At 48.1% G+C, this 72,089-nt stretch overlaps 1 long non-coding RNA gene across 1 annotated transcript; it reads right to left on the bottom strand.

Annotated features, from left to right (window-relative positions):
- Positions 1-26,970: 26,970 nt before the first annotated feature.
- Positions 26,971-63,827, bottom strand: LOC142294878 (uncharacterized). The gene is made up of 3 exons (XR_012751314.1): positions 63,759-63,827; positions 27,400-27,560; positions 26,971-27,049 (listed from the first exon to the last, which is right to left on the bottom strand). It is a non-coding gene; the product is annotated as an uncharacterized LOC142294878 (long non-coding RNA).
- Positions 63,828-72,089: the final 8,262 nt, after the last annotated feature.

The raw sequence follows: 72,089 nt of genomic DNA, 5'->3' as shown, positions 1-72,089 counted from the left end.
CGGGAAGACCTAACATTTGTACAGGCACCTTGTGTCGTGTTGTTCCGGGGAACAGTTGCCTGACGTCTGCCTGGGGCCACCACTCTGCTTCTTACTGCCTGTTGTGATGCTACGCCTCCCTCCCCCTGTGCACTGCTGTCCTCGCTCTGCATATCCTCCTGCCTGGTTGGGTCAGTTACTGGATCATCCACCACGTCGTCTTCCTCTTCCGCACCCTGCTCCTCCTCCTGACTTCCTGACAATTGTGTCTCATCATCGTCCACCCCTTGTTGAGACACGTTGCCAACTTCGTGAGAACGTGGCTGCTCAAATATTTGGGCATCTGTACATACAATCTCGTCATGGCCCACTTCAACAGGAGCTGGCGAGAGGCCAGAATTTGTGAATGGAAACGTGAACGAACAGCTCTTCCGAGTGTACAAGTGTGGGATCAGTAATGTCCGTGGACGTGTACTCGGCCTGGTGGTAGGAAGGAGGATCAGGTTCTGAAATGTGCGGTGCAGTATCACGGCTACTGACACTTGACCGTGTGGAAGACAGAGTGTTTGTGGTGGTGCCAATCTGACTAGAAGCATTATCCGCTATCCAACTAACAACCTGTTGACACTGGTCTTGGTTCAAGAGCGGTGTACTGCTGCGGTCCCCAAGAATTTGGGACAGGACGTGCGAGCGACTAGATGTGGCCCTTTGTTGTGGCGAAATTAGAGCTTGCACACAACCTCGGTCTCTGCCTGCACCACCATCACGTCCACTTCCTTGTTCGTTGACAACGCCCTTGCGCATTTTGCAATGCTGTGCTGATGTGTATTATTCACTAGACTTGTGCGTTATATCCAAGTTTTTGCAAAACTCACACAAATGCAGCGGAAAGCTGCCACCAACAGGCACACACGTGCGTTTTTTAAATGCAAGCACGGAGGCTCTAAGAACCTAACAGGTCTCTATCCAGGGACAACGTGGAGCCTCCCAATTTTTGGCTGCCCTGCCTAAGGGCTATACTATAATACACCCACTTCCTTCCAATGGGCACTTCAGGTTTACAGGCCCTCATGCACGTCTCTATCCAGGGACAACGTGGAGCCTCCCAATTTTTGGCTGCCCTGCCTAAGGGCTATACTACAATACACCCACTTCCTTCCAATGGGCACTTCAGGTTTACAGGCCCTCATGCACGTCTCTATCCAGGGACAACGTGGAGCCTCCCAATTTTTGGCTGCCCTGCCTAAGGGCTATACTACAATAGACCCACTTCCTTCCAATGGGCACTTCAGGTTTACAGGCCCTCATGCACGTCTGTATGCAGGGGCATTGGTGAACCTCACAATTTTGGACTGCCCTGGCAAAGGAAAATACTACAAAGACTCACTTCCTCAAAATGGGCACATTAGACTCAAGAGGCCTTCATGTACGTCTCTTCTCAGGGACATCGGAGTGCCACACAATGTTTTCACGTAAAATCTTTCATGTATTAATCTCAAAAAGTAACATACACCAGCTCTATCTCACTATTGCGTATGTGCCCTTAACATTTCTGCCATGAAAAATCATTTTGGGGTCATTTTGGAAGGTTTTCTGGTGAGTCCGTAAAAATGGCGTAAAACGCGGACAAAATTGTTCACAGCTGTGACTTTTCAGTGATAAATGCTTCAAGGGGTCTTCCCCATGCTGTTGCCATGTCATTTGAGCACTCTTCTGAGACTTTTGTGACATTTTTAGGGTTTCTCCATGCTGCCGGGGGGTCATTTCACAAAAATACTCGGGTCTCCCATAGGATAACATTGGGCTCGTTGCTCGGCCCGAGTACACGAGTATCTTGGGATGCTCGGCCCGAGCTTCGAGCACCCGAGCTTTTTAGTACTCGCTCATCACTAGTCTTCTCTTCACTTCTCCCAATTTTCAGATTTCCCCACAGGTGTCAATGGAATTTAGATCCGGACTTATTGCTGCCACTTCAGAACTCTCCAGCGCTTTATTTCCTCCATTTCTGGGGCTTCTTGAAGTGTTTGGGGTCGTTGTTCTACTGGAAGACCCCTGACCTATGACTATACCCAGCTTTCTAACACTGGACACTACATTGCCACCCAAAATACATTGGTAATCTTCAGATTTAATGATGTTTTCCACACAGTCAGGACACTCAGTGCCAGAGGCAGCAAAACAAACAAAGCATCTCTGACCTCCATCATGTGTGTCTGTAGGTACTGTGTTCTTTTCTTTGTAGCCTTATTCAGTTTTCAGTAAACAGTAGAATGATTTGCGTTACCAAAAAGCTCTATGTTGGTATCATCTGTCCTCAAGACGCTTTCTCAGAAGGATTTTGGTTGCTAATGTACAGTTTGGCTTTTTTCTGTCTCTGTGTCAGCAGTGGGGTCCTCCTGGGTCTCCTCCATAGTGTTTCATGTCATTCAGATGTGGATGGATAGTTCGCGCTGACACTGATGCCCCTTGATCCTGCAGGACAGCTTGGATTTCTTTTTAACTTGATTGGGGCTTATCCACCATCCGGACTATTCTGCGTTACAACCTTCCATCAGTCTTTCTCTGCTGTCCATGCCCAGGGAGATTAACTACAGTGCCATGGGTTGTAAACTTCTTGATTATGTTGCTCACTGTGAACAAAGGAACATCAAGATCTCTGGAGATGGACTTGTAACCTTGAGATTTTTAAAAATTTTGAACAATTTTAGTTCTCAAGTCCTCAGACAGTTCTCTTCTTCTCTTTCTGTTCTCCATGCTTAGTGCAGCACACGAACGATGCAAAGATGGAGTCAACTTCTCCCCTTTTTATCTGCTTTCAGGTGGATTTTCCATATTGCCCACACCTGTTACTTCTCCCCTTTTGATCTGGTTTCAGGTGTGATTTTTATATTGCCCACGCTTGTTATATGAACGAGCATCACTTCTTTGACGCAAAGTTATTTACCCACAATTTTAGGAAGGTGCTAACAATTTTGTCTGGCCCATTTTGGCGTTTTGTATGAAATTATGTCCATTTTCCCTTTTTTTTCTCTTCTTTTATGTTGTCTCAACATACACAAAGGAAATAAATATGTGTATAACAAAACATGTGTAATTGCAGTATTTTTCTGGGAGAAATATTTCATTTTCTGGAACAATTTTAAGGGGACCAACACTTTCGGCCATGACTGTATATACATACATAGCAAAATAACTAACATAATATGTTAATGTGGCGCCCTGGACTAGCCAGGTCGTCACAGGTAACAACACACACCCCCAGCAGTTCACAGCAGTCATCCCCAGTGAGACCTGATTTCTTCCCTCGGGTTCAGACAGACACACCAGGTGGGCGGAGTTAAGCAGATAGGCACGCCCACCGAGGAGTCTAGCTGGTCTGAGGCAGGAAACAAGTTCAGACAAGTCCAGGCAGAGGAAGAGAGAGGAGGTGTACAGAAAGCCAGACGCAGTCTGGGGGCTAGGTTTGAGCCTAGGGCCCTCGTGTAGCCAGTCAGGCAGACGGTAGTGGCCATCTGCGGGAGCCGGGAAGACAGTCTTGGTGGAACCGTAGGTAGCCGGGACAGGGTGGTGGCCCGTCCGGTACCGAACCAGGGAACCAGCTGGAAACCGGAGCACAGGAGGAGCGTACAAGGAGGTGCAGGAAAGGACTCACAATACCAACCCGGGGTCAGGGGAAAAACACTGCAGCCGGCTGCGGGACCCGTCCATCCAGCCGTTTGGTTTACCAGAGACTTTGCATCCATTTGTGGCTGAGTGAGTACTACCGTGCCATCCGGCACCGCGCTGCGTAGTCCAAGCGACCCTGCACCTTGCCAACCCTGCTTCCCCATCACCTCACCGGGCCCCGGGACCACCAACCCCCTACCCACGGAGGGGAGAGAAACATCCCAGCTGCTCCCTACCATCGCTCCCGGGATCCAAGTCAATAGCAGCGTTGGTGCCCAACCTCACCACAACCCGTGGGTGGCGTCACGGACCAAATCCCCAAACCGAACTACCCCTTTCACTCACGGGCGAGGTCCGCCGCTCAAGTCCCCGGATCCGGCCCACCGCTCGAGCCACCAAGCAGCAGCAGCGCCGGACCCGAACGTGGTGAGCGCAGCGCCCCGCCGCCCGCGACATTAATAATATGGTATTGGGCAGATACTTAATGAATTAGTGTAAATGCATTAATTCCGGAGCAGATGTGATTCCAGATCCTGCATTGTAAAGCATGTACCTATCTGGTAGTGAAGAGGTTAAATAAACTGTAATTTAATCACAATGTGTTTCCCCCGTCGGTGCAGGAGCGGCCGCCGGCAGAATCTTCTGCATATTCCGTCTAGTTGTAGATAAATATAAATATCTGCGCCGATCCTTCCAGACACAAAACAATGAAAATCCTATTTACATAAAGTGTTTTCGGAGCTGAGTCATTAAACAGATTATTAATAGTCGCCATCACTGCGGCCGTTTTCCGTAATGTGATTGTGACCGCCATAATATATCTCACTACAGTAATGCGCTTTAATTAAATTTACTTTTTCAGCGCGGAGAATAAAACATGTAAATATTGTTGCAGCTTTTCTTCACTTCCACAAATTCATTTCCCTGCACCCACACAAACAAGTATGGAATATTTTGGAAATAATAACAAGAACTAATGTATAACTGTTTTTCCCAGTAGGACCACCCATGTCTATATTCCCTGCAAACTTCAAAATGGTCCTCAATGGGACTTCCTCAAGAGTGGCTACGGCTCTGTAGGACTCATCCTGGCCATGTAATACATTCTGCAGTATTTCATGCAATTCCACATTTCTCCAGTAGAGGCCACTGTAGGAGATAATTATAACTGCTTGCAACATAAATAATGGCTGATCATCAGGATTTAAGATGCCAGATCTCATTTGAAAGGATTTCATGCAATTCCACCTTTCTCTGGTAGAGGCCACTGCAGGAGATAGTTATAGTAGCTTGCAGCATAAATAATGGCTGATCATCAGGATTTCAGATGCTAAATCTCTCTTGATTGGATTTCATGCAATTCCACATTTTTCCAGTAGAGGCCACTGCAGGAGATAGTTACAGCTGCTTGCAGTATAAATAATGGCTGATCATCAGGATTTCAGACGCTAGCTCTCATTTGATAGGATTTCATGCAATTCCACATTTCTCCAGTAGAGGCCAGTTCAGGAGATAGTTACGTCTACGGTATTTGCAGCATAAATAATGGCTGATTATCAGGATTTCAGATGCCAGATCTCATTTGATAGGATTTTATGCAATTCCACATTTCCGCAGTAGAGGCCACTGCAGGAGATAGTTACTGCTGCGGTAATTGCAGCATAAATAATGGCTGATCATTAGGATTTCAGATAACAGATCTCATTTGATAAGATTTCATGCAATTCCCCATTTCCCCAGCAGAGGCCATTGCAGAAGATAGTTACAGCTGTTTGCAGTATAAATAATGGCTGAGCATCAGGATTTCAGATCCAAGATCTCATTTGATAGGATTTCATACAATTTCACATTTCTCCAGTAGAGGCCAGTGCAGGAGATAGTTAGGGCTACGATATTTGCAGCATAAATAATAGCTGATCATCAGGATTTCGGATCCCAAATCTCATTTGATACGATTTCATGCAATTCCACATTTGTCCAGTAGAGGCCACTGCAGGAGATAGTTACTGCTATGGTACTTGCAGCATAAATAATGGCTGATCATCAGGATTTCAGATGCTAGATCTCGTTTGATAGGATTTCATGCAATTTCACATTTCTCCAGTAGAGGGCACTGCAGGAAATTGTTACTTATACAATATTTGCAGCATAAATAATGGCTGATCATCAGGATTTAGATGCTAAATCTCTTTTGATAACATTTCATGCAATTCCACATTTCTCCAGCAGAGGCCACTGCAGGAGATAGTTACTGCTATGGTATTTGCAGCATAAAAATGGCTGATCATGCGGATTTCAGACACTAGTTCTCATTTGATAGGATTTCATGCAATTTCCCATTTCTCCAGTAGAGGCCATTGCAGGACATTGTAACAGCTGCTTGCAGCATAAATAAAGGCTGATCATCAGGATTTCAGACAGTAGATCTCATTTGATAGAATTTCATGCAATTCCACATTTCTCCAGTAGAGGCCACTGTAGGAGATAACTACTGCTATGGTACTTGCAGCATAAATAATGGATGATCATCAGGATTTAAAATGCTGAATCTCATTTAAATATTTTCTCTATTGGATAGACTTTTAATATAAAGTAAACATGCCAATCAGGCCAACTCTACAATGACACCGGAGACTTAAAGGGGTTTTCTGCTGATATATTTTTCATCCTCTGTGACTCCCTCTATATTAAAATAATAAAATTTACACTGTTACTCCCAATCTCTAAACCTAGTGCTGCCTTTCTGCTGCTGCGACCTCTGTTGACATAATTGTTTATGAAAGTGTTATACGAGTACCATATGGCAGTATTATTTGATTCAGTATGAAGGTATTTCTTCTTTTTCTTGTATCCTTTGTGCACTGAATGGCAGTTTTATTTGAACAATGAATGACATTAGTGTGATGAATATGGCAATATTTTATGAGCACTATATGCTAATATAGTTTGGATTCTGTACTGTGGTATTATTTAGCTATGGCAGTTTTATTTGTGTTATGAATGTCACTATTATATGGTAAATATTTATACGTAGCATTGTATTGCGGCACTATATGGTTGTGTAATCTACAATCTGTAGGAATCATTTTTATTTGGGCAATGAAAAGCACAATTATGGTAAATCAGTATATGGCTGTTTTATTTGAGCCACATATGGCAATATTATTTCAATGAGGTATGCAGGTATTATTTAAAATTTTGCATAATTTCTATGATAATGTTACACTATGATTAAGGGTGCTTTCCCCAGAAACGCGTCAGGTTTTTCCTGGACATTGTTCGTTTTGATGGACTGAAATAAATACTTTTTTCTTTTTCTTACCGGATGGACGTGCTGCAATCCCCTTCCCGCCATAATCCTCATGCAATTCAATGTCTGACCAGCAGATGGCAGATTTCACCAATTCTGTCGCCAGATTCCAAACATTTGAATGACTTCCACTTTTCAAATGTGAAAATAAAAAAAAATAATGAAATTGTAATTTTATGCCCCACCTTTCTTTTTCCTCCACCTTCCATCCTGCACTGTTACATGTGGGTTTTTTTTATATAAATGGAGGAAAATCATTTATTCGTATTCCTACAGTGCATGGACGCTGCTGCCTCCTGTAGATGTCACTCTCGGCTCACACATCCATAGAGGGAAACATTTTGCACAGTAAATTGTAAATAATGTTAATTCAAAACCATAACATTCAACCATGGAAACAGTTTACACCAATTACCCAATATCCATCACATCAAACTCATATTTGTCCAAAAAGCGGAGGTTTTCTGGCTTCTAAACTGTATTTGTCCCATTGCTGCCTGTGATATCCATGGTCATCAACTGTCCGGGGACTCCTGGGCTGAGAAATGTGGGATCTGTGTAAGCTCTGTCCAAAAGTGGCTCCTCAGGGGCGGGTCAGGATGTTCCTGGGCTGGGAAAGAGTTTGCCCCTCCTATATACCCGCCCCCGAGGAAATTATCCAACCACTGGGGCAGATTTCCGTCATCAGGACTGGAGATTTTGCAGTTACTGCTTGGATTTCATTGTCGTTTCTATTAATTTTGTGATAAGAGATGAGCAGTGACCATTAATAATAATAAAAGATATATAACGATCACGTCTTCCCAGAATTCCCCTAATGAACCATTAAATTGGATGCGCTGGCTGTCTGCTAGATGAAATCATTTATCATATTCCCATGGGATCATACATTCTGTAATGAGTTGTCTATGTGAGTCGCTATTGTTCACTGTTATCTGCTAAGTAATAATCTGTGTGTATACTGATGCCCCTTTTTCATCCATGGGACTCGGCATAGAGTAGCACAACATTTGGGCACAGATAACAGTCATGTTTGGACCCTGGAGCTTTTGGGGGGCTAAAAAGACTACAGGAAAAGATGCAAATGACATAAATGGCCCATGGTACATAGGGGGCGCTGTGACTGATTGTGCACTTAGGCACAGAAGCTACTAGAACTTGCGTCAGAAGCACGTAGAGGACCATCTGATACCGGGGGGGGGGTGTCACCATTTGTGCTTTAGGTAATTTCACCTCATAGGATATAAGATCTGATAAACAGATGATATGCAAATCACTTTATCAACGAATGATGTCTTATTACCGGAAAATCTTTTTATAAAGTGTCAGCGACTACGTGTCTCTTCTGTATAACTTGTAGCAAGAGTCATCCGTCTCTAATAGTAGAGACACTGAGCTTGACCGAAGGAAATTAGTGCGGGGGTTTGTCTCTATACAGGAAGTGGAGGTGGGGCTTTTTTCTCTATACAGGAAGTGGGGGTGAGGCTTTGTTTCTATACAGGAAGTGGGGGTGAGGCTTTGTTTCTATACAGGAAGTGGGGGTGAGGCTTTTTTCTCTATACAGGAAGTGGGGGTGAGGCTTTGTCTCTATACAGGAAGTGGGGGCGAGGCTTTGTCTCTATACAGGAAGTGGGGGCGGGGTTTTGTCTCTATACAGGAAGTGGGGGTGAGGCTTTGTCTCTATACAGGAAGTGGGGGCGAGGCTTTGTCTCTATACAGGAAGTGGGGGCGGGGTTTTGTCTCTATACAGGAAGTAGGGGTGAGGCTTTGTCTCTATACAGGAAGTGGTGGTGGGGCTTTGTCTCTACAAGAAGAGGGGGTGGGACTTTGTTTCTATACAGAAAGTGGGGGTGGGGCTTTGCTTCTATACAGAAAAAGGGGGTGGGGCTTTCTATACAGGAAGTTGGGGTGAGGCTTTGTCTCTATACAGGAAGTGGGGGTGAGGCTTTGTTTCTATACAGGAAGTGGGGGTGAGGCTTTGTCTCTATACAGGAAGTGGGGGTGTTTGTTTCTTTACAGGAAGTGGGGGCAAGGCTTTCTTTCTATACAGGAAGTGGGGACGAGGCTTTGTCTCTATACAGGAAGTGGGGGTGAGGCATTGTTTCTAAACAGGAAATGCGGATGAGGCTTTGTTTCTATATAGGAAGTGCGGGTGAGGCTTTGTCTCTATACAGGAAGTGGGGACGAGGCTTTGTCTCTATACATGAAGTGGGGACGAAGCTTTGTCTCTATACAGAAAGTGGGGGTGTGGCTTTGTTTCTATATAGAAAGTGGGGGTGGGGCTTTTTTCTATACAGGAAGTGGGGTGGGGCTTTGTTTCTATACAGGAAGTTGGGGTGAGGCTTTGTCTCTATACAGGAAGTGGGGGTGAGGCTTTGTTTCTATACAGGAAGTGGGGGTGAGGCTTTGTCTCTATACAGGAAGTGGGGGTGTTTCTTTGTTTCTTTACAGGAAGTGGGGGCGAGGCTTTCTTTCTATACAGGAAGTGGGGACGAGGCTTTGTCTCTATACAGGAAGTGGGGGTGAGGCATTGTTTCTAAACAGGAAATGCGGATGAGGCTTTGTTTCTATATAGGAAGTGCGGGTGAGGCTTTGTCTCTATACAGGAAGTGGGGACGAAGCTTTGTCTCTATACAGGAAGTGGGGCCAAGGATTTGTCTCTCTAATGAAAGTGGGGCAATCTTTCCTCATAGGAAATGGGGTGGGTTTTTGTCTCTTTATAGGAAGGGAGGGGCTTTGTTTCTATTGGAAGTGGGGGTGAGTCTTGGTCTCTCTAAAGGAAGTGGGGGTGAGTCTTGTCCCGGTAGACTCCCTCTACAACTCTCTGAGGTCCTACTTTAGCACTATTGGCCCACCATAGCTGACACGTAATTTTCCTTGTCTGTTTATTCAGGCTCAGAACCGGTCTCTATCACATTTGTTGCTTGCATTCTGCGTCTTCGCAGTTTCTCTTTCTTTGCTGCATCACACTTTGTTACTGACCCCAGTATCGGGATTGCCAAACAAGACAAGGCTTATGCTCATATAAGTATTGGTGGAAACTAATCCTCCTGATATGTCCTCCTAGACCTCCACCATGGAACGCCCAGCCCCAATGTCCCTGTGCTCCTGAAATCATAGACTAGTAATAGAGGACCTAATATCTTATCAGATAAATCAATAACTGAATGTACTTAATTATTATGACTAGATGGCACATTACAGTATTTGTGTCCCATGATCGGTGTTCACAAGTAACTGGCGCCTTCTTAACAGCAATAAAATAAGTATTGAAGACGTTAACAATTTTCTAAGGAAATATATTTCTCATGGTGCTGCCGACGTGAATTTCTCACCAGATGTCGGTAACAACCAATCCAATTGACACGGGCAAAGAAATCACGAAAGGTGTCCAGAAATTAGGTGTAATAATGAGAGATGACACAGGGAAATAGTATTGAGCACGTTACTGAAATTTAATTAACACTTCAAACAAAAGCATCTGTTAGTGATGCAGCTTCAAGTCACCTTCTGTATGTATGTAAGAGGGTGTTAGGCCCGTGTGCCCCGTCCGGAAGACACCAATCATCATCGCATTATATACTGTAAATTGTGTTTATGTTTGCATTGTGTTTATGCGTAAAGTGTAAGTGTGGCCATCTAGTGGCCGGCTCGAGGTACTGCTTCCTGGTTAAGTTCTGCCAAGCGACAAGGAGAGTATAGGCAGTGAATAGTTAAGCTCTTTGGGAAGCCCACAATGGGAGGAGCCAGCTGTAGGGCACAGCCTGACTCCATTCCAGTTTAGTCAATAAGTAGTAGTTAGGAGTAGACCATAGAAATCTGTATCTGTGAGAGGTATAGCAAGAAACAGAAGTGTGGAAGCCAATTAGGCCAAAGAATATGGGCATCTGTAGCAAAGTCAATTCGACCTAACCCTCAGGGTAACCCTAGAGAATCTGAAACATGCAGAAGGACTCCAATTGAAGACAGGAATAGGGTCACCTCTATCCCATAGTAGTGAGTGCCAGGCCCGAACTCTAGCTTCCTAGGTTGCTGTAACATGCCAGGGAGGGGCAGTCATGGGCGAGGGTTGTAGTCCTCAACCCACCACGGCACGCTACAGACACTGGGGGCAGAGTGGGTGTGGTGGTGGTACCTGCTTGAAGCTACTAGTCTGGGGTTTCATCCGGCTTTTCTGGATCCTGTTCACTCCAACCGGCATCACACGCCGCACTATCAGTAACGAGTCCACCACCAGTCACAACTGTAACAACTTTACTGTAAATTCTCTTAAAACGCAGTTACCAGTTCATGAAGGCAGTTTTTACACCAAGATCTTTCACAGGCATTGTTTTCTTTACAGAACAAGGCCGTTTCACTATGGCCACCGAGGAGGGGAGGGATGGGCACTCTATCTTCCTTTTTATTAACATTCCGGGTCCGTACAAATCAGAGGACTCCTAGAATCCTTGTTCGTGCCGTATCAGGGATCCCAGCAGTCAACACTGGCCCCATCTCCTGTCCGCACTACTAATGGCCGCCACCCTAGGAAGGGGGTGTTCTCTTTTAATTCTAGCTTTACCTTCCGTAGCTGAGAGGCTCTCACTTTGCTTCAATCCACTTGATCCTTTCTCTCTTGTCTCCTTTCTCAGCCTGGACCCTCCACACCGCACTACTCCACTCCACTGCTTCTGACCCTGCTGGTCCTTATCTCACTTCTTCCCTATCTGCCTTAACCAGGAGGCAATCTTTCCTTTATTCTCCAGAGCTGGGGACTGTCCTCCCCCCCTATTAACCCACGATGTCTTTGTCCCTCCCTCTACATTCCCTTACACTGAGAGATCAGGGACCCAATGACACCTAGTGGCAGCCGGCCAAATTGCACAGGAAAAATGCACATCTCAAAATACATTACTCTGAAGCATATACATTCAGATCGTAACATCTTTAGGGGAGGCAGAGCACTGAACACCCTCCAGTGGTACTAGTCCTAGAGTGGAGGTTTGGCATAGACTTGGGAGAACAGGTCAGCTTGGAATCACCGATAGACGAGCTGTGTCCGATGGCTGACGATCACCGTTATACAGAATGGGTGACCGTGGGTGGGACAAGGTGTCACGCTTCCCGGTCCCCTTGTCCCGTTCTCCGGTCCCCGTGGCCCGCTTCCCGCTCCCCGGCGGCGTCCCCTGCTCACCACTCCGGTTCCGTCCTCCTCGTCCCCGCCTGCAGCCTCCACACGTCCTGCTCCCGGCGCTCCTCTGTGAGGTGGGACTCCCAGCCGGACGCTCCTGCCTCCTCCTCACCGCTTCCTGGACTGACTTCTGGCACACGGGCCTCGCGCATGCGCATTAGGGCGCGCGCGCGGTCATTGACCCTTTCTTAAAGGGCCAGCACCCAGAAACAGGATATTGCATAGAAAGGTACAGGGTATATAAGGGTTCTCTTTCCTGGTGGGCGGGGCCTGTTCTACGTGTTTAGTAAGCTAGTGTTCAGGTCCCCTATTGCTTTGCCTTGTACCTTGCCTGCATTAACCCTGTCCTGTCTCGTAGAGCCTGTCCTGCCACGCCAGCCGCTCCGAACCACGCTCATTCCCGTACCCTGACGGTGACTTCGGCGGATGTTCCACCATCTCTGCAGCTCCGCCAGTCTCCAGTCCCTGGCTCCGCTTGGTGACCATCGCTCAGCAAGTCCCGGATCCCGCCTGACCTTACCACCTGGCCTCGGACTCTGAGCCTCGTCACCCGGACCACCGTCCAGAACTCCATCCACCTTTCCTGCTCCCATACGGACTGTCCGGCTACCAATAGTGCTTCGGCCGCCGTGCACCCAGACCCTCTGGCGGGGTGACCTCCCTGGCTGCCTCCTCAAGGGAAACCGGTGTACGGTCCAGAGGTTCCACCACCCGGACGTTACAGCTAGAACAGGCCATGGATCCCGCCGAAGCACTAGCGGCCCTGCAGCAGGAACTCACACGACAGCGCGAGACCCAGACCCGCATGCTGAACTTCATGACTTCTGTGGATGCCCGTCTGAACGCGCTACAAGCAGCGGCCACGCCTGTGGCATCTCGGGTTCCCACTGCACAACCCACGACCGCAGCTCCCGTGGCAGTCTCCTCGGATGCTTCCAAACTCCGTTTGGCCTCACCACCCCGGTACGCCGGTGATCCCAAGACCTGCAGGGGATTCATTAATCAGTGCTCCCTCCATTTCACGCAGCTGCCGCACCTTTTTGCATCTGACCAAGCCAAGGTCGCCTTCATGATGTCCCATCTGGAAGGAGAGGCACTGGCCTGGATGAACCCCTTGTGGGAGAAGGAGGATCCGGTAACTACCAACATCCAGGAGTTCCTGCAGGCATTTCGTACCACCTTTGACGAGCCCGGACGCGCCTCCGCGTCTGCCTCATCCCTCCTCCGGCTACGTCAGGGGACTCTGACGGTGGGCCAATACGCCATTCGGTTTCGCACCTTGGCCTTGGAACTCGGGTGGAACAATGAGGCCCTAACCGCCGCCTTCTGGGAGGGACTCTCGGGTCGGATTAAAGATGAGCTGGCGGGTCGGGACGTGCCGTCCTCCTTGGATGCCCTGATTGTTCTAGCGACTCGAGTGGATCTTCGTTTCCAGGAACGATCCAAAGAGGTGTCCCGCGAGAGGCGTCCGATGCGGCACGCCTCCCCACCACTGAAGCCCATCGCTCCCCAGTCGGCGTCACCTGGCGCTTCTACCTACGAGCCCATGCAGATTGACCGCCTGAGGCAGTCTGAGCAACGCAGAGCAGAACGACTAGCAAAAGGTCTCTGCTTCTACTGCGGAGCTGGCACACACCTGCTACGCTCTTGTCCCGAGAAGCCGGGAAACTCCAAAGCCTAGGCATGGTAGGAGAGGCCACCCTAGGTGCTGGGACACTCTCAGACTCCGTTACCTGGACTATTCAAGTCACCACAGAAGAGACCCGGTTCACGGCAGAGGCGTATCTTGATTCCGGAGCAGCAGGCAACTTCATCCAGCAGGCCACGGTGGATAAGTACCAGGTGCCTGTCCTCCCACTAGAGAAACCGCTGGTGATCGCCTCTGTAGATGGGAGACCCCTCTCTGACACCGTCTCACTGATCACCAAGCCTGTGGAAGTACGGATCGGTGCTCTGCACACCGAGAAGATCACCTTCTACGTCCTCCCGCGTATGTCTCATCAGATCCTGCTGGGACTCCCATGGTTACGGACACACGAACCGTCGGTCAGCTGGAGTACAGGTGAAATCACCCGATGGGGCTCTTCGTGCCACGAGAGATGTCTGAAAACCATCCAGCCCGTTCGACGCCCTCCGGTTCCAGAGTCTCTACCAGGACTGCCTTCTGCCTACTGGTCCTTCTCGGACGTTTTTGATAAAAAGGAGTCAGAGGTACTACCGCCTCATCGTCCCTACGACTGCGCCATCGATTTACTGCCAGGAACCACGCCTCCTAGAGGAAGAATATACCCCTTGTCCCCTGCGGAGACACGAGCTATGTCTGCCTATATTACCGAGAGCCTGGCAAAGGGGTTCATTCGGAGGTCCTCATCCCCTGCCGGAGCAGGGTTTTTCTTCGTCAAGAAAAAGGAAGGTGATCTGCGCCCTTGTGTCACGGCCAGGTGTACGGGCAGGCCCAGGAGGTGGATCCACTGGACCGAACTCCTAGATGGTAGGAAAGAGTCCGGCAGCTGGAACACTAGAAACAGCAGAACAGTCCTTGCACACGGGAATAGCGGAGAAGTCCCTGGGACCACGGAGTTATGGGTGGTAGTCCGGGTGACGCAGCTCAGGTTCGGAAGCCGAGATGATGTCAGGCGGGGTCCGGAACCTTGGGAGCAAGATGACGGGTCACCGCAGGGATCCGAGATGGTGCGGACTGTCAGGATGGCAGAAGGACAGCGTTCGGGGTTCAGGATACGGCAGACTGGATGGCGAGGCAAGCACGGCTCTACAAAGAGAGATAGGTGAGTACATGCACTGAAACACCAGGAGACCTGACTCCTAGCTTAGGGAACACGAAGATCAGGCCCCGCCCCCTTGGACAATACACCCCTTTATACCCTGTACCTGATTAGCCTCATTACCTGTTAATGGACGCTGGCCCTTTAAGAAAGGGTCAGTGACCGCGGCGCGCGCCCTAATGCGCATGCGCGCAGCCCGGGTGCCAGAAGCCAGGGAAGGAGGCTGAGAAGAGGACGCAGGGGAGCCGGCCAGGGCCTGGGAAGCCGTCGGGCGCCGCGATCGGGGACCAGGGGGCCTGGGAAGGACGGGGACCGGAGGCTGGAGAGCGGGGAGCGTGGCAGGTGAGCCGGGGAGCGGGGCTGAGGACCCGGGGAGCGGAGCACAGGACCCGGGGAGGGAAGCCAAGGACCCGGGGAGCGTGACACCTTGCATCGACTACCGGGGTTTAAACCAGATCACCGTAAAGAACAAATACCCTCTGCCGCTTATCCCCGAACTATTCGATCGGCTCCGAGGAGCCCGGGTCTTCACCAAGTTGGACCTTCGTGGGGCCTATAACCTGGTTCGCATTCGCTCTGGAGACGAATGGAAAACCGCCTTCAACACTCGGGATGGGCACTATGAGTATTGTGTCATGCCCTTTGGTCTGTGTAATGCTCCGGCAGTCTTCCAAGAACTGGTGAACGACGTGTTCAGAGACCTCCTCTATGTCTGTGTCGTGGTATATCTGGATGACATCCTGGTCTTCTCTCCGGACCTACAGACCCACAGAGAGAACGTGCAGCTAGTTCTCCAGAGGCTTAGAGAGAACCGTCTGTACGCCAAGTACGAGAAATGCATCTTTGAAAAGTCATCTCTTCCCTTCCTGGGTTATGTAATCTCGGACACTGGCCTGCAGATGGACCCAGAGAAAGTGTCTGCCATCATCAACTGGCCTCCTCCTTCCGGACTGAAGGCTATCCAACGCTTTCTCGGCTTTGCGAACTATTATCGACAATTCATCCCGCATTTCTCCGCCTTGACTGTGCCTCTCTCTGCCTTGACTAAGAAAGGAGCTAATCCTAAGGACTGGCCCCCGGCGGCCGATGCCGCATTCTGCTCCTTGAAACAGGCGTTTGCTTCCTCCCCGGTTCTCCATCGCCCTGAATTGAACCGACAGTTCACCTTGGAGTTGGATGCCTCCTCCTCAGGAGCCGGAGCAGTGTTGATGCAGAACTCCCCCTCCGGCAAGCTGGTCACTTGTGGATTCTTCTCCAAGAGCTTCTCAGCACCCGAACGCAACTACACCATCGGGGATCGGGAGCTACTGGCCGTGAAGCTTGCCTTGGAGGAATGGCGCTACCTCTTGGAGGGCGCAGTATACCCTGTAATCATATACACAGACCACAAGAATCTGGAGTACCTGCGGTCAGCCCAAAGACTGAACCCACGACAAGCCCGCTGGTCCTTGTTTTTTGCCCGATTTGATTTCCAACTCCATTTTCGGCCTGCGGACAAAAACGTGCGGGCAGACGCCTTGTCCAGGTCCTTAGTGCCCGTGGAGTTGGAGGAGGAGACGTTCCAGCCCATCATCAACCCCAGCAACATCATGCCGGTGAATCCTGTCACGGTAACTCAGATACCCCCTGGGAAAACCTATGTCCCAGATACTGACAGACAGAGAGTCCTGCACTGGGGCCATGTCTCGAAGATCGCCGGCCATGCTGGTCAGAAGAAGACTTGGAGCACGATTGTCCGTCACTACTGGTGGCCGTCCCTCCGTAAAGACGTCTCAACCTTCGTCTCGGCCTGTCCGTCCTGTGCCCGGAACAAGACACCCAAGCACCTACCATATGGACGTCTCCTGCCTCTGCCCATTCCTTCTGTTCCGTGGCAACATATCGCAATGGACTTCATTACGGACTTACCTTTATCCTCTGGACACACAGTCATATGGGTTGTGGTGGACCGTTTCTCCAAAATGGCTCACTTCATTCCCATGGCCGGGCTGCCCTCTGCCCAGGAGCTAGCTGACTCCTTCATCCAACATATATTCCGATTGCATGGCTTTCCCGCACACATTGTGTCCGACAGAGGAACTCAGTTTACCTCGCGCTTCTGGAGGGCCCTCTTCAAACATCTGGAAGTATCTCTGGACTTTTCTTCGGCCTACCATCCTCAGTCGAATGGGCAAGTGGAGCGGGTCAATCAAATCCTGACCTCCTTCCTGCGCCACTACGTTAATGCCCATCACGATGACTGGTCCACGCTTCTTCCTTGGGCTGAGTTCTCCTACAACCATCACATCAGCGAGTCCACCTCCAGCTCTCCATTCCGAGTCGTTTACGGACTTCAGCCTTCGGTTCCGTTGCCAGTATCCTCGGCTTCTGATGTCCCCGCAGCAGATGCTCTGGTCCAGGACTTCTCAGCCATATGGAGCTCTGTCAAGACCTCCCTTGAGCGGGCTTCTTTGCGGATGAAGAGACATGCGGACAAAAGGCGCTTGGATCCCCCGTGTTTCTCCCCTGGTGATCTGGTCTGGCTTGCATCCAAGTATGTCCGATTGAAGTTGCCATCGTACAAGTTGGGTCCTCGTTACATCGGGCCGTTTAAAGTCGTCAGCAAGATTAATGCTGTCTCCTACAAGCTGCAGCTCCCGGCCACGATGCGGATACCCAACTCTTTCCATGTCTCCTTGCTCAAGCCTGTTGTCCTTGGTCCCTTCTCCGCTGAAGTCGGTACTGCTCCTCCTCCCATCGCTGACGATGACATCTATGCGGTAAGGGATATCGTGGCCATGAAGACCGTACGTGGTCGGCAATACTTCCTGGTGGACTGGGAGGGTTATGGTCCTGAGGATAGGTCCTGGGAGCCCCGGGAGAATGATGGCACTCCTCTGATTCGTGCCTTCCTGTCCCGCTTGCGGGGGGGGGGGGGGGCGTGGGGGAGGGGGTACTGTCACGCTTCCCGGTCCCCTTGTCCCGTTCTCCGGTCCCCGTGGCCCGCTTCCCGCTCCCCGGCGGCGTCCCCTGCTCACCACTCCGGTTCCGTCCTCCTCGTCCCCGCCTGCAGCCTCCACGCGTCCTGCTCCCCGCTCCCGGCGATCCTCTGCGAGGTGGGACTCCCAGCCGGGCGCTCCTGCCTCCTCCTCACCGCTTCCTGGACTGACTTCTGGCACACGGGCCTCGCGCATGCGCATTAGGGCGCGCGCGCGGTCATTGACCCTTTCTTAAAGGGCCAGCACCCAGAAACAGGATATTGCATAGAAAGGTACAGGGTATATAAGGGTTCTCTTTCCTGGTGGGCGGGGCCTGTTCTACGTGTTTAGTAAGCTAGTGTTCAGGTCCCCTATTGCTTTGCCTTGTACCTTGCCTGCATTAACCCTGTCCTGTCTCGTAGAGCCTGTCCTGCCACGTCAGCCGCTCCGAACCACGCTCATTCCCGTACCCTGACGGTGACTTCGGCGGATGTTCCACCATCTCTGCAGCTCCGCCAGTCTCCAGTCCCTGGCTCCGCTTGGTGACCCGTTCCATCGCTCAGCAAGTCCCGGATCCCGCCTGACCTTACCACCTGGCCTCGGACTCTGAGCCTCGTCACCCGGACCACCGTCCAGAACTCCATCCACCTTTCCTGCTCCCTTACGGACTGTCCGGCTACCAATAGTACTTCGGCCGCCGTGCACCCAGACCCTTTGGCGGGGTGACCTGCCTGGCTGCCTCCTCAAGGGAAACCGGTGTACGGTCCATAGGTTCCACCACCCGGACGTTACACAAGGCCAGATAGCTTCGGGTCTTTATGGCTTTATTGTGTGAAACCAGGGTGTCAGACAGTGAAGAGGAGGACGAGCCAATGTGCTGTACATGCCAAGTGTACAGCACATTGGGCGCTTTGTGAAAGGTGCCATCTCCATGGATCATATCTTTATTCAGTTCAAGCATAAGATCTCTATCGCCTAAAACCAGAGTTCTGTTTCCATCAGTGGCGTAACTACAGTTTGATGGGCCATGGTGAAAAATTTGAACCTGGGCTCTTCCCCCTTATGTTGGTCAGATGTATGTATATGTATACATACATTTAGAATTCTAAAACCTATAAAGACATACGAGTTGCACCTCCCTCCATTATGTAGTAATGTCCCCCCATCCTGTGCTAATGTTGTCCACCCTGGGCTACTTCCTGGTAAATATGTCCCCCAGTCTGGTATATATGCTCCCATTCTGGTAAGTATGTCCCCAATCCTGGCATATATGTTCCCCCATCCTGATATATATATATCCCCCATCCTAATATAAATGTTCCCCATTCTAGCCCACATCCTGGTGTATATATATAACCCCATCCTGGTAAAAATGTCCCCCATCCTAGTATATACAGTATGTCACCATCCTGGTATATATGTCCCCATCCTGGGCCCCTCCTGGTATCTACCGTCCAACCCTCCTGGTATCTACTGTCCCCCTCCTGGAGCCCTCCTGGTGTATACTATCCCCCTGCTGGGCCCCTCCTGGTTTACACTATTCCCCTCCTGGTATATACTATCCCTTTCCTGGTATCTACTGTCCCCCTCCTGGTATATAGGTCCACATCCTGGTAAATATGTCTCCATTTTGTTTAATGAAAAAAACAACAATATTGTACTCACCTTCCCTGGTTCCCTCGTCGCGCAGCGTCCTCCTGCGTAGCCAGAGCACAGTGGCCAGCAGCTTTCATCAGCACCACCTCAGTTACTGGGACGCAGATGTAAGCTGCCGGCAGCAGTTTGGCCAGCAGTGTGTATTGTAGTACAGGGGTCCAATGGGTCTCTGCACTGCAATGCATTTCAGCTGGATGTGCAGCCTTGAAGGCACAGCCAGCTGAAACAGGGGCTGGGTTGGGCAGAACCCCGGGCCTGGTCGCGATCTCTGCGACCACGATTGTTTTGCCTCTGGTTTCCATCATCCTTTCCTGAATCAAGGAGTGTCAATTGACTATACTTTTCCAAAATATAAAAAATTATGGTTTTTGGGTTAGACAAATTACCACCTATTCTATAATGGACAAGGCTTCTTGCAAGAGATGATTGTCTAATACATCAGCCCAGACCCCTGTCCCATCACGTTGCGAGGAGCAGCACTTTTGCTCTCATGTCTTCTCTCTTTTTGATTTTGGCCATCATTGCTTCTGCTTTATCAGGGCAGGCGTCCTGACACTGTTCTCTTGATTCTTGAGTTGTGCTGCCCTCTTTACTGTTGATAATTAGATGCATTTTGTAAAGCGATGCAGACGACATCTCCAAGATGCGAGATATTCAAACCCCAAGAAATCAGAACTTTGTTGCTTCTTTGGCCACTAGAAAACTCCAAGTCCTATAGATACAAAGACTCAAACCAAAAGTGCAACATATTAAACATTTATTAAAAATTGTACACACACACACACATATTTTATATATATATATATATATATATATATATATATATATATACAGTACAGACCAAAAGTTTGGACACACCTTCTCATCTCTAGAACAACTGTTAAGAGGAGACTTTGTGCAGCAGCCTTCATGGTAAAATAGCTGCTAGGAAACCCCTGCTAAGGACAGGCAACAAGCAGAAGAGACTTGTTTGGGCTAAAGAACACAAGGAATGGACATTAGACCAGTGGAAATCTGTGCTTTGCTCTGATGAGTCCAAATTTGAGATCTTTGGATCCAACCACCGTGTGTTTGTAGAAAATGTGAACGGACGGACTCTACATGCCTGGTTCCCACCGTGAAGCATGGAGGAGGAGGTGTGATGTTGTGGGGGGGCTTTGCTGGAGACACTGTTGGGGATTTATTCAAAATTGAAGGCATACTGAACCAGCATGGCTACCACAGCATCTTGCAGCGGCGTGCTATTCCATCCGGTTTGCGTTTAGTTGGACCATCATTTATTTTTCAACAGGACAATGACCCCAAACACACCTCCAGGCTGTGTAAGGGCTGTTTCACTAAGAAGGAGAGTGATGGGATGCTACGCCAGATCACCTGGCCTCCACAGTCACCAGACCTGAACCCAATCGAGATGGTTTGGGGTGAGCTGGACCGCAGAGTGAAGGCAAAAGGGCCAACAAGTGCTAAGCATCTCTGGGAACTCCTTCAAGACTGTTGGAAAACCATTCTCTTGAAGCTCATCAAGAGAATGCCAAGAGTGTGCAAAGCAGTAATCAAAGCAAAAGGCGTCTACTTTGAAGAACCTAGACTATAAGACATATTTTCAGTTGTTTCACACTTTTTTAAGTAGTTCATTCCACATGTGTTAATTCATAGTTTTGATGCCTTCAATGTGAATCTACAATTTTTAGAGTCATGTCATGAAAATAAAGAAAACTGTTTGAATGAGAAGGTGTGTCCAAACTTTTGGTCTGTACTGTGTTTATATATATATATATATATACACACATATATACATATATATATGTGTATATATATATATAAATATATATATATATATATATATATATATATATATATATATATATATATATATATTGTGAGGTAGCGCGGTCGGCTGCGCAGCAGAAGACACGGGATCCAGGCATCAAGGTTCACAGCACACGGTTTTAATGTCCAAACAAAAAGTCCATAACAAAATACATGTGCCTCTCCAGCAGAGGGCTCAGGAAGTTCTGGTCACTTCCCCCACACCCGGCACACCTGCCCTCGTTCCTGTTTCCTTTTAACCCTTCCTTAAGCCTGTAGGGAAACAGCATTAACCCTATAGTGGATTTACTTTCTATCATGGAGTGAGCACAACCTGGGCGAGACATACCGGCCGTCATATATAACCCCGGTCACAGTCTCACATACCCCCCCCCTCAGTTCAAGCGTGCGGGGTTGAACTCCAGCCATCAAGCACGGGCCGCGGGACAAGGCATCGGCGTTGCCCTGCAACCTACCGGCCCGGTGTTCAACCGTAAACCGGAAGTTCTGCAGAGAAAGGAACCACCGGGTAACCCGGGCATTCCGTTCCTTGGCGGACCTCATCCAGACCAGTGGAGAGTGATCCGTCACCAAGCGAAACTGCCGTCCCAGCAGGTAATAGCGTAGGGACTCCAAGGCCCACTTGATCGCCAGGCACTCCTTCTCCACTACGCTATAATTCCGCTCGGGAGGGGTGAGCTTCCTACTCAAGAAGGTGACGGGGTGTTCCTCCCCCTGAACCACCTGAGACAGCACTGCCCCCAGGCCGACCTCCGAGGCGTCAGTCTGTACAATGAACTCCTTCCGGAAATCAGGGTTGACCAGAACGGGCTGTCCGCACAGGACCCCCTTCAGGGCCCGGAAGGAGTCCTCGGCCTGCGGAGTCCAGCGCACCATGACGGACTTCTTGCCTTTGAGAAGGTCCGTCAAGGGGGCTGATAGTCCCGCAAAATCCTTTACAAACCTCCTGTAGTACCCCACGATACCCAGGAAGGCCCTAACCTGCTTCGTGGTCAGGGGTCTAGGCCACTTCTGGATCGCCTCAACCTTGTTAATTTGGGGCTTAATCACTCCTTGGCCTATCACGTAGCCCAAGTAGCGGGCTTCCGTGAGTCCCAATGCACATTTCTTGGGATTGGCTGTCAATCCGGCTGATCGAAGCGCGTCCACCACCGCTTGTACCTGTTCCAAGTGGGTCTGCCAATCGGAGCTGTAAATAATGATGTCATCCAGGTACGCTGATGCATACGCCTGGTGGGGTTCCAGCACTAAGTCCATCAACCTCTGGAACGTGGCCGGAGCGCCATGTAACCCAAAAGGCAAGACAACATAGTGGAAGAGACCCTCTGGCGTAACAAAAGCGGTTTTCTCCTTGGCGGACTCCGTTAGTGGCACCTGCCAGTACCCTTTGGTCAGGTCGAGCGTGGTAAAATATCGCGCCTGTCCCAGCCTATCAATCAGCTCATCCACCCGGGGCATGGGGTAGAGATCGAACTTGGATATTTCGTTCAATCTCCTAAAGTCATTGCAGAACCTTAAGGAGCCATCGGGTTTTGGTATTAGGACAATCGGACTAGCCCATTCACTCCGGGATTTTTCGATGACCCCCAGGCGTAACATTGTCTTTACTTCCTCCGATATGGCTTGTCGTCGAGCCTCCGGTACCCGGTATGACTTCAGGCGTACCTTCAGGTGGGGCTCGGTGACAATATCATGTCGTATCAGACTGGTCCTACCGGGCAGCTCGGAGAATACATCGGGGTTCTGCTGAACCAACCGTCTGGCCTCTCGCCTCTGTTGCTTGGTGAGGGCTTCTCCAATCCTTACTTCCGGTTCGTCCTCTCCGGAGGTCGCTGGAGCCGGATGTGAACGACCCGAAGAGGAGGGAGGTGGGGAAAAAACAGCCATCAGGCTTTCCCGTTCCTGCCAAGGTTTTAATAGGTTGACATGGTATATTTGTTCAGGTTTCCGCCTACCGGGCTGCAATACTTTATAGTTAACCACCCCTACTCTTTCCTTTATCTCGTAGGGGCCTTGCCACTGAGCCAGGAATTTGCTCTCCGCCGTGGGGATCAATACCAACACCCGATCCCCGGGTTTAAAGGTCCGCACGGTGGCTTGTCTATTGTAGCGGCCGCTTTGCGCGGCCTGAGCCTCCTGTAAGTGCTCCTTCACAATTGGCATGACCGCGCTTATGCGGTTCTGCATACCCAAAATGTGTTCAATCACACTTTTATGGGGGGTGGGCTCTTGTTCCCATGTTTCCTTTGCCAGGTCCAACAATCCCCGGGGATGTCGCCCGTATAACAATTCAAAAGGCGAAAACCCCGTGGATGCCTGTGGCACCTCTCGTATGGCAAACATCAAATAGGGAAGCATCATATCCCAGTCTTTCCCGTCTTTTGAAATCACCCTTCTTAGCATGGTTTTCAGGGTTTTATTGAAACGCTCGACTAAACCGTCCGTTTGCGGATGATACACAGACGTACGCAACTGCTTGATCTGGAGTAGCCGGCATAGCTCTTTGGTCACTTTAGACATGAATGGGGTCCCCTGATCCGTAAGGATCTCCTTGGGCAATCCCACCCGGCAGAACACAGCAAACAACTCCCGAGCTATAAGCTTTGCTGCAGTATGTCTGAGAGGTATCGCCTCGGGATACCGGGTGGCATAGTCAACGATCACTAGGATGTGTTGGTGCCCTCGAGCGGACTTTACGAGGGGCCCCACCAGATCCATCCCTATCCGTTCAAAAGGGACTTCTATAATGGGTAACGGTACCAACGGACTGCGAAAATGGGTCAGGGGTGCAGTAAGCTGACACTCCGGGCAGGTTTCGCAGAACCGTTTTACCTCCCCAAAGACCCCGGGCCAATAGAACCTTTGCAATATTCGCTCCTGCGTTTTCTTGACCCCTAGGTGGCCACTCATCAGGTGTTTATGAGCCAAGTCGAGGACCCGCCGGCGATGCGGCTGGGGCACCACCAACTGTTCTACCCCTACGCCCCGTATTTCATCTACCCGGTAGAGTAAATCCTGCTTAAGAGCGAAATGGGGGTACCTTACCTGGGCACTGGGCAGCTGTGCCACCCCGTCAACTACTGTCACCCGACTCCGGGCATGTATTAACGTAGGGTCCTGGAGTTGGGCTGTCCCAAACGTATCCGGGGACGCCTCCAACTCCGGGATGGGCTCGACCGTCTCAGCCTCTCCTGCCAATACCTCTAGGGGTGACCTATCGGGTTCACACTCTGTCCCTATCATCGTGACCCCTACGGCAGGTGTCCCGGATTCAGGATTGTAGGGCTCAGGTCCCGGACCGACCAATATCTGAGGGGACTTAGGGGGTCCCCTCCATAAAGTCCAAAAATAGGGCAGATCCCTTCCTAGGATCACGTCATAAGGAAGAGTGTTAAGAAGTCCCACCTCATGTTGCACCTGACCGCAAGGTGCTGTGATGGTGACAATCCCCGTGGGATAGTCGTGGCGGTCCCCATGTATGCAAACCACCCCCACAGTGCGTCCTGTGGCCTTTACTTTAGCTCTCAAGGTGGATCGCACAAGGGTCACTAAGCTTCCGGAATCCAACAATCCTGTAACCGGACATCCATTCACCTGTATTTGGCACAAGTGGGGCTCTGTCTCTGGGGAGACCAGGTCAGCGGTACACACCACCTGAGCATACATTGAACCCCGCCGGGTAACCCCACAATCCATGGGCTCCGTGGTGAGTGGACACTGGGCTTCCATATGTCCCACCCGCTGGCACCGCCAACATCTAATGGGGACGGAAACCCCCTTGACGGGTTGTCGTTTAGGGTACAGAACCTTCCGGACCTCAGGAATGGCGGCCGCGGCCTCAGACGGGACGGTAGGGGACTCCTGTACCGTTGTCAGCGGTGGGTCCTTGGCCCTAGGCTTGGAGGGGCCGGACCGACGGGCGGTACGCAAAGTCTCAGTGTCCCGTATCAAGTCCTGCGTAGCCACATGCCGCTCTACCAGGGACACTAATTGGTCCAGGGTACTCGGGTCACCCTGTCCTACCCACCGTTGAACGGTGACGGGTAAAGTGCGCACAAAACGATCCACTACTACCCTTTCCACCATTTGCGCCGGGCTCAGAGTGTCAGGCTGCAACCACTTTTTTACAAGATGTAATAAGTCATAGGCCTGGGAGCGTACGGGTTTGGCTTCCTCATAGAACCACTGATTTACCCGCTGAGCCCGTACATAGGTATTCACCCCCAACCGAGCCAGTATTTCGGCTTTCAGGGTCACATAGTCAATGGCGTCCTCGGTACCGAGGTCCAGGTACGCTTTTTGGGGTTCCCCCGTCAGATAGGGCGACAATACCTCAGCCCACTGCGGGGTCGGCAGCTTTTCCCGCTCGGCCACCCGCTCAAACACCGCCAGGAACGCTTCCACATCATCACCCGGGGTCATCTTTTGCAACGCTTGTCTCACCGCTTTCCGGACGCTGCCGTCGTCACCCGGTCCCGGGGTTGTTGCTGCCGGTCCGGCACGGATCGACTTGGCCAGGAGAACCATCTGTTCTTGGTGCCTTTTTTCCTGCAATTGTAAGGCTTGCTGCTGACGTGCATTGGCCTGCTCCATCTGTTCTTGGTGCCTTTTGTCCTGCACTTGCAAGGATTGCTGCTGACGTGCATTGGCCTGCTCCATCTGTTCTTGGTGCATTTTGACCTGCACTTGCAAGGATTGCTGCTGACGTGCATTGGCCTGATCCAACTGTTCTTGGAGTTTTTTTTCCTGCACTTGCAAGGATTGGAGCAGGTGTGCATTGGTCTGTTGCTGCTGTGCATTAGCCTGTTGCTGCTGTGCATTAGCCTGAGCCAAATGCTTTAGTATGTCCTCCATGGCGTCGCCGGGTTTGGGCTGTAGTATAGCCGCTCGAATCCAGGACATGCGCAGCTGGGTCACCAGGGATGGATGCTACACCTCACCGGCTGTCATGCCCGCATTCTCCACCATATGTGAGGTAGCGCGGTCGGCTGCGCAGCAGAAGACACGGGATCCAGGCATCAAGGTTCACAGCACACGGTTTTAATGTCCAAACAAAAAGTCCATAACAAAATACATGTGCCTCTCCAGCAGAGGGCTCAGGAAGTTCTGGTCACTTCCCCCACACCCGGCACACCTGCCCTCGTTCCTGTTTCCTTTTAACCCTTCCTTAAGCCTGTAGGGAAACAGCATTAACCCTATAGTGGATTTACTTTCTATCATGGAGTGAGCACAACCTGGGCGAGACATACCGGCCGTCATATATAACCCCGGTCACAGTCTCACAATATATATATATATATACTATATATATATATATATATATATATATATATATAATATATATATATATACATATATATATATATTATACAAAATAATTAAAATTTAAAGTGGCATGTGGTACACCGAGGATGCTGATGACACATGGCTGGAAATGAAGGGCACAAAAAGGAATAGAAATTCCCTCGGCTATAATACAGTATATTATTTAGTAATGTAAATATTCTCGCCAGAAGATTATACTGATATAATAATACCAGATTATTTGATGTGTAATGAATGTGTATACAGAATGTTACTACATATGCAAAAAATCCAACGAATAACATACCAGTGTAAACAGCGGATACACTTTATTCCCAGTGAAACAATGGATTGTCCACAAGGCGGCAGAAGAGCTGCAGCAAGAATCAAATGTCTAAATAAAGAAAGAAGTGCAAATGCTGATTAAATACTCGAAATTTTCAACAGCGGTCCTGAGGGATGAGTTCATTCTAATTTAAGTGCAATATAAGTCAGAGCAGCAATATAGGAAAAATATAAATAGAAATAATTTACAAAAATAATTTATCAATCCCAATCTTCCTTAGAGAAAAAGGATCCAAATACTGTACATAATGAATCTCAGTGAGCGCCCTTTACCAGACCACGTGGGTGCAGCACCCCCTGACGCACGTTTCGCAAAAGTGCTTCTTCACAAGGGGCCTGATATAGAGTGCAAAAAATGGAAGTATGTATGGCTAGCCATTAGTTGATAGATTACCTTACCATGACACAGGCACTCGGTAGGGCAGCTAAATATGGCGCTGGAGGCAATTTGCCTCATCCAGGCATTTCCTGTTCCCGGTGTCACATGTGGTGCGGAAGAACTCCCTTTGGACGTGACCACACCAGGCTAGGAAGGAGCCACGATTCAACAGGAGCACACACTGTCTGAGGAATAAGAAGAATCAAGACAGGGGAAGTGTGTTCAGCAAATACATCCAAACCATGTATACATAGGAGTTACAATCCAGTACATCACAAATATGGATCCTTAATATTTAAAACAACATGAATTGAATGCTGACAATTTATGGCGTATGTAAATAAAACTAAATGAAAACTAAACTTCTGGAACGCTTGGTCCACTCTCGTCTAATCCGCCATCTCTCAAATCTCGCCCTTCTTGACCCTTTACAATCCGGTTTCCGCTCCTTATTCTCTACAGAAACTGCTCTTACTAAAGTCTCTAATGATCTACTAACAGCTAAATCTAATGGTCCAGCTGCCGGTCCTCCTGGATCTCTGCAGCAGCTGATATGGTGGCTCACCAGCTGCTCCTCACTATGCTCTGCTTTATCGGGCTCAAGGACACCATTCTCTCTTGGTTCTCCTCTTATCTCTCTGACCACTCTTTCACTGTATCTTTTGCCAACTCTTAGGGGTACTTTGCCCGTTGCGACATCACTACTGCGATATCGTCGGGGTCAAATCGAAGGTGACGCACATCCGGCGCCAGTAACTACGTCACAACGTGCAAAGCCTAGATGCACCGATAAATGATCTCAAAAGTGTTGTAAATCGGCGATCTGTGTAGCGTCGGTCATTTCCATAATGTCGGTACGCTGTTGTTCCTCGTTCCTGCGGCAGCACAAATCGCTGTGTATGAAGCCGCAGGAGCGAGGAACATCTCCTTACCTGCCTCCAGCGGCAATGCGGAAGGAAGGAGGTGGGCGGGATGTTTACGTCCCGCTCATCTTCGCCCCTCCGCTTCTATTGGCCGCCTGCCGTGTGACGTCGCTATGATGCCGCATGACCCGCCCCCTTAGGAAGGAGGCGGGTCGCCGGCCAGAGTGACGTCGCAGGGCAGGTAAGTGCGTGTGAAGCTGCCGTAGCGATAATGTTCGCTACGGAAGCTATCACAAGATATCGCAACTGCGACGGGGTCGGGGACTATCGCGCTCGGCATCGCAGCATCGGCTAGCGATGTCGCAGTGTGTAAAGTACCCCTTACTCCTCTCCTCTTCCCTTACTGTCAGGGTTTAGTCCTCGGCCCCATCCTCTTACTGTAGGGGTGCCTCAGGGTTCAGTCCTAGGCCGCCTCCTCTTGCTGTTAGGGTTCCTCCACACTGTTCAGTCCTCGGCCCCATCCTCTTACTGCTAGGGTTCCTCAGGGTTCAGTCCTCGACCCCATCCTCTTACTGTTCGGGTTCCTCAGGGTTCAGTCCTCGACCCCATCCTCTTACTGTTGGGGTTCCTCAGGGTTCAGTTCTAGGCCCTCTCCTCTTACTGTCAGGGTTCCTCCTCAGGGTTCAGTCCTCAGCCTCATCCTGTTACTGTCGAGGTTCCTCAGGGTTCAGTCCTTGACCCCATCCTCTTACTGTCAGGGTTCCTCAGGGTTCAGTCCTCGACCCATCCCCTTACTGTCAGGGTCCTCAGGGTTCAGTCCTAGGCCCCTTCCTCTTACTGTCAGGATTCCTCCTCAGGGTTCAGTCTTCGGCCCCATCCTCTTGCTGTCAGGGTTTCTTAGGGTTCAGCCCAAGGCTCCCTCCTCTTACTGTCGGGGTTCCTCAGGGTTCAGTCCTAGGCCCTCTTCTTTTACTGTTGGGGTTCCTCAGGGTTCAGTCCTTGTCCCCCTCCTCTTTCCTTTACTGTCGGGGTTCCTCAAGGTTCAGCTGTGAGCCCCCTCCTCTTATTGTTGGGGTTCCTCAGGGTTCAGTCCTTGGCCACCTGCCTTTACTGTCGGGTTAAGTCATAGGCCCCTTCCTCTTCCCATTACTATTGGGGTTCCTCAGGGTTCAGTCATCGGCCCCCTTCTCTTCTTTCTATACATCGCCCCTATTGGACAAACCATCAGCAGATTTGGTTTCCAGCACCATCTCTATGCTGATAACACCCAATTATACACATCTTCTCCTGACATCCCCCTGCACTATTACATAATACTACCGATTGTCTGTCCGCTGTCTCCAACATCATGTCCTCCCTCTACCTGAATCTGAATCTATCAAAAACTGAACTTCTCCTGTTTCCTCCCTCTCCTAACCTTCCTAAATCCAATACTATCATTTCCGTGTGTGGCTCTACCATTACTGCCCAGCAGCACGCCCGCTGTCTTGGGGTTATATGTGACTCCGATCTTTCCTTCACTCCCCACATTCGTTCACTTGCTCGTTCATGTCACCTCCGCCTCAAAAACATCTCTAGAATTCAACCTTTTCTTACCATTGACTCTGCAAAAACTCCTACTGTCGCTCTTACTCATGCTCATCTGGATTATTGCAACTCTCTACTAATCGGTCTCCCTATTATTAAACTCTCCCCTCTCCAGTCCATGCAGAATGCAGCAGCTGGGATCATATTCCTCTCCAACTGCTACACTGATGCCTCCACCCTGTGCCAGTCATTGCACTGGTTGCCACCCCTATAGAAAACATTGATATCTCTGAGTACAGATAATGTAGTAGGTGTCACCTGCAGTCCTATGTAACACCACAGATAACACAGTGATACCTCTCTGAGTACAGGTAATGTAGTAGATGTCCCCTGCAGTCCTATGTAACACCACAGATAACACAGTGATAACTCTCTGAGTACAGATAATGTAGTAGATGTCACCCGCAGTCCTATGTAACACCACAGATAACACAGTGATATCTCTGAGTACAGATAATGTAGTAGATGTCACCTGCAGTCCTATGTAACACCACAGATAACACAGTGATATCTCTGAGTACAGATAATGTAGTAGATGTCACCTGCAGTCCTATGTAACACCACAGATAACACAGTGATACCTCTCTGAGTACAGATAATGTAGTAGATGTCACCTGCAGTCCTATGTAACACCACAGATAACACAGTGATAACTCTCTGAGTACAGATAATGTAGTAGATGTCACCCGCAGTCCTATGTAACACCACAGATAACACAGTGATATCTCTGAGTATAGATAATGTAGTAGATCTCACCTGCAGTCCTATGTAACACCACAGCTAACACAGTATCTCTCTGAGTACAGATAATGTAGTAGATGTCCCCTGCAGTCCTATGTAACACCACAAAAAACACAGTGATATCTCTCTGAGTACAGATAATGTAGTAAATGTCACCCGCAGTCCTATGTAACACCACAGCTAACACAGTGATACCTCTCTGAGTACAGGTAATGTAGTAGAAGTCCCCTGCAGTCCTATGTAACACCACAGATAACGGTGATATCTCTGAGTACAGATAATGTAGTAGATGTTACTTGCAGTCCTATGTAACACCACAGATAACACAGTGATACCTGAGTACAGATAATATAGTAGATGTCACTTGCAGTCCTATGTAACACCACAGATAACACAGTGATATGTCTGAGTACAGATAATATAGTAGATGTCACTTGCAGTCCTATGTAACACCACAGATAACACAGTGATATCTCTGAGTACAGATAATGTAGTAGATGTCACCTGCAGTCCTATGTAACACCACAGATAACACAGTGATATGTCTCTGAGTACAGATAATATAGTAGATGTCACTTGCAGTCCTATGTAACACCACAGATAACACAGTGATATCTCTGAGTACAGATAATATAGTAGATGTCACTTGCAGTCCTATGTAACACTACAGATAACACAGTGATATGTCTCTGAGTACAGATAATATAGTAGATGTCACTTGCAGTCCTATGTAACACCACAGATAACACAGTGATAACTCTGAGTACAGATAATGTAGTAGATGTCACCCGCAGTCCTATGTAACACCACAGATAACACAGTGATATCTCTGAGTATAGATAATGTAGTAGATGTCCCCTGCAGTCCTATGTAACACCACAGATAACACAGTGATAACTCTCTGAGTACAGATAATGTAGTAGATGTCACCTGCAGTCCTATGTAACACCACAGATAACACAGTGATATCTCTGAGCACAGATAATGTAGTAGATGTCACCCGCAGTCCTATGTAACACCACAGATAACACAGTTATATCTCTGAGTATAGATAATGTAGTAAATGTCACCGGCAGTCCTATGTAACACCACAGCTAACACAGTGATACCTCTCTGAGTACAGATAATGTAGTAGAAGTCCCCTGCAGTCCTATGTAACACCACAGATAACAGTGATATCTCTGAGCACAGATAATGTAGTAGATGTTACTTGCAGTCCTATGTAACACCACAGATAACACAGTGATACCTGAGTACAGATAATATAGTAGATGGCACTTGAAGTCCTATGTAACACCACAGATAACACAGTGATATGCCTCTGAGTACAGATAATATAGTAGATGTCACTTGCAGTCCTATGTAACACCACAGATAACACAGTGATACCTGAGTACAGATAATATAGTAGATGTCACTTGCAGTCCTATGTAACACCACAGATAACACAGTGATATGTCTCTGAGTACAGATAATATAGTAGATGTCACTTGCAGTCCTATGTAACACCACAGATAACACAGTGATATGTCTCTGAGTACAGATAATATAGTAGATGTCACTTGCAGTCCTATGTAACACCACAGATAACACAGTGATAACTCTCTGGGTACAGATAATGATTACGGGGTTGACAAATTGGAAAATTAGCCAAGGCCCAGTTTTCAAGGTCATGTTATTAAGAGAGCATTATTTGGATATTATGTTATTGGAGTCATATTTGGCAGTTTTATATCCATACAAAGCTTTATTTAAGAAAAAAATATTCTTAAATGGTAAAGTTTGCTTGATACACCCCAAATAGAGCTGTCCCTGGCTACATCCCTGCATAACACCCTTTCAAATACCTTATCCTATGTTAGTGTGTTTGTTTTATTAGAGCTACAAGGGGTGTGGTAGGACCCCATTACGGTACCTTTTTTTCAGACACTGAGATTTCCACCCATTGCTTTTTTAAACTTTTTTTTTAATATTTTAAGATGGATTAATTCTGTTACCAATAATGTAATTTTTGTTAAAAGAATAAGTTTGTTTTTCAAACTGATAATTTTAGCGAGTGTTGGAACAAGTCCATTTCCTCTGCGTGGTATAATCTCCTGACAGGGAATGAAGTTGATTTATCCTAAATTTACCTAAATCTCCTTTCTAATCCTCTGTTTGAGTTAGAATTTCAATTGTGGAACAGCATTTCTATAATTGCATTTGTGTGCAGGCTGGACGGGTCTAATCCTCAGGATGATGAACCTTTCAATTGCAATGTCTGTGTTATCCCGGAGCTTTTCATTGTTCCAGATCTCGGCCGGGTCACCGCTCTCCCCGGTGATTATTTTGTCTCTTCCTCTTGTTTGACTTTGATCTCCACATAATTAGAGATTGATGAATCTAGTCCGACCCTAATGCAGTTTATCAGGACAGAATGAGAATGTTCTGCATATTAATGACCATAATAACAATAATTATGGCGTCAATAATAACATATTATGAAGGATAGCCGCCTATTACCCAGATTATTATTAGACAATAATAGAATTATTATCAGGAGCAGAGAATTGAGCGATGGACACATTTCTCAGTCTCCAGAAGTAAATGAATCTGCATTAACAGAAAAGTAATTATAGATTAAGTTTGGATCCGGAATGAAGGATGCCAGATTATCGGACATTCTGGATAACTGGAGGTCATATGAGCGCTATAGACATCCTGGTTTTAGGCTGGAAACAGAGAAATGACCAGACATTTGGAAATAGATTATCAATTTATGGATTAACCCCTTGATTGCCAAGTTCATGTACACTATGGGACCGGTCCCCTTCTCGCATAAAGACACACAGTACTGACCAAAAGTTTGGACACACCTTCTCATCTCTAGAACAGCGGTTAAGAGGAGACTTTGTGCAGCAGGCCTTCATGGTAAAATAGCTGCTAGGAAACCACTGCTAAGGACAGGCAACAAGCAGAAGAGACTTGTTTGGGCTAAAGAACACAAGGAATGGACAATAGACCAGTGGAAATCTGTGCTTTGCTCTGATGAGTCCAAATTTGAGATCTTTGGCTCCAACCACCATGTCTTTGTAGAAAAGGCGAACGGATGGACTCTACAAGGCTGGTTCCCACCGTGAAGGATGGAGGAGGAGGTGTGATGGTGTGGGGGGACTTTGCTGGTGACACTGTTGGGGATTTATTCAAAATTGAAGGCATACTGAACCAGCATGGCTACCACAGCATCTTGCAGCGGCGTGCTATTCCATCCGGTTTGCGTTTAGTTGGACCATCATTTATTTTTCAACAGGACATTGACCCCAAACACCTCCAGGCTGTGAAAGGGCTGTTTCACTAAGAAGGAGAGTGATGGGGGCTACGCCAGATGACCTGGCCTCCACAGTCACCAGACCTGAACCCGATCGAGATGGTTTGGGGTGAACTGGACCGCAGAGTGAAGGCAAAAGGGCCAACAAGTGCTAAGCATCTCTGGGAACTCCTTCAAGACTGTTGGAAAACCATTTCCGGTGACTACCTCTTGAAGCTCATCAAGAGAATGCCAAGAATGTGCAAAGCAGTAATCAAAGCAAAAGGTGGCTACTTTTAAGAACCTAGAAAATAAGACATATTTTCAATTGTTTCACACTTTTTTGTTAAGTATTTCATTCCACATGTGATAATTCATAGTTTTGATGCCTTCAATGTGAATCTACAATTTTCAGAGTCTTGAAAATAAAGAAAACTCTTTGAAAGAGAAGGTGTGTCCAAACTTTTGGTCTGTACTGTACATGTCTACCCAATCACCCGCTGGAGAACCATCAACCAGGCCTGGGGAAAAGTCTGATCCCGATGTAAAAGAAACTACAGTAGAAAAAAAAAATCACTTAAAAAACACGCAAATAATGAATCTGCCCATAGTGTTCTGCTATCTTCATCAGTCCCATCAACAGCGGCATAACTAGAGTCTGATGAGCCCCGATGCAAGGTTTGCTCCTGCCCCCCCCCCCCTCCATGTTGTTGAGCTGTATGGGCAATTTTAGCTTTCTAAATCTTATAAAGACATATGACTTTCCCCCCTTCCCCTTCATTGTGTAGTAATGTCCCTATTCTTGTACTAATATCCCCATCCTGGGCCACTTCCTGGTAAATATGTCCCCCATCCTGTTATATGTCCCCATCCTGGTATATGTCCCCATTATGGCCCCATCCTGGTATATGGCCTTATCCTGCGTATCCTTATCGTGTATATTCCCATCATGGCTAGATCCTTGTATATACGGCCCAATCCTGGTGTATATGTCCCTGTCATGGTCCCATCCTAGTATATGTGTCCTTATCATGGTTCCATCCTGGTATATATCTTCCCCGATCATGGCCCAAACTGGTATTTATGTCCCCATAATAGCCCCATCCTGATACGAATCTCTGTCCTGGCATATGTCCCCATCATGGACCCATCCTGGTATATATGTCCCCGTCAAAGCCCCATTCTGGTATTTATGTCCCCATCATAGCTAGATCCTGGTATATGTCTCCATCCTGGTATATGTCCCCATTCTGGTCACATCCTAGTACATAAGATCATCCATCACGCCACACACAGGGAAAAAAATGATTATATACACCTTCCCTCCGCTCCCATAGGTCCTCCTACAATGCTGTCATGCTGGCAACTGACTTCAGCGTGTAAGCAACAATTGCACCGCCATCAGCTGCCGGCATATTCACTGCTACACACACACAGGATTATGGCATTGGAGAGCAGTGAATATTTTCTATAATAGCTGCACACGTGACCGCCCAGCTGCTGCACGAAGCTGACTGCTGGGTGGTCACGTGTGCTGCTCTTAAAGAACATGAACATTCACTGTTCTCAGCACCTATAATCCCACCCACCTCTCAGCATCAGCTTCAGTGGGCGGGATTATTGGCATGGCGAGCAGTGAATATTCATACCCTTAATCTGCGGCCACCACATTGCAGTGCAGGGACCTGACGGGTCTCTATCCTGCAATGCATTTCAGCTTGATGCACACGTTCAGACTCACATACAGCTGGGGTCGGCGTGCCCTCTGTACCCCAGGGCCCGGTCACAATCATTACCCCCCTGCCCATCAACCTTAAATAGAGCAGTAGTCACGGACACAATCACAATTGTTTCTGATACAATGTCTCAAGCACAGACAGAGACATTAAAAAAATGTATCTGCCTGCAGTTACCCGTAGACAAGGATCAAGGGTTAGCTGCAAACTAATGCACTGAACTCAATAAGAAATCTGTATACCTGGAGCTCCATCTAGTGGAAGCTGCAGGTAACACAATTTTATCATATACCTTTCTATGCAGGGAATTTGGAACTTTGTATCAGAAAAAAATGTGTAAAGCTATATTATGAGATGAAGTCAATCAGTGCAAAATATTCTCAAACCAACATAGTTTTCAGCAATGCAGACATGATGCATAAAGCAGTGTTGGAAGGTGGCTGCACATTGTCTGTACCTGTGGAGGTCTTCCTTTATCCTAATTTCGATCAATGTCCACTGGAAACATCTATAATACATGAGTGTCGTGAAGCCTCACACAAGATTCTCCTTTATATCCCAGAATGTATAATTTATCCTACGGCATCCATATTACCGGAGTCATTCTATGTCCGAGGACGGGGGAGGGGCACAGCGAAGAGGGAGTCTGCTGGGCATTAATATTTTATACATCACATAGCCCAGGGGGCGACGAAAAGATCATCGTCCCTGTAGGGGAGAGTTGTGCTGAAAAGCCCGAGGAAGGACGGCGAAGGATCTGCACGACACCCCTGGGCTCTGACATTTCTAATATTTATAGTCGCAACCTTTGATAAGGTCATCATGCGGGATCATGGAGCTCGCTGCACTGTAAGAAATGCCTATATCAGGATTTACAGCGAATATTAAAGCTCCGGGGCTCCTAAGATGCCCCGATACTGAGGATAAAGGAGCATATACAGGAATATTCATAACTTCTTCTTTTAATAAAAAACTTAAAATAATTCATCATACAGCAGTCATGTGGCATCAATTAAATAAGAAGGTCTAATAGAAAATTGGCTTGAAAACTAAACTGATGATCTCTCTCTTGTATCTAAGTATACAGGGAGCTCCCCCTAGTGGTGGCTGCAGACAGGATCTTATCATGTATCTCTGTATACAGGGAGCTCCCCCTAGTGGTGGCTGCAGACAGGATCTTATCATGTATCTCTGTATACAGGGAGCTCCCCCTAGTGGTGGCTGCAGACAGGATCTTATCATGTCTCTCTGTATACAGGGAGCTCCTCCTAGTGGTGGCTGCAGACAGGATCTTATCATGTATCTCTGTATACAGGGAGCTCCCCCTAGTGGTGGCTGCAGACAGGATCTTATCATGTATCTCTGTATACAGGGAGCTCCCCCTAGTGGTGGCTGCAGACAGGATCTTATCATGTATCTCTGTATACAGGGAGCTCCCCCTAGTGGTGACTGCAGACAGGATCTTATCATGCATCTCTGTATACAGGGAGCTCCCCCTAGTGGTGGCTGCAGACAGGATCTTATCATGTATCTCTGTATACAGGGAGCTCTCCCTAGTGGTGGCTGCAGACAGGATCTTATCATGTATCTCTGTATACAGGGAGCTCCCCCTAGTGGTGGCTGCAGACAGAGTCTTATCATGTATCTCTGTATACAGTGAGCTCCCCCTAGTGGTGGCTGCAGACAGGATCTTATCATGTATCTCTGTATACAGGGAGCTCCCCCTAGTGGTGGCTGCAGACAGGATCTTATCATGTATCTCTGTATACAGTGAGCTCCCCCTAGTGGTGGCTGCAGACAGGATCTTATCATGTATCTCTGTATACAGGGAGCTCCCCCTAGTGGTGGCTGCAGACAGAATGTTATCATGTCTTTCTGTATACAGGGAGCTCCCCCTAGTGGTGACTGCAGACAGAATCATATCATGTCTCTCTGTATACAGGGAGCTCCCTCTAGTGGTGGCTGCAGACAGGATCTTATCATGTATCTCTGTATACAGGGAGCTCCCCCTAGTGGTGGCTGCAGACAGGATCTTATCATGTATCTCTGTATACAGGGAGCTCCCCCTAGTGGTGGCTGCAGACAGAATGTTATCATGTCTTTCTGTATACAGGGAGCTCCCCCTAGTGGTGACTGCAGACAGAATCATATCATGTCTCTCTGTATACAGGGAGCTCCCTCTAGTGGTGGCTGCAGACGGGATCTTATCATGTATCTCTGTATACAGGGAGCTCCCCCTAGTGGTGGCTGCAGACAGGATCTTATCATGTATCTCTGTATACAGGGAGCTCCCCCTAGTGGTGGCAGCAGACAGAATCTTATCATGTATCTCTGTATATAGGGAGCTCCCCCTAGTGGTGGCTGTAGACAGGATCCTATCATGTATCTCTGTATACAGGGAGCTCCCCCTAGTGGTGACTGCAGACAGGATCTTATCATGTATCTGTGTATACAGGGAGCTCCCCCTAGTGGTGACTGCAGACAGGATCTTATCATGTATCTCTGTATACAGGGAGCTCCCTCTAGTGGTGGCTGCAGATAGGATCTTATCATGTATCTCTGTATACAGGGAGCTCCCTCTAGTGGTGACTGCAGACAGAATCTTATCATGTATCTCTGTATACAGGGAGCTCCCCCTAGTGGTGACTGCAGACAGAATCTTATCATGTATCTCTGTATACAGGGAGCTCCCCGTAGTGGTGGCTGCAGACAGGATCTTGTCATGTATCTCTGTATACAGGGAGCTCCCCCTAGTGGTGGCTGCAGACAGGATCTTATCATGTATCTCTGTATACAGGGAGCTCCCCCTAGTGGTGGCTGCAGACAGAATCTTATCATGTATCTCTGTATACAGGGAGCTCCCCCTAGTGGTGACTGCAGACAGGATCTTATCATGTATCTCTGTATACAGGGAGCTCCCCCTAGTGGTGGCTGCAGACAGGATCTTATGTATATGGATACAGGGAGCTTCCCCTAGTGGTGACTGCAGACAGGATCTTATCATGTATCTCTGTATACAGGGAGCTACCCCTAGTGGTGGCTGCAGACAGGATCTTATCATGTATCTCTGTATACAGGGAGCTCCCCCTAGTGGTGGCTGCAGACAGGATCTTATCATGTATCTCTGTATACAGGGAGCTCTCCCTAGTGGTGGCTGCAGACAGGATCTTATCATGTATCTCTGTGTACAGGGAGCTTCCCCGAGTGGTGGCTACAGACAGGATCTTATCATGTATCTCTGTAAACAGGGAGCTCCCCCTAGTGGTGGCTGCAGACAGGATCTTATCATGTATCTCTGTATACAGGGAGCTCCCCCTAGTGGTGGCTGCAGACAGGATCTTATCATGTATCTCTGTATACAGGGAGCTCCCCCTAGTGGTGACTGCAGACAGGATCTTATTATGTATCTCTGTATACAGGGAGCTCCCCCTAGTGGTGGCTGCAGACAGGATCTTATCATGTATCTGTGTATACAGGGAGCTCCCCCTAGTGGTGGCTGCAGACAGGATCTTATCATGGATCTCTGTATACAGGGAGCTCCCCCTAGTGGTGGCTGCAGACAGGATCTTATCATGTATCTCTGTATACAGGGAGCTCCCCCTAGTGGTGGCTGCAGACAGTATCTTATGTATCTCTGTATACAGGGAGCTCCCCCTAGTGGTGGCTGCAGACAGGATCTTATCATGTATCTCTGTATACAGGGAGCTCCCCCTAGTGGTGGCTGCAGACAGCATCTTATCATGCATCTCTGTATACAGGGAGCTCCCCCTAGTGGTGGCTGCAGACAGGATCTTATCATGTATCTCTGTATACAGGGAGCTCCCCCTAGTGGTGGCTGCAGACAGCATCTTATCATGCATCTCTGTATACAGGGAGCTCCCCCTAGTGGTGGCTGCAGACAGGATCTTATCATGTATCTCTGTATACAGGGAGCTCCCCCTAGTGGTGGCTGCAGACAGGATCTTATCATGTATCTCTGTATACAGGGAGCTCCTCCTAGTGGTGGCTGCAGACAGGATCTTATCATGTATCTCTGTATACAGGGAGCTCCCTCTAGTGGTGACTGCAGACAGGATCTTATCATGTATCTCTGTATACAGGGAGCTCCCCCTAGTGGTGACTGCAGACAGGATCTTATCATGTATCTCTGTATACAGGGAGCTCCCCCTAGTGGTGGCTGCAGACAGGATCTTATCATGTATCTCTGTTTACAGGGAGCTCCCCCTAGTGGTGGCTGCAGACAGGATCTTATCATGTATCTATGTATACAGGGAGCTCCCCCTAGTGGTGGCTGCAGATACATTGTTTTGCCTCGTTCTCCTCCCTGCTCACAGCTTGTACCTCTTCTACTGACTGATCTTGACTTTGCTTCTTGTGTTATATTTGAATCCTAGGATGAAGTCTTATAAGATTATATTGAAGTGTAGTGAGAAATGAATGTAGATGATAAGGAGAATAGATAATTTCTTATAAATGGGGTTGTCCTATTTATTCCTAGGATGAGATAAGATCCCATATAAGAGATTACGGCGCTTTCTACCTGCGCAGGAATAAATGGATGATGGCACACACAATCCGCACAAGACATTCATTTTCTGGCTGTCTCTCCGGGCTCTGATTATCAGTTGATGGCGGGTTTATGTTGATAAATGGGGCTTAATAGATTAACCGTCTCCTGACAGTAATCCCATTATACGCGGAGGCCGTGGACGGATTGTGTGATATCATCCTATCCATAAATAAAATAACACGCCGCGGTCACCGATCGGGAGAAGAAAGGGCGATAATCAGAAGTATCACCGCGCAATTTCTTCTGTACTTGTAAAAGGGAAAAATATTTCACAAAAAACAAAGTTAATTGTTTATTTCAGCAGCATATGGATTGGATGTAGGGGTTTTTCCAAAACCGTAAGTGATCTATGCATGGAATAAGGGATAATTTGCTGATCAATGACGTCCAACTCTAAATCCGAGACTTGGGCTTTGGAACCACATCATGGACGAAGCACAGACTCACAGGTTCAACCTCCGGTCTGTTCACTGACTACGGGACTGTCTGCGACAGTCCTATAGTCAATGAATGGAGCAGAGGCTGAGTCCGTGCACCTCTCGGTTCTCACTCGGGCTGTCACTAATCAATGAGATTTGGAAAACTCCTTTAAGAACATAAAAGGACAACTAGACGTCTCTTGTCTACATAACCTGCTGTTCACTGCCTGTTGTCAAGTGTAATCAGTCTTTAGCAGCAGAGAGGTTGAGACGGATTACGAGAATTAAGGCTGGGTGTCGCTCTAATTAGACTACATACAAGCATAACACAGGCAGTGTCCATCTGAGGCAGGCAAGTTTATGGAGAATAGCAAGAGCAATGAATAGTGAAAAATTTGGGTAAAGGTCGCTCCAGCTCTTATAGTGCTGGTAGAATGCCGATGAAGTGGAATGCCTCAATGAAAAAAAATAGATGTAAAATTGAGAATGAGAGCATGAGAATCAGAACCTGACGATATTATCAGGTTTACCTTGTAGTGGGAAATTAAGGATACTAATTGATATGTATTAATCAATTAATATGTTTCCTCACCCAAAATAGTTTTGCACAGCAGCTGTGGAGCCATCGTCTGATCACAAGTCCTCCATAATTCATTGTAATACTTTGCCCCGCATTCTCCAGGCAGCTGGGGAGCAAATATCAAGGATTTGGTAATACATTTGTTTTTGACATCTCTACATTGCTCTTTTAGCTTTTAGGGTATTTTTTTTGCTATAAAAGAAAAAATATTCATGTAAAAAATTATTTAAAGTAAAAGTTTTTGGTGTTTTTTGCATATGGAGTTTTTCTGTTGCAGTTGATTCAGAAAATAAGTATTGAGATTTCTCCAGCAGAAACTCCTTTAGATTTCAGGTTTCTTCTTACAGGTACTATATGGAGGACTATGGAGGGCAAGGAACCTCGGGGATCTTCTCGTTAATAGTCATTACATCCCCCCTCGCCTCAACCTATTTGGTTCTGGTGGCCCGATCCGTGGCTGCTCTTCTTTTGTTTGTTCCAAGGGGAAGAGGACCTACTCCATTGACGCACGTATCACGTGTGCTTCCACGCACGTGGTATATTATGCGACCTGCCCGTGCTCCCTAATTTACATCGGTCTCACTTCACGCGAGTTGCGCGTACGAGTTAGGGAGCACGTCAGGGATATAACTGCCGCTGCTTCTGTGGAGGATGTTTCTCTTCTCAAAACCCTTCCCCGCCACTTCCGTAAATTCCACGGTTGTGATGCGAGATTCTTGAGTGTGCGTGGCATAGACATTATCCACGCGGGTATCCGGGGAGGCAATCTGCGCAAGACTCTCGCTCAGCGGGAGTCGAAGTGGATTGTCTCCCTCGATACTTTGGTTCCCAACGGTCTCAACGAGACAGTTAGCTATTCCCCATTTTTATAGAGACCATGCCAATCTCACCTTCACAATTCTGTGTGGTGCTTTTGGACCTCCTCTGTACGGTCCCCTTATCCTTCCATTGGTACATGTCGCCACATGGACCACTTTTTTGTGCATCGGTCCACGTCGTTGGACCTTTAGGGGGTACAATCCTATAAGAACACAAATTGTTTTTATATTGTTTTTAATCTCTTGTTTTGTATTTTTATTCATTTTTTCTCTTTATTATTTTTGTGTTTGGGTTTTTCCATACAGGTTTTAGGTCTGTTTGGATTTATATTCTCTTCATTTCTTCCTCACTTTCCCTCCATTGGTGGACAACTAGGACGGCGCAGTTTGCCCGGATTGAAACATGCTGGAAACTTATATCCATTATTTTGCATATTCTGTGTGTGTCCCGTGTCCTGATGTGCCTGTGCTGTCCAGTCGCTATGCTGTTTATTCCCCTTTGTGCTTTATTGTCTTATGTATTTCAAACGTTATTATTATTGTCACCTTCCTATTGTCCCATTCACACCTGGTGTCCTTGCGCATCTGCCGACTTGCCGACTGCTGGCGTGGCGCTGTCCGGCCGTGGCCGCCTTGTGCGCATGCGTTGGAGTCATGGAGACGTCCGTTCTCCCGCGCATGCGCACTACCTCCGGCGGTCTCGGCTCGCTCCGCCCGCTGGCCTCGACTTCCGGCGCATGCGCATCTCTGGACACCGCCCTCACCTGATTGAAAACAATTGCGCTGTCCCTGTATATAGCGGTCAGCTTCACTCCGTTCCCCACTTCCCTTGTAAAAGCGTTCAGGCGAAACAGCTGTTGGGATCGTCCTCCTGCCGCCACCTTCCTCCACTCCTCAGGTAGTTATTGGTCTCTTACTCTTTCACTGCTTATACCTCTCTCAAGCTCACACGACTAGACTGGGCATTGAGATCTGACTCTTTTCTCCCTCCCCCCCCCTCTTCCCTGATACTGGCCTTTTGTGCTCATTGGCACTTCTCGGCTTTATGACTACTTCATACTCTCCATTCAGTCCCCTTCCTCTGCCCCACGACTAGTTCTTTCTACTTTAGAGATTACTTTGTTTACTCGCTTTCTTCTTCCCTTCTGCCTGGTTGTACCTCCTCCCACTGGAGCCGGGCTGTACACCATCTCTATTCAACTGTTCATACCTGTCTTCCCACATCTTTCCTCAATAAATTACCCTACTATTCCTGCCTTTCTCTTTAGCTCCACGACTAGTCTGGGCACAAGGACCTGATTGTATTTTAATTAGCCGTTAATGTGCTAATTGGCACCTCTCGGCTTCACGACTATAATTGCCCATTACATCCATTACCTTTGCCTTCTCTCTATTGCCCTATGACTACTTTGGGTGACACTATCTCCCCACACTCCCTTTAACGCCTTTTGCTTATCTGTTTACTGGTTATTGCCCACTAATTCCTGAGTATATTTATTTGTTGAGGGTAACCCTGACCATTCATCCACTTGATGCCCAGGGGCCCATCCCTGGATCTACACATCTCAGGGATATACTATTTTTCAAACATCTTTTTTATACATTCCCTTTGGGCCCCCCCTCCCCTCAGGGTTCCTTTACGGCGGCGGGCTGGACCTTATATTCTCCCCCCTTTTTGTGTTCTACATATACTCACATCCTTCATCCCCAGGTGACTTCATTCTTTTCCCTAAATAATTTTTCAATTTTCTTGTCTTATTTTGACATTGTACTATTTATTCTCATAACCACTTGATATTTTATATCGTTGCTACTTTATGTGAATAAAATTTAATACTTTTTTGCATTACGTTTTGGTGCCATTTTTCTTCCTTTCTCCTTGTTCATAATATGGAGTTTTTCTGTTGCAGTTGATTCAGAAAATAAGTATTGAGATTTCTCCAGCAGAAACTCCTTTAGATTTCAGGTTTCTTCTTACAGGTACTATATGGAGGACTATGGGGGGTGCATTATACTATATGGAGGAGTATGGGGAGTGCATTATACTATATGGAGGACTATGGGGGGTGCATTATACTATATGGAGGAGTATGGGGGTGCATTATACCATATGGAGGACTATGGGAGTGCATTATACTATATGGAGGACTATGGGGGTGCATTATACTATATGGAGGACTATGGGGGTGCATTATACTATATGGAGAACTATGGGGGTGCATTATACTATATGGAGGACTATGGGGGTGCATTAATCTATATGGAGGACTATGGAGGTGCATTATACTATATGGAGGACTATGGGGGTGCATTATACTATATGGAGGACTATGGGGGTGCATTATACTATATGGAGGACTATGGGGGTGCATTATACTATATGGAGGACTATGGGGGTGCATTATACTATATGGAGGACTATGGGGGTGCATTAATCTATATGGAGGACTATGGGAGTGCATTATACTATATAGAGGACTGTGGAGGTGCATTATAATATTTGAAGGGCAATGTGGGGGGCATTATACTATTTGCAGGTTAATGTGGGGGCATTATACTATATGAAGGGCAATGTGGGGTATAGTAATATAGTATAGTATGTGTCAGACCCCTGGGCTGGAGATGAGGCAAGATTATCATGGGATGGACTAAGGACTGAACTCTGGTATGAGGAGATAACAGTTTAGTGGGTCAACATTTCACATCAAAAGACTGAAAGTGCCAAAAATGATGTAACTAAATTATTGAAGGCTCCAAAAGATGTCCATCAGCAACTTTTTGGCAATCCTTTGTCATGGGGTTAGAGGGGATAACAGGGGACCAAGGCTCCTAGACTGACCCTCAGGCTAGTGGGGCCCTAGCTGTCCCTAATCCCAGAGATACTTCTAATGGTGAGAATGACTCGGCCACCTTCTTTGCCCTGCTCCTGTACAGCACTGATCTAATGCCCTATCTTCCCAACCCCATGGGAGGATCTGGAAAGGAGTGGTTGAACCCACAGATTTGGACAAACAGAAGAAACCAAAACTCTGTCAAACAGCTAGTACACAAGAAGAAATAAGACAATATGTGATAAGGAGGAAACAAAGAGCAAGGAGGAAATAACCAAACGACAAGAGGATTTCCACAGCACACCAAGCAGCACACAATAAATCACCAGCAATTGAAACACAACAGCACACAAACTAGTTTAGCAGTACCTATAGTCAGCATGGGAAGACAGGCTCCACCATCTTAAAAAGGCAGGGAGTGACTGAGAGAGGTCTCCCACAACATGTCATCCAAGAGATAACCAGCAGGCTGGCAGAAATTATTGGAAATTATTATCATTGGTGCGACCTACGTGACAGCACAGGGGCCCAAGAATCGCCAAGGTCCCCAAGGTCGGGGGGCCATTTCTATCTCCAAAGCAGGAGAAATTGAGCATTTTGATGAGTTATTGGACTGCAAAGGGCACATGTATTGTTTTTGCACAGGGGCCGCTTCTGTCTGTGTCCACCAGTGGTCATTCTGGCCCCCTCCTCCCTCCTTAGAAACTGTAATTTTGGGGAAGGGGTCTTTTGTGGCCGCCCTCCCTTCAGTCACCGAGCCCCAGAGCTCTGTTTTGGGGGCTTCTAAGCTCCGATTTTGGGAATGTTAGGGGTCTCAGCGGTCGGACCCCCCGCATTTAGCAAATTATCACATGATTAATTTTAAATATCAAGAAAAGTTATCATTAACGCTACAAAGTCTCCGCCACCTGAATGCAACATTTACTATATTCCTGTAACACGCGAGCCGCGGATACACGCATCCTGCCCTAAACCCCACACGCCGGCCCTAAACCCCACACGCCGGCCCTAAACTCCACACCCCGGCCCTAAACTCCACACGCCGGCCCTAAACCCCACACGCCGGCCCTAAACTCCACACGCCGGCCCTAAACTCCACACGCCGGCCCTAAACTTCACACGCCGGCCCTGAACCCCACACGCCGGCCCTGAACCCCACACACAGGCCCTGAACCCCACACGCCGGCCCTAAACTCCACACACCGGCCCTAAACCCCACACGCCGGCCCTAAACCCCACACGCCGGCCCTAAACCCCACACGCCGGCCCTAAACCCCACACGCCGGCCCTAAACCCCACACACCCCGGCTCTAAATCCCACACGCCGGCCCTAAACCCCACACACCCCGGCTCTAAACCCCACACACCCCGGCCCTAAACCCCACACACCCCGGCCCTAAACCCCACACACAGGCCCTGAACCCCACACACAGGCCCTGATCCCCACACACAGGCCCTGAACCCCACACACAGGCCCTGATCCCCACACACAGGCCCTGATCCCCACACACCGGCCCTGAACCCCACACACCGGCCCTGAACCCCACACACAGGCCCTGAACTCCACACACAGGCCCTGAACCCCACACACAGGCCCTGAACCCCACACACAGGCCCTGATCCCCACACACAGGCCCTGATCCCCACACACAGGCCCTGATCCCCACACACAGGCCCTGATCCCCACACACAGGCCCTGATCCCCACACACAGGCCCTGATCCCCACACACAGGCCCTGATCCCCACACACAGGCCCTGATCCCCACACACCGGCCCTGAACCCCACACACCGGCCCTACACCCCACACACCGGCCCTACACCCCACACACCGGCCCTACACCCCACACACAGGCCCCAAACCCCACACGCCGGCCCCGAACCCCACACGCCAGCCCCGAACCCCACACGCCAGCCCTGAACCCCACACGCCGGCCCTAAACCCCACACACCCTGGCTCTAAACCCCACACACCCCGGCTCTAAACCCCACACGCCGGCCCTAAACCCCACACACCCCGGCTCTAAACCCCACACACCGGCCCTAAACCCCACACACCGGCCCTAAACCCCACACACCGGCCCTAAACCCCACACACCGGCCCTAAACCCCACACACCGGCCCTAAACCCCACACACAGGCCCCAAACCCCACACACAGGCCCCAAACCCCACACACAGGCCCCAAACCCCACACACAGGCCCCAAACCCCACACACAGGCCCCAAACCCCACACACAGGCCCTAAACCCCACACGCCGGCCCCGAACCCCACACGCCAGCCCTGAACCCCACACGCCGGCCCTAAACCCCACACGCCGGCCCTAAACCCCACACGCCGGCCCTAAACCCCACACGCCGGCCCTAAACCCCACACACCCTGGCTCTAAACCCCACACACCCCGGCTCTAAACCCCACACGCCGGCCCTAAACCCCACACACCCCGGCTCTAAACCCCACACACCGGCCCTAAACCCCACACACCGGCCCTAAACCCCACACACCGGCCCTAAACCCCACACACCGGCCCTAAACCCCACACACCGGCCCTAAACCCCACACACAGGCCCCAAACCCCACACACAGGCCCCAAACCCCACACACAGGCCCCAAACCCCACACACAGGCCCCAAACCCCACACACAGGCCCCAAACCCCACACACAGGCCCTAAACCCCACACACCGGCCCTAAACCCCACACACCGGCCCTAAACCCCACACACAGGCCCTAAACCCCACACACAGGCCCTAAACCCCACACACAGGCCCTAAACCCCACACACCGGCCCTAAACCCCACACACCGGCTCTAAACCCCACACAGGCCCTAAACCCCACACACCGGCTCTAAACCCCACACACAGGCCCTAAACCCCACACACAGGCCCTAAACCCCACACACAGGCCCCAAACCCCACACACAGGCCCCAAACCCCACACACCGGCTCTAAACCCCACACACCGGCTCTAAACCCCACACACCGGCCCTGAACCCCACACACCGGCCCCAAACCCCACACACCGGCTCTAAACCCCACACACCGGCCCTAAACCCCACACACCGGCCCTGAACCCCACACAGGCCCCAAACCCCACACACCGGCCCTGAACCCCACACACAGGCTCTACACCCCACACACAGGCCCTAAACCCCACACACCGGCCCTAAACCCCACACACCGGCTCTAAAACCCACACAGGCCCTAAACCCCACACACCGGCTCTAAACCCCACACACCGGCCCTACACCACACACCGGCCCTGAACCCCACACACCGGCCCTACACCCCACACACCGGCCCTAAACCCCACACACAGGCCCCAAACCCCACACACAGGCCCCAAACCCCACACACCGGCTCTAAACCCCACACACAGGCCCTGATCCCCACACACCGGCCCTGAACCCCACACACCGGCCCTACACCCCACACACCGGCCCTGCTCATACATATTCATGCTCCTTCATCTTCTGCATCCGCGTCATCATTCAGGCCTGGGTTTGATGTGTCCTCGCTTCTGTTCGGAGGCAGCAGGACGTCACCGAGAGCCTCCTCCGTCATTCCGGAATCTTCTGCGGCTTCTTCCAGATTCCCGCACTCTTCCAGAATACAGATTGTGCCCGGCAGCCGGTAACGTGAGCGCGGCGCTGCAGCTTCTGCACAAGTAACGGACAGAAATTCTGACACGGTTACATCTATTGTTAACCCCTTCCTGACTGGACAATCATTTATCTTGCCATTTGCGCTTTGGTTTCTTATCACAGACATACCGTAACTCTTTTATTTTTCCATCTTTATCGAGGACTTGATTTTTGCGCAGTGACATGTCGCTTTCATTGATACAATTTTTGGGACAACATTTTAGTTGCTTTGAATTACTTTTTAATGGGAGGTGTGGACACCAGAAAAAAACCGCAATATTAACATTTTGGGTTTTTTACTTTTATAATGTTTACCAAACAAGTTAATTTTTTATTTTCTTTTAATTTTTTATTTTTACTTTATTTTTTTAGTCTCTTTAGGGAACTTGAAACTGTACTTGCTTAACACTAGAAGTCCCAGAGAGGGGTCAATTAACATTTCTACCATAGAAACCCTATGGAGCTCAAAATTCCTGGGACTTCTAGTGTTAATCACTCATTCTCTATTATTAGTAACTAGTGATGAGCAGGCACTACCATGCTCGGGTGCTCAGTACTGGTAACTAGTGATGAATGGGCACTACCATGCTCGGGTGCTCAGTACTGGTAACTAGTGATGAGCGGGCACTACCATGCTCAGGTGCTCAGTACTGGTAACTAGTGATGAGCGAGCACTACCATGCTCAGGTGCTCAGTACTGATAACTAGTGATGAGCGGGCACTACCATGCTCGGGTACTCAGTACTGATAACTAGTGATGAGCGGGCACTACCATGCTCGGGTGCTCAGTACTGGTAACTAGTGATGAGCGGGCACTACCATGCTCGGGTGCTCAGTACTGATAACTAGTGATGAGCGGGCACTACCATGCTCGGGTGCTCAGTACTGATAACTAGTGATGAGCGGGCACTACCATGCTCAGGTGCTCAGTACTGGTAACTAGTGATGAGCGGGCACTACCATGCTCGGGTGCTCTGTACTCGTAACTAGTGATGAGCGGGCACTACCATGCTCGGGTGCTCAGTACTCGTAACTAGTGATGAGTGGGCACTACCATGCTCGGGTGCTCTGTACTGGTAACTAGTGATGAGCGGGCACTACCATGCTCGGGTAGTCAGTACTGGTAACTAGTGATGAGCGGGCACTACCATGCTCAGGTGCTCAGTACTGGTAACTAGTGATGAGCGGGCACTACCATGCTCAGGTGCTCAGTACTGGTAACTACTGATGAGTGGGCACTACCATGCTCAGGTGCTCAGTACTGGTAACTAGTGATGAGTGGGCACTACCATGCTCAGGTGCTCAGTACTGGTAACTAGTGATGAGCGGGCACTACCATGCTCGGGTGCTCAGTACTGGTAACTAGTGATGAGTGGGCACTACCATGCTCAGGTGCTCAGTACTGGTAACTAGTGATGAGTGGGCACTACCATGCTCAGGTGCTCAGTACTGGTAACTAGTGATGAGTGGGCACTACCATGCTCGGGTGCTCAGTACTGGTAACTAGTGATGAGTGGGCACTACCATACTCAGGTGCTCTGTACTCGTAACTAGTGATGAGCGGGCACTACCATGCTCGGGTGCTTAGTACTGATAACTAGTGATGAGCGGGCACTACCATGCTCGGGTGCTCTGTACTGGTAACTAGTGATGAGCGGGCACTACCATGCTCGGGTGCTCTGTACTGGTAACTAGTGATGAGCGGGCACTACCATGCTCGGGTGCTCTGTACTGGTAACTAGTAATGAGCGGGCACAACCATGCTCAGGTGCTCTGTACTGGTAACTAGTGATGAGCGGGCACTACCATGCTCGGGTGCTTAGTACTGGTAACTAGTGATGAGCGGGCACTACCATGCTCGGGTGCTTAGTACTGGTAACTAGTGATTAGCGGGCACTACCATGCTCGGGTGCTTAGTACTGGTAACTAGTGATGAGCGGCACTACCATGCTCGGGTGCTCAGTACTGGTAACTAGTGATGAGCGGGCACTAACATGCTCAGATGCTCTGTACTCGTAACTAGTGATGAGCGGGCACTAACATGCTCAGATGCTCTGTACTCGTAACTAGTGATGAGCTGGCACTACCATGCTCGGGTGCTCAGTACTGGTAACTAGTGATGAGTGAGCACTACCATGCTCGGGTGCTCAGTACTGGTAACTAATGATGAGCGGGCACTACCATGCTCGGGTGCTCAGTACTGGTAACTAGTGATGAGCGGGCACTACCATGCTCGGGTGCTCAGTACTGGTAACTAGTGATGAGCGGGCACTACCATGCTCGGGTGCTCTGTACTCGAAACTAGTGATGAGTGGACACTACCATGTTCAGGTGCTCAGTACTCGTAACTAGTGATGAGTGGGCACTACCATGCTCGGGTGCTCAGTACTCGTAACTAGTGATGAGTGGGCACTACCATGCTCGGGTGCTCAGTACTGGTAACTAGTGATGAGCGGGCACTACCATGCTCAGGTGTTCTGTACTGGTAACTAGTGATGAGCGGGCACTACCACACTCGGGTGCTTAGTACTGGTAACTAGTGATGAGCGGGCACTACCATGCTCGGGCGCTCAGTACTCGTAACTAGTGATGAGCGGGCACTACCATGCTCGGGTGCTTAGTACTGGTAACTAGAGATGAGCGGGCACTACCATGCTCAGGTGCTCAGTACTGGTAACTAGTGATGAGTGGGCACTACCATGCTCAGGTGCTCAGTACTGGTAACTAGTGATGAGTGGGCACTACCATGCTCGGGTGCTCAGTACTGGTAACTAGAGATGAGCGGGCACTACCATGCTCAGGTGCTCAGTACTGGTAACTAGTGATGAGCGAGCACTACCATGCTCGGGTGATCAGTACTCGTAACTAGTAATGAGCGGGCACTACTATGCTCAGGTGCTCGGTACTGGTAACTAGTGATGAGCGAGCACTACCATGCTCGGGCGCTCAGTACTCGTAACTAGTGATTAGCGGGCACTACCATGCTCGGGTGCTCGGTACTCGTAACTAGTGATGAGCGGGCACTACCATGCTCGGGTACTCAGTACTGGTAACTAGTGATGAGCGGGCACTACCATGCTCGGGTGCTCAGTACTCGTAACTAGTGATGAGCGGGCACTACCATGCTCAGGTGCTCAGTACTGGTAACTAGTGATGAGCGGGCACTACCATGCTTGGGTGCTCAGTACTCGTAACTAGTGATGAGTGGACACTACCATGCTCAGGTGCTCAGTACTGGTAACTAGTGATGAGCGGGCACTACCATGCTCGGGTGCTCAGTACTGGTAACTAGTGATGAGCGGACACTACCATGCTCGGGTGCTCTGTACTGGTAACTAGTGATGAGCGGGCACTACCATGCTCCGGTGCTCAGTACTCGTATCTAGTGATGCGCGGGCACTACCATGCTCGGGTGCTCAGTACTGGTAACTAGTGATGAGGGGGCACTACCATGCTCGGGTATTCAGTACTCGTAATTAGTGATGAGCGGGCACTACCATGCTCGGGTATTCAGTACTCGTAACTAGTGATGAGCAGGCACTACCATGCTCAGGTGCTCAGTACTCGTAACTAGTGATGAGCAGGCACTACCATGCTCGGAGGCTCAGTACTCGTGGCTAGTGATGAGCGGGCACTAACATGCTCGGGTGCTCTGTACTCGTAACTAGTCATGAGCGGGCACTACCATGCTCGGGTGCTCAGCACTCGTAACTACTGATGAGCGGGCACTACCATGCTCGGGTGCTCAGCACTCGTAACTACTGATGAGCGGGCACTACCATGCTCGGGTGCTCAGTACTGGTAACTAGTGATGAGTGGGCACTACCATGCTCGGGTGCTCAGTACTGGTTACTAGTGATGAGCGGGCACTACCATGCTCGGGTGCTCGGTACTCGTAACTAGTGATGAGCGGGCACTACCATGCTCAGATGCTCAGTACTCGTAACTAGTGATGAGCGGGCACTACCATCCTCGGGTGCTCAGTACTCGTAACTAGTAATGAGCGGGCACTACCATGCTTGGATGCTCGGTACTCGTAACTAGTGACGAGCGGGCACTACCATGCTCAGGTGCTCAGTACTCGTAACTAGTGTTGAGCGGGCACTACCATGCTCAGGTGCTCAGTACTCGTAACTAGTGATGAGTGGGCACTACCATGCTCGGGTGCTCAGTACTGGTAACTAGTGATGAGCGGGCACTACCATGCTTGGGTGCTCAGTACTCGTAACTAGTGATGAGCGGGCACTACCATGCTCGGGTGCTCAGTATTCATAACTAGTTATGAGCGGGCACTACCATGCTCAGGTGCTCAGTACTGGTAACTAGTGTTGAGCGGGCACTACCATGCTCAGGTGCTCAGTACTCGTAACTAGTGATGAGCGGGCACTAACATGCTCAGATGCTCTGTACTCGTAACTAGTGATGAGCTGGCACTACCATGCTCGGGTGCTCAGTACTGGTAACTAGTGATGAGTGAGCACTACCATGCTCGGGTGCTCAGTACTGGTAACTAATGATGAGCGGGCACTACCATGCTCGGGTGCTCAGTACTGGTAACTAGTGATGAGCGGGCACTACCATGCTCGGGTGCTCAGTACTGGTAACTAGTGATGAGCGGGCACTACCATGCTCGGGTGCTCTGTACTCGAAACTAGTGATGAGTGGACACTACCATGTTCAGGTACTTGGTATTCGTAACTAGTGATGAGCGGGCACTACCATGCTCAGGTGCTCAGTACTCGTAACTAGTGATGAGTGGGCACTACCATGCTCGGGTGCTCAGTACTGGTAACTAGTGATGAGCGGGCACTACCATGCTCAGGTGTTCTGTACTGGTAACTAGTGATGAGCGGGCACTACCACACTCGGGTGCTTAGTACTGGTAACTAGTGATGAGCGGGCACTACCATGCTCGGGCGCTCAGTACTCGTAACTAGTGATGAGCGGGCACTACCATGCTCGGGTGCTTAGTACTGGTAACTAGAGATGAGCGGGCACTACCATGCTCAGGTGCTCAGTACTGGTAACTAGTGATGAGTGGGCACTACCATGCTCAGGTGCTCAGTACTGGTAACTAGTGATGAGTGGGCACTACCATGCTCGGGTGCTCAGTACTGGTAACTAGAGATGAGCGGGCACTACCATGCTCAGGTGCTCAGTACTGGTAACTAGTGATGAGCGAGCACTACCATGCTCGGGTGATCAGTACTCGTAACTAGTAATGAGCGGGCACTACTATGCTCAGGTGCTCGGTACTGGTAACTAGTGATGAGCGAGCACTACCATGCTCGGGCGCTCAGTACTCGTAACTAGTGATTAGCGGGCACTACCATGCTCGGGTGCTCGGTACTCGTAACTAGTGATGAGCGGGCACTACCATGCTCGGGTACTCAGTACTGGTAACTAGTGATGAGCGGGCACTACCATGCTCGGGTGCTCAGTACTCGTAACTAGTGATGAGCGGGCACTACCATGCTCAGGTGCTCAGTACTGGTAACTAGTGATGAGCGGGCACTACCATGCTTGGGTGCTCAGTACTCGTAACTAGTGATGAGTGGACACTACCATGCTCAGGTGCTCAGTACTGGTAACTAGTGATGAGCGGGCACTACCATGCTCGGGTGCTCAGTACTGGTAACTAGTGATGAGCGGGCACTACCATGCTCGGGTGCTCAGCACTCGTAACTACTGATGAGCGGGCACTACCATGCTCGGGTGCTCAGCACTCGTAACTACTGATGAGCGGGCACTACCATGCTCGGGTGCTCAGTACTGGTAACTAGTGATGAGTGGGCACTACCATGCTCGGGTGCTCAGTACTGGTTACTAGTGATGAGCGGGCACTACCATGCTCGGGTGCTCGGTACTCGTAACTAGTGATGAGCGGGCACTACCATGCTCAGATGCTCAGTACTCGTAACTAGTGATGAGCGGGCACTACCATCCTCGGGTGCTCAGTACTCGTAACTAGTAATGAGCGGGCACTACCATGCTTGGATGCTCGGTACTCGTAACTAGTGACGAGCGGGCACTACCATGCTCGGGTGCTCAGTATTCGTAACTAGTGATGAGCGGGCAGTACCATGCTCGGGTGCTCAGTATTCATAACTAGTGATGAGTGGGCACTACCATGCTCAGGTGCTCAGTACTGGTAACTAGTGTTGAGCGGGCACTACCATGCTCAGGTGCTCAGTACTCGTAACTAGTGATGAGTGGGCACTACCATGCTCGGGTGCTCAGTACTGGTAACTAGTGATGAGCGGGCACTACCATGCTCGGGTGCTCTGTACTCGAAACTAGTGATGAGTGGACACTACCATGTTCAGGTACTTGGTACTCGTAACTAGTGATGAGCGGGCACTACCATGCTCAGGTGCTCAGTACTCGTAACTAGTGATGAGTGGGCACTACCATGCTCGGGTGCTCAGTACTGGTAACTAGTGATGAGCGGGCACTACCATGCTCAGGTGTTCTGTACTGGTAACTAGTGATGAGCGGGCACTACCACACTCGGGTGCTTAGTACTGGTAACTAGTGATGAGCGGGCACTACCATGCTCGGGCGCTCAGTACTCGTAACTAGTGATGAGCGGGCACTACCATGCTCGGGTGCTTAGTACTGGTAACTAGAGATGAGCGGGCACTACCATGCTCAGGTGCTCAGTACTGGTAACTAGTGATGAGTGGGCACTACCATGCTCAGGTGCTCAGTACTGGTAACTAGTGATGAGTGGGCACTACCATGCTCGGGTGCTCAGTACTGGTAACTAGAGATGAGCGGGCACTACCATGCTCAGGTGCTCAGTACTGGTAACTAGTGATGAGCGAGCACTACCATGCTCGGGTGATCAGTACTCGTAACTAGTAATGAGCGGGCACTACTATGCTCAGGTGCTCGGTACTGGTAACTAGTGATGAGCGAGCACTACCATGCTCGGGCGCTCAGTACTCGTAACTAGTGATTAGCGGGCACTACCATGCTCGGGTGCTCGGTACTCGTAACTAGTGATGAGCGGGCACTACCATGCTCGGGTACTCAGTACTGGTAACTAGTGATGAGCGGGCACTACCATGCTCGGGTGCTCAGTACTCGTAACTAGTGATGAGCGGGCACTACCATGCTCAGGTGCTCAGTACTGGTAACTAGTGATGAGCGGGCACTACCATGCTTGGGTGCTCAGTACTCGTAACTAGTGATGAGTGGACACTACCATGCTCAGGTGCTCAGTACTGGTAACTAGTGATGAGCGGGCACTACCATGCTCGGGTGCTCAGTACTGGTAACTAGTGATGAGCGGGCACTACCATGCTCGGGTGCTCAGCACTCGTAACTACTGATGAGCGGGCACTACCATGCTCGGGTGCTCAGCACTCGTAACTACTGATGAGCGGGCACTACCATGCTCGGGTGCTCAGTACTGGTAACTAGTGATGAGTGGGCACTACCATGCTCGGGTGCTCAGTACTGGTTACTAGTGATGAGCGGGCACTACCATGCTCGGGTGCTCGGTACTCGTAACTAGTGATGAGCGGGCACTACCATGCTCAGATGCTCAGTACTCGTAACTAGTGATGAGCGGGCACTACCATCCTCGGGTGCTCAGTACTCGTAACTAGTAATGAGCGGGCACTACCATGCTTGGATGCTCGGTACTCGTAACTAGTGACGAGCGGGCACTACCATGCTCGGGTGCTCAGTATTCGTAACTAGTGATGAGCGGGCAGTACCATGCTCGGGTGCTCAGTATTCATAACTAGTGATGAGTGGGCACTACCATGCTCAGGTGCTCAGTACTGGTAACTAGTGTTGAGCGGGCACTACCATGCTCAGGTGCTCAGTACTCGTAACTAGTGATGAGTGGGCACTACCATGCTCGGGTGCTCAGTACTGGTAACTAGTGATGAGCGGGCACTACCATGCTTGGGTGCTCAGTACTCGTAACTAGTGATGAGCGGGCACTACCATGCTCGGGTGCTCAGTATTCATAACTAGTTATGAGCGGGCACTACCATGCTCAGGTGCTCAGTACTGGTAACTAGTGTTGAGCGGGCACTACCATGCTCAGGTGCTCAGTACTCGTAACTAGTGATGAGTGGGCACTACCATGCTCGGGTGCTCAGTACTGGTAACTAGTGATGAGCGGGCACTACCATGCTCGGGTGCTCAGTACTGGTAACTAGTGATGAGCGGGCACTACCATGCTTGGGTGCTCAGTACTGGTAACTAGTGATGAGTGGGCACTACCATGCTCGGGTGCTCAGTACTGGTAACTAGTGATGAGTGGGCACTACCATGCTCGGGTGCTCAGTACTGGTAACTAGTGATGAGCGGGCACTACCATGCTCGGGTGCTCAGTACTGGTAACTAGTGATGAGCGGGCACTACCATGCTCGGGTGCTCAGTACTGGTAACTAGTGATGAGCGGGCACTACCATGCTCGGGTGCTCAGTACTGGTAACTAGTGATGAGTGGGCACTACCATGCTCGGGTGCTCAGTACTGGTAACTAATGATGAGCGGGCACTACCATGCTTGGGTGCTCAGTACTCGTAACTAGTGATGAGCGGGCACTACTATGCTCGGGTGCTCAGTACTCGTAACTAGTGATGAGAGGGCACTACCATGTTCAGGTGCTCAGTACTGGTAACTAGTGATGAGCGGGCACTACCATGCTCAGGTGCTCAGTACTCGTAACTAGTGATGAGCGGGCACTACCATGCTCAGGTGCTCAGTACTCGTAACTAGTGATGAGCGGGCACTACCATGCTCTGGTACTCAGTACTCGTAACTAGTGATGAGCGGGCACTACCATGCTTGGGTGCTCAGTACTCGTAACTAGTGATGAGCGGGCACTACTATGCTCGGGTGCTCAGTACTCGTAACTAGTGATGAGTGGGCACTACCATGCTCGGGTGTTCAGTACTCGTAACTAGTGATGAGTGGGCACTACCATGCTCGGGTGCTCAGTACTGGTAACTAGTGATGAGCGGGCACTACCATGCTCGGGTACTCAGTACTGGTAACTAGTGATGAGCGGGCACTACCATGCTCAGGTGCTCAGTACTGGTAACTAGTGATGAGCGGGCACTACCATGCTCAGGTGCTCAGTACTCGTAACTAGTGATGAGCGGGCACTACCATGCTCGGGTGTTCAGTACTCGTAACTAGTGATGAGCGAGCACTACCATGCTCGGGTGCTCAGTACTGGTAACTAGTGATGAGCGGGCACTACCATGCTCGGGTGTTCAGTACTCGTAACTAGTTCTGAGTGGACACTACCATGCTCGGGTGCTCAGTACTGGTAACTAGTGATGAGCGGGCACTACTATGCTCGGGTGCTCAGTACTCGTAACTAGTGATGAGCGGGCACTACCATGCTCGGGTGCTCAGTACTTGTAACTAGTGATGAGCGAGCACTACCATGCTCGGGTGCTCAGTACTGGTAACTAGTGATCAGTGGGCACTACCATGCTCGGGTACTCAGTACTCGTAACTAGTTCTGAGTGGACACTACCATGCTCGGGTGCTCAGGACTGGTAACTAGTGATGAGCGGGCACTACTATGCTCGGGTGCTCAGTACTCGTAACTAGTGATGAGCGGGTACTACCATGCTCGGGTGCTCAGTACTTGTAACTAGTGATGAGCGAGCACTACCATGCTCGGGTGCTCAGTACTGGTAACTAGTGATCAGTGGGCACTACCATGCTCGGGTACTCAGTACTCGTAAATAGTGATGAGCGGGCACTACCATGCTCGGGTGCTCAGTACTGGTAACTAGTGATGAGCGGGCACTACCATGCTCGGGTACTCAGTACTAGTAACTAGTGATGAGTGGGCACTACCATGCTGGGGTGCTCAGTACTGGTAACTAGTGATGAGCGGGCACTACCATGCTCGGGTGCTCAGTACTGGTAACTAGTGATGAGTGGGCACTACCATGCTCAGGTGCTCTGTACTGGTAACTAGTGATGAGCAGGCACTACCATGCTCGGGTGCTCTGTACTGGTAACTAGTGATGAGCGGGCACTACCATGCTCGGGTGCTCAGTACTCGTAACTAGTGATGAGCGGACACTACCATGCTCGGGTGCTCAGTACTGGTAACTAGTGATGAGCGGGCACTACCATGCTCGGGTGCTCAGTACTGGTATCTAGTGATGAGTGGGCACTATCATGCTTGGGTGCTCAGTACTGGTAACTAGTGATGAGCGGGCACTACCATGCTCGGGTGCTCAGTACTGGTAACTAGTGATGAGCTGGCACTACCATGCTCGGGTGCTCAGCACTCGTAACTACTGATGAGCGGGCACTACCATGCTCGGGTGCTCGGCACTGGTAACTAGTGATGAGCGGGCACTACCATGCTCGGGTGCTCGGCACTGGTAACTAGTGATGAGCGGGCACTACCATGCTCGGGTGCTCTGTACTGGTAACTAGTGATGAGCGAGCACTACCATGCTCAGGTGCTCAGTACTCGTAACTAGTGATGAGCGGCACTACCATGCTCGGGTGCTCAGTACTGGTAACTAGTGATGAGCGGGCACTACCATGCTCAGGTGCTCAGTACTGGTAACTAGTGATGAGCGGGCACTATCATGCTCGGGTGCTCAGTACTGGTATCTAGTGATGAGTGGGCACTATCATGCTTGGGTGCTCAGTACTGGTAACTAATGATGAGCGGGCACTACCATGCTCGGGTGCTCGGCACTGGTAACTAGTGATGAGCGGGCACTACCATGCTCGGGTGCTCTGTACTGGTAACTAGTGATGAGCGAGCACTACCATGCTCGGGTGCTCAGTACTGGTAACTAGTGATGAGCGGGCACTACCATGCTCAGGTGCTCAGTACTGGTAACTAGTGATGAGCGGGCACTATCATGCTCGGGTGCTCAGTACTGGTATCTAGTGATGAGTGGGCACTATCATGCTTGGGTGCTCAGTACTGGTAACTAGTGATGAGCGGGCACTACCATGCTCGGGTGCTCGGCACTGGTAACTAGTGATGAGCGGGCACTACCATGCTCGGGTGCTCTGTACTGGTAACTAGTGATGAGCGAGCACTACCATGTTCGGGTGCTCTGTACTGGTAACTAGTGATGAGCGGGCACTACCATGCTCAGGTGCTCAGTACTGGTAACTAGTGATGAGCGGACACTACCATGGTCGGGTGCTCAGTACTGGTAACTAGTGATGAGTGGGCACTACCATGCTCAGGTGCTCAGTACTGGTAACTAGTGATGAGCGGGTACTACCATGCTCGGGTGCTCAGTACTGGTAACTAGTGATGAGCGGGCACTACCATGCTCAGGTGCTTAGTACTAGTGATGAGCGAGCACTACCATGCTCGGGTGCTCAGTACTGGTAACTAGTGATGAGCGGGCACTACCATGCTCAGGTGCTCAGTACTGGTAACTAGTGATGAGCGGGCACTACCATGCTCGGGTGCTCAGTACTGGTATCTAGTGATGAGTGGGCACTATCATGCTTGGGTGCTCAGTACTGGTAACTAATGATGAGCGGGCACTACCATGCTCGGGGGCTGAGTACTCGTAATTTTGGATCAGGTCACATTTATCCTGTGCTCTTTGCTGAGCACTTCCATTTGGGTTTACATCTATATTTCCAAAATATGTGCTTCTGTCGAAACCCGCGACAGATCCATTCACTAATGGGGCGGCAGAGTTATTCCAGACTCTGTTCGGCCTCTGTTCAGATGTGTCCGTTTTTTCAAAGGTGAACAAAAACTGTTGATGACCGCACTTTTGTGCACACCTAAAAAGAGGCGTAAAAAGATGGACACCGCCGGACCCCAGGCCAGACGTGAGGTCACAGTGACTCCCTCCGCCTCATTACAGTGAATTTTCCACTGGGAACTTAGTCACGTTTTTCAGAGATTTAGGGTACGTGCTCACGATCCGCATGCGCTGTGACCTGGACGCAGCGTATCGTCCCCTTCAGAGACGTAAGTGTTCTCTGCAGAATACCAGAGCTGCCTGTGCCCATACTCAGTTTTTGGGGCGCGTGTACTTTTGCCCTGTTTCTCACTAGTGATGAGGAGAGGCACAAATCAACTCGAGGTCGGTGGGGGATTGGTCTGGCCGGTTCCCGCATAAAGTCTATGGGGACCAAAATCTGGCATAAAGGGGTAAGAGCAAGTGCTCAATACTCACCAATCACCGGCGCGGCTGTCACACTGCTCCCATGGCCGCTCATTATTCTTCCCGGGCCACTCATTAGGCTCATGCATATTCACTGCTTCCCCCACCCACCGGCATCTGTGATTGGTTGCAGTCAGACGCTCCCCCACACTGAGTGACAGCGTGTCAATTCTTCTGTGTGATATACAAATGCTATAATCTCCCCTATAATCAGTGATTATATAAAATATCCCAAACCTTCCCCCAATAATAGACAGTACAGGATCAGAAAAGAAAGAGTAACAAAAAGCAGCTGACGGTAAAATGATAAAATATCAGAAAGGAGCCTGAAAAAACTGCGTCACTGACGGCTTTTTCTGAGCTACACAGAAAGTAATGAGCTGCATAATGCGGAAGATACAAAGACAAATGTGTGATATTAATATCAGCACCAAACACACCGGGGACAGATGCTTCATAAGATGCCAGAAACGCCGAGATCAGTGTCTGCAGCCAGCCGAGTGTGGCCCCTGCGGACAGCACCGCACCACCGGAATATAACACCGCACCACCGGAATATAACACCGCACCACCGAAATATAACACAGGGGAACATGGTAAATGCTCAATAGGTATGTTATATCAATATATATATATATATATATATATATATATATATACATTTATATTCTGAAGCCTATGTACAAGAATATAACTACTATAATACTGCCCCCTATGTACAAGAATATGACTACTATAATACTGCCCCTATGTACAAGAATATAACTACTATAATACTGCCCCTATGTACAAGAATATAACTACTATAATACTGCCCCTATGTACAAGAATATAACTACTATAATACTGCCCCTATGTACAAGAATATAACTACTATAATACTGCCCCCTATGTACAAGAATATGACTACTATAATACTGCCCCCTATGTACAAGAATATAACTACTATAATACTGCCCCTATGTACAAGAATATAACTACTATAATACTGCCCCTATGTACAAGAATATGACTACTATAATACTGCCCCCTATGTACAAGAATATAACTACTATAATACTGCCCCTATGTACAAGAATATAACTACTATAATACTGCCCCTATGTACAAGAATATAACTACTATAATACTGCCCCTATGTACAAGAATATAACTACTATAATACTGCCCCCTATGTACAAGAATATAACTACTATAATACTGCCCCTATGTACAAGAATATAACTACTATAATACTGCCCCTATGTACAAGAATATGACTACTATAATACTGCCCCTATGTACAAGAATATGGCTACTATAATACTACCCCTATGTACAAGAATATAACTACTATAATACTGCCCCCTATGTACAAGAATATAACTACTATAATACTGCCCCCTATGTACAAGAATATAACTACTATAATACTGCCCCTATGTACAAGAATATAACTACTATAATACTGCCCCCTATGTACAAGAATATGACTACTATAATACTGCCCCCTATGTACAAGAATATAACTACTATAATACTGCCCCTATGTACAAGAATATAACTACTATAATACTGCCCCTATGTACAAGAATATAACTACTATAATACTGCCCCTATGTACAAGAATATAACTACTATAATACTGCCCCCTATGTACAAGAATATAACTACTATAATACTGCCCCTATGTACAAGAATATAACTACTATAATACTGCCCCTATGTACAAGAATATGACTACTATAATAGTGCCTCTATATACAAGAATATAACTACTATAATACTGCCCCTATGTAAAGGAATATAACTACTATAATACTGCCTCTATGTACAAGAATATAACTACTATAATAGTGCCTCTATGTACAAGAATATAACTACTATAATACTGTCCCTATGTACAGGAATATAACTACTATAATACTGCCTCTATATACAAGAATATAACTACTATAATACTGCCCCTATGTACAAGAATATAACTACTATAATACTGCCCCCTATATACAAGAGTATAACTACTATAATACTGCTCCTATGTACAAGAATATAACTACTATAATACTGCCCCTATGTACAAGAATATGGCTACTATAATACTACCCCTATGTACAAGAATATAACTACTATAATACTGCCCCTATGTACAAGAATATAACTACGATAATACTGCCCCTATGTACAAGAATATAACTACTATAATACTGCTCCTGTGTACAAGAATATAACTACTATAATACTGTCCCTATGTACAGGAATATAACTACTATAATACTGCCCCTATATACAAGAATATAACTACTATAATACTGCCCCTATGTGCAAGAATATAACTACTATAATACTGCCCCTATGTACAAGAATATGGCTACTATAATACTACCCCTATGTACAAGAATATAACTACTATAATACTGCCCCTATGTACAAGAATATAACTACTATAATACTGCCCCTATGTACAAGAATATAACTACTATAATACTGCCCCTATGTACAAGAATATAACTACTATAATAGTGCCTCTATATACAAGAATATAACTACTATAATACTGCCCCTATGTAAAGGAATATAACTACTATAATACTGCCTCTATGTACAAGAATATAACTACTATAATACTGCTCCTATGTACAAGAATATAACTACTATAATACTGCCCCCTATGTACAGGAATATAACTACTGTAATACTGCTCCTATGTACAAGAATATAACTACTATAATACTGCTCCTATGTACAGGAATATAACTACTATAATACTGCCTCTATATACAAGAATATAACTACTATAATACTGCCCCTATGTACAGGAATATAACTACTATAATACTGCCCCTATGTACAAGAATATGGCTACTATAATACTACCCCTATGTACAAGAATAGAACTACTATAATACTGCTCCTATGTACAAGAATATAACTACTCTAATACTGCCCTATATACAAGAATATAACTACTCTAATACTGCCCTATATACAAGAATATAACTACTCTAATACTGCCCTATATACAAGAATATAACTACTATAATGCTGCCCAGCATATAGTGTCTTAATTAGTTTGTATATTACACTATGGTATATTTTACGGTATTATTCACATTATCACCTGTTGTAGTAGTAATTATTATAAGGCATAAACATTCTTATTTACAGACCTCTCCCTGTTGATTTCCATCATTATTTTCTGCACTTCTCTATAATTACGGGTTGTGCACTTTTGTCCGGCTTCTGCTTATCTGGTGTATTCTCCGCCTCTGCTCCACTTTCCTGCTTTATATACCACAATACATGATTTATGTAATGTGAGATATTAGGTTATCTGCTGCTGCTGTGACATTATCTCCTGTACGTTCTTCCTTTTCTTTTCAATAATGAGCGGGATCGACGTGTGATATTGTTATATTCTATTTTTATTATCTATATTATTTGTATTATAAAGTATTTTGTATTAGATTTGCCTCTGTTCACATTATGTCATCGCCCCACATTACATGAAATAATACTGCCATACAGTGTCAAGACAATACTGCTTAATACAGACTATTTTATGAAACTATATATTGCTGAGAAATACTGCCATATACTTCATATATAAGAGCAATACAACGGCAAGAAATGCAAGACATATAAAGCAAATATATTACCGCTATACAATGCAGAGACAATATTGCACATTTAATACCAATGTGAGACCATACTATAAGATATAGCCGACCGAATATGATATAGCTATGAAGTGCCAATATATACTGCCATATCAATCTCATAACGAAAATTGTAATATGATGGCAAAAAATACTGATATATGCAGAACAGATGGTATTATACTACAATACAGTACTACAATAATACTGTCATACATCACCCTAAAGCATATAACACCTTTTCACAGTGCGAAGACAAATAATACTGTCATTGATAATCAATATAATACCTTCATATGGTGGCAAAACAATACTGCTTTGTACCGCCAATATAATTGCACTAGAGTGCCAAGAAAATACTGCTATATACAGCCCGTACAATAACCATAATAGAACAGCAAGAGAATACTGTCATATACTGCCATATAATACCAGCATACAGTAGTACAAAAATACTGCCATATTTATGACCACACCTGTAAAGCGCTATGGAATTAATGGCGCTATATAAGTGAATAAAATAAATAAATGTACAGCTTACATCATAAGATGCTATTGAAACTTATAAATCCCATGTAATGCTACCATACAGTGCCAAGACAATGCAATCATATACAGTCCATATTATACCACCCTACAATGCCAACACATACTGCCATATAGAACCCATATACAGTGGGTACGGAAAGTATTCACACCCCTTTAAGTTTTTTCACTCTTTTTCATTGCAGCCATTTGGTAAATTCTCATTAATGTGCACTCTGCCCCCCCATCCCCCATCCCCCATCTTGACAAAAAAAACCCCAGAAATGTAGAAATGTTTGCAAATTTTTTAAACAAGAAAAACTGAAATCTCACATGGTCATAAGTATTCAGCCCCTTTGCCCAGTATTGAGTAGAGGCGCCCTCTCTTTTGAGGTAGGACAGCCATGAGTCTTCTTGGGATCCTGGATTTGGGGATCCTCGGCCATTCTTCCTTGCAGGTCCTCTCCAGTTCCCTCAGGTTGGATGGTGAACGTTGGTGGACGCCATTTTCAGGTCTCTCCGGAAATGCTCAATTGGGTTTAGGTCAGGGCTGCTTCCAGGGATGACGTCCCTTTTGTCACGTGATAGGGGCGTGTTCAAAATACTATCACGTGACAAAAAAAATGGGGGGGAGCCAGCACTGCCTGTGAATGGGATGCAAGTATGACAAAATAAAAAGTGTAACATTCACAAATTCATTCCTACTGTATCAGTTCAATGAGATTTTTGGCAAATAATTGATCAATGATTTGAGCCCCCCTGCCCCGTCACGGCAAATCTCTATAAGGGGGGTCCCTACACTACAGTATATAATATACATGCGTACCATGTGGTCTCGTGTGATGTGCAGGACCATATAGGAACACCACCTACCTGAGAAGTGTCAGGTGGCACCTGGACTGCCTCTCTATTCGCAGTTGTCAGCCCATGCAGCATGGGAGCGGTTCTGACACTTCTCAGGTAGGTGGTGTTCCTATATGGTCCTGCACATCACACGAGACCACATGGTACGCATGTATATTATATACTGTAGTGTAGGGACCCCCCTTATAGAGATTTGCCGTGACGGGGCAGGGGGGCTCAAATCATTGATCAATTATTTGCCAAAAATCTCATTGAATTGATACAGTAGGAATGAATTTGTGAATGTTACACTTTTTATTTTGTCATACTTGCATCCCATTCACAGGCAGTGCTGGCTCCCCCCCATTTTTCTCGATCACGTGACAAAAGCGACGTCATCCCTGGAAGCAGCCCATACAGTCTAGCATCTACCCTGAGCACAGTGTGACCGCTGGTGAGGTTTGCGTGCTCACGAGATTATGGGCGGGTACTTGCTGATAACAATCACAGCCCCGCCCATAATCACTTTTCTGTGCACACGTCACCAGCGGTCACACTGCTCAGTCCCGTGAGACTGGCACTGGGCATGCGCGGGGATGGCTGGAGCAGTGGGCGGTGCATCAGCTATGGAAAGGAGCGATGGGGGGCGGCATACAGGACCAGGGGGCAGAATAACGGACGCCAGAAAGCCCGCCCCCGTGTCACATTTACAGGATCTGAATACAAAAAGGTACCACTTTATAAAGTCTTTATTTTGGTCTCACATGGGGCACAATAATAACAGGAACCTTTCTAGAATGCAGCACAGGAGCTGCAGAGGGGGAAGCTTTTAGGTTTTGGGCGAAATTTCTGCTGACAGGTTCCCTTTAATCTTTCCTTCAATTACAACCAGTCATCCTGTCCCTGCCCCCATAGCATGATGCTGCCACCACCATGCTTCACTGTAGGGATTGTATTGGGCAGGTGATGAGCAGTGCCTGGCTTTCTCCACACATACCACTTAGAATTATCACCAAAAAGTTCTATCTTCATCTCTTTAGAACAGAGAATCTTATTTTTCATAGTCTGGGAGTCCTTCATGTGTTTTTTTTGCAAACTCTATGCGGCTTTCATATGTCTTGCACTGAGGAGAGGCTTCCGTCGGGTCACTCTGCCATAAAGGCCTGACTGGTGGAGGCTGCAGTGATATATGACTTTGTGGAACTCTCTCCCATTTCCCTACTGCATCTCTGGAGCTCAGCCACAGTGATCTTGGGGTTCTTCTTTACCTCTCACCAAGGCTCTTCTCCCATGATTGCTCAGTTTGGCTGGACGGCCAGGTCTAGGAAGAGTTCTGCTGGTCCCAAACTTCTTTCATTTAAGTATTATGGAGGCCACTCTGCTCTTAGGAACCTTGAGTACTGCAGAAATTCTTTTGTAACCTTGGCCAGATCTGTGCCTTGCCAAAATTCTGTCTCTGAGCTCCTTGGGCAGTTCCTTTGACCTCATGATTCTCATTTCGTGTGACATGCACTGTGAGCTGTGAGGTCTTATATAGACAGGTGTGTGCCTTCCCAAATCACGTCCTATCAGTGTAATTACACACAGCTGGAGTCCAATGAAGGAACAGAACCATCTCAAGGAGGATCACAAAGAAAGGGACAGCATGTGACTTAGATATGAGTGTCTGAGCAGAGGGGCTGAATACTTATGACCATGTGATATTTCAGTTTTTCTTGTTTCATAAATTTTGCAAAAATTTCTGCATTTTTGGGGGGGGAGGTTTACAGATGGGAGATGGGGCAGAGTGTACATTAATGACAAAAAAAAATGAATTTACTAAATGGCTGCAATGAAACAAAGAGTGAAAAATGTAAAGGGGTCTGAATATTTTCCATACGCACTGTATTACTTATTTTTAAAGGGGGCACCTTACATTGAGAAAGGTTTCATCCCCCCCCCCCCCAAAAAAAGACATAAAATGATACAGTGGCCCATTGTTTCATAATTCTCCTATTTAGTGGCTGCACCGTTCTTCATGAGGACAGAACATCAATGACGGATAAATCATTTTGTCCTTTGAGGCTTTTTGATTTTTTTTTCCTTTTTTCTGATCCGGTGACTTCATTCTGCATGAAGACCCAACACAAAGCTGTAATGTAAATGGCTTGGTATCTGCAGCAGCGGCCCCGTCCTCCGGGACGGCTCGGGTCTTTTATACATGGTTGAGTCCATACAAATTACCTTTTGTATCATTTTTGCATGTGCACAGGACAAAATAAAAATTATAATAAAAAAGGAAAGGTGCTTTTATGTGTGAGAGCCTTGATTTCATGCACGTGCGCTCATTATATTCCTAGAATAGATGTTTATTGGTCGGTACAGTCGCTTCCACATTTTCTCTGCATGATGTTATTGTGCAAAATTTGTATTTTTATTTGTTGCGATATTGTGGCAAAACATTCCAGTGACTCATTTGTGTTTTGCAAGGCTGAAAATGTTCTGCATTATTTCTACTAGGTGGAGCTTTAAAGTATGTAGATACATAAGACTCCGCCCCAGGTATACTTCCAGGATATGTTTCTTTTAACATGTCTTACCACGTCAAAGGGACAGGGCGGATATGCCCTTACTTACATAGCACTCACTAATATACAAATTAGGCACATTGAATACAGTTTTATGGTAAAACAATAATGTAACAATTTATTAAGCTTGCATCAGGATAATGTTCAATTATGGAACGGCAGAAACAATATTACCCTGTTCTATTGATTCAATTAATGTAAATCACAGTATATAGAGAAATTAAGCATCAATACATTACCTAAGTATTGTAACATCACTTCTCAACCGGAGGGACCTCAGTGTCAGCAAGAAATAGAATACTCTGGTCTTATCATCACAGAAGAAGTGCATCCACTATACCTTCTGGAACATCTCTAACTTGCTGAGCAGGGCCCCCCTTTATATACACAGCTCCCACATCCTCAGTCATCACGGCTGCGCAGTATGTTTTAGCCAGATCATCAGTTTCTTGCAGTTACGCAGTATGTTGTTTTTTACCAAGTTAAGTTTTATGATCACAGCACAGTGCTTCAAGGTTGTTTGTTACTAATTACAACATAACAACCCAAGGTTTGTTTGCTATTGATTATAGTATAACATTTCAAAGTTCTCTGGTACGTTGTTTTCACAAAGTTAACTCTTCATGATCACGACATAACGCTCTAAGATTGTAGCATATGGACAGCATGACATCCATAATCACATATTCTGAAGACTGGATACCTATCTTAACCCAGTCACACACTCATACTTGTCTCATTCGTAAGACATAACTGTGCACCGTGTGGTCAGGCAGGGTATTACAGGTAAAACAGGATTTCCTTTTCAATAAATGTCAGGTGTGATCCTAGTAATCTGCTGGCGCCAGATATGGTCGAGGAACCAGGTAGTTTTTACTTAGGTAATGCAAAGTCATATCTGGTTTGGAGTCAGCACTGAGGATTTGTTACACATTTGGACTGTGTAATGTGGACTTTCAATGTAGATATTTGGTGGTTACATGCTATATCGTTGATCTCTCATTCTCCTTTTTTTTGTGTGATAAATCAGGGGCTCAGACTCAGTATCTGTGTGTTTCTGGCACTAAAAAAGCAAAGCATTTGGCCGCAAAATGCTCCCTGACTTTATATTTTTCCTGCTGTCAGTATTCATTGGCATAGGTAGTTTTCCTGCTGGATTTTCATTTCTCCCCTTTAGGACCCAGCAGGAGCTCGCCTTCCACCCAGCTACTGATCATTAGTATTCTCTTGGTGCTTAAATATTCCCATCTTCCCTGGACTGGTGCTGGTGATATTACTCAGTTCATTCAGGCTCTGGTTGCAAGCAGGTGGCTTGCTCTCAACTGTAATATCGATCCTGAAGCTTTAATGAACTCCTGCCTGAGTTATCTGTGGATAAGTAATAATGATTTTTCCCCCGTGGGCTCCCCTTGTGTCTTCCTTTATCATTTAATGGAGTTGATGAAGAGCTCATCAAACCCATTCCATATTTAGCGTCCAGTACTAGGGATACCTAGGGTCAGGTATCCGACTCAGCACATATGTAAGGAACCTATGAAGGGTGGTGAGGGACCCCAGGGATCAGCTGTAGGTTTGACCAGGGGTCACCAGCACCCTCTTCCCTAGACACAGACGTCCTCTTCCCTTACTTTTCACCGCTCAATTAGTACTTCACTGTACCCAGCATGACAATCTAACATTAACAAGGCTGGCCATGAAGTTCAAAGAGTTGAGTAGCCTCCACCAAGACCAGCAAAGTAGTCTTTTTCTTTCCATCCTAGCTGTCAAGACTGAGAAATTGGAAAATCATTGCTGGTAGTATGAACAGAGCTGAACCGGAATGTAAGGGAACTCTCCCTCAAAAGTCATATGATAGTGAATACATGTCAAAATGACACAAAAAGTCTTCAAATAGAGTGTTTTACCAAAACTGGCTCTCAGGAGGACAGCTATGCTGGTTGAAGCCTTTGTTGAGAACGCTTAGTTCTCATTGGTTAGACTTATGAACTTGCCCCGCCCCCGAGGAGCAATGACAGATACGTTTCTTACATGATATTTAAAGTTTTGGGGACCAGTGGTCTTCAACGTGGTTATCATGGTGTGTCTTTTCATTGTTTAAGAGCTAGGCTGTCTCATGGCGAAGTAGGGAAACTCAGGCACGTCCTTATAGGATATCCATGACGTCGGATGGCACTTTTCTCACCGTACAAATTCCATTGTAGGTATGTTTTTTTTGGGGGGGATTACTGACTAATTCTCTGTAATCCTACAGCTACTGCCTGGTCAGACATTTTCTAGCTCTTCTACAAGGTTCAGTGCTGAGTTATTACAAAGCTTTCTTGTGCCAGAGTAAAACATAAGAAACTGCTGAGCATAGAGCTGGAGCTGACCCAGAGGAAGCCGAGGTTTTACTGAAGTGGAAACTTTGGAAAACTCAACACCCAAGTATTTTATAGATTTATAATCGAAGAGGATTAATGAGTTTATTATGTTACAGGGTAAAAAAAAGAAGCCAAAACAACGCAGAGTCCTGGACAACCCGACTATTTAGAATTAGGGGTTCATGCTGAGAATTGGGGTTCCAAAGCAAATCACTAACAGATGTGTGCATCCCGAGATGACCTTTGTGTATCGCACCCCACAACCTCCCACACTCTTTAACCTTTCAGAGCTGGACCACCACCTCGACCAACTCTTGATCACCACCTGTGACATTTCTTTCTGTTCCCTGGTGCCGGCGCATTCATTCTGGGGGGCAGTGATAGTGGAGGAGATTTTGAAGCTCTGGGCAGTGCAGGCTCTGTCCAACCAGAGACACTACTGTGGCTGGGACCAGTAGTGCCGTCTAGTCTGGCAGTAAGGATGTGTGTCCTGTCCGGCAGGAGTAATTAGCTCCCTGCTGTGGAAACTAGGACAGCACCACACCCTACTAACACTACCATCTTACTACTACGAGTTACCGGTACCTGTAGTGTCATCTAGACTGGCAGTAAGGATGTGTGTCCTGTCCGGCAGGAGTAATTAGCTCCCTGCTGTGGAAACTAGGACAGCACCACACCCTACTAAAACTACCATCTTACTACTAGGAGTTACCGGTACCTGTAGTGTCATCTAGACTGGCAGTAAGGATGTGTGTCCTGTCCGGCAGGAGTAATTAGCTCCCTGCTGTGGAAACTAGGACAGCACCACACCCTACTAAAACTACCATCTTACTACTAGGAGTTACCGGTACCTGTAGTGTCATCTAGACTGGCAGTAAGGATGTGTGTCCTGTCCGGAAGGAGTAATTAGCTCTCTGCTGTGGAAACTAGGACAGCACCACACCCTACTAACACTACCATCTTACTACTAGGAGTTACCGGTTCCTGTAGTGTCATCTAGACTGGCAGTAAGGATGTGTGTCCTGTCCGGCAGGAGTAATTAGCTCTCTGCTGTGGAAACTAGGACAGCACCACACCCTACTAAAACTACCATCTTACTACTAGGAGTTACCGGTTCCTGTAGTGTCATCTAGACTGGCAGTAAGGATGTGTGTCCTGTCCGGCAGGAGTAATTAGCTCTCTGCTGTGGAAACTAGGACAGCACCACACCCTACTAACACTACCATCTTACTACTAGGAGTTACCGGTACCTGTAGTGTCATCTAGACTGGCAGTAAGGATGTGTGTCCTGTCCGGCAGGAGTAATTAGCTCTCTGCTGTGGAAACTAGTGTAACGGGGAGCCAGGGGCGCCTCCGGGCTTGTAGTCGTGGCCCTTGCTATCAGGCTTACCCCTGGTTCCGCCGTCACTTTGGGGACGGGAGATGTCATGGTGGGGCAGAGTGTGGTGGTGCAACTGTTGTCCGACGTAATAAAACACTCTTCAGACGTGTTCCAGTGAAATCAGAAAGCAGCTTTATTGTTCACAGCTTCTTCACACAACCGGCAG

The sequence above is a fragment of the Anomaloglossus baeobatrachus genome, chromosome 3, assembly GCF_048569485.1.
Source record: "Anomaloglossus baeobatrachus isolate aAnoBae1 chromosome 3, aAnoBae1.hap1, whole genome shotgun sequence".
Classification (NCBI taxonomy): Eukaryota; Metazoa; Chordata; class Amphibia; order Anura; family Aromobatidae; genus Anomaloglossus; species Anomaloglossus baeobatrachus.
This window is presented reverse-complemented; position numbering and strand designations above follow the sequence as displayed.